The 72089-nt window shown below is 39.2% G+C and overlaps 1 protein-coding gene across 1 annotated transcript; it reads right to left on the bottom strand.

Moving 5' to 3' along the window:
• Window positions 1–16679: 16679 nt before the first annotated feature.
• Window positions 16680–38731, bottom strand: NXPH2 (neurexophilin 2). The gene is made up of 3 exons (XM_073806960.1): window positions 38659–38731; window positions 25388–25437; window positions 16680–17488 (listed from the first exon to the last, which is right to left on the bottom strand). The coding sequence occupies exons 1-3, from the start codon at window positions 38729–38731 to the stop codon at window positions 16745–16747; spliced, it is 867 nt and encodes a 288-aa protein (XP_073663061.1). The 3' UTR covers window positions 16680–16744.
• Between the last annotated feature and the right edge of the window lie 33358 nt (window positions 38732–72089).

The raw sequence follows: 72089 nt of genomic DNA, 5'->3' as shown, positions 1-72089 counted from the left end.
GCGGTGTCTGTTGTAACTTCTCCTTTTTCATTTCTAATTTTATTGATTTGAGTCCCCTCCCTCTTTTTCTTGATGAGTCTGGCTAATGGTTTATCAATTTTGTTTATCTTCTCAAAGAACCAGCTTTTAGTTTTATTGATCTTTGCTATTGTTTTCTTTGTTTCTATTTCATTTATTTCTGCTCTGATTTTTATGATTTATTTCCTTCTGCTAACTTTGGGTTTTGCTTGTTCTTCTTTCTCTAGTCCCTTTAGGTATAAGGTTAGATTGTTTATTTGAGATTTTTCTTGTTTCTTGAGGTAGGCTTGTATAGCTATAAACTTCCCTCTTAGAACTGCTTTTGTTGCATCCCACAGGTTTTGGATCATTGTGTTTTCATTGTCTTTTGTCTCTAGGTATTTTTTGATTTCCTCTTTGATTTCTTCAGTGATCTGTTGGTTATTTAGTAGTGTATTTTTTAGTCTCCATGTGTTTGTGTTTTTTATGTTTTTTCCCCTTTAACTCATTTCTAATCTCATAGCGTTGTGGTCAGAAAAGATGTTTGATATGATTTCAATTTTCTTAAATTTACTGAGGCTTGTTGTTTGACCCAAGATGTGATCTATCCTGGAGAATGTTCCCTGCGCACTTTAGAAGAAAGTGTAATCTGCTGTTTTTGGATGGAATGTCCTATAAATATTAATTAAATCTATCTGGTCTATTGTGTCATTTAAAGCTTCTGTTTCCTTATTAATTTTCTGTTTGGATGATCTGTCCATTGGTTTAAGTGAGGTGTTAACTTCCACCACTATTACTGTGTTACTGTCGATTTCCTCTTTTAGAGCTGTTAGCAGTTGCCTTATGTACTGAGGTGTTCCTATGTTGGGTGCATATATATTTATAATTGTTATATCTTTTTCTTGGATCGATCCCTTGATCATTATATACTGTCCTTCCTTGTGTCTTATATCATTCTTTATTTTAAAGTTTATTTTATCTGATATGAGTATTGCTACTCCAGCTTCCTTTTGATTTCCATTTGCATGGAATATCTTTTTCCTTCGCCTCACTTTCAGTCTGTGTGTGTCCCTGGGTCTGAACTGGATCTCTTGTTGACAGCATATATATGGGTCTTGTTTTTGTATCCATTCCACAAGCCTGTGTCTTTTGGTAGGAGCATTTAATTCATTCACGTTTAAGGTAATTATCGATATGTGTGTTCCTGTTACCATTTTCTTAATTGTTTGGGGTTTGTTTTTGTAGGTCCTTTCTTCTCTTGTATTTCCCACTTAGAGAAGTTCCTTTAGCATTTGTTGTAGAGCTGGTTTGGTGGTGCTGAATTCTCTTAGCTTTTGCTTGTCTGTAAAGCTTTTGATTTCTCCATCGAATCTGAATGAGATTCTTGCCGGGTAGAGTAATCTTGGTTTTAGGTTCTTCCCTTTCATCACTTTTTGTGTATCATGCCATTCCCTTCTGGCTTGTAGAGTTTCTGCTGAGAAATCAGCTGTTAATCTTATGGGAGTTCCCTTGTATGTCATTTGTCGTTTTTCCCTTGCTGCTTTCAATAATGTTTCTTTGTGTCTAATATTTGCCAGTTTGATTACCATGTGTCTCAGCGTGTTTTCCTTGGGTTTATTCTGTATGGGACTTTCTGGCTTCCTGGACTTGGGTGGCTATTTCCTTTCCCATGTTAGGGAAGTTTTTGACTATAATCTCTTCCAATATTTTTCTCAGGTCCTTTCTCTCTCTCTTCTCCTTCTGGGACCCCTATAATGCAAATGTTGTTGTGTTTAATGTTGTTCCAGCAGTCTCTTAGGCTCTCTTCATTTCTTTTCATTCTTTTTTCTTTATTCTGTTCCGCAGCAGTGAATTCCACCATTCTGTCTTCCAGGTCACTTATCCGTTCTTCTGCAACAGTTATTCTGCTATTGATTCCTTCTAGTGTAGCTTTCATGTCAGTTATTGTATTGTTCATCTCTGTTTGTTTGTTCTTTAATTCTTCTAGGTCTTTGTTAAACATTTCTTGCATGTTCTTGATCTTTGCTTCCATTCTTTTTCCAAGGTCCTGGATCATCTTCACTATTGTTATTCTGAATTCTTTTTCTGGAAGGTTGCCTATCTCCACTTCATTTAGTTTTTTTTTCTGGGGTTTTATCTTTTTCCTTCATCTGTTACATAGCCATCTGCCTTTTCATCTTGTCTCTCTTTTTGTGAATGTGGTTTTTGTTCCACAGGCTGCAGGATTGTAGTTCTTCTTGCTTCTGCTGTCTGCCCTCTGGTGGATAAGGCTATCTAAGAGGCTTGTGCAAGTTTCCTATGAAAATATCTTAAGTAGATATCTCTCTGAAGACACCTGAGGGTACAACTACCTGTTTATCTGCACATATCACTTTAAGCCTGGTAATAAGGACTTTTCCACTGATATACCAGGTAGTTTCGAGGGAGAGATTTTGAATAAAAACAATGAAATCTAATTATTTACATTGGCTTTGGTGTGTCTTCATTGTCTAAAATTATTGGTAATTGCTAAGTAGAAAATAATAAAAAGAGTATTTTGCTTTAAGGTTCTTATCTTTCCTTACAGCTCATAATCTCAACACTGCTATGAGTTGGGTATTCTAACTCCATTTTGAAGATGGGAAAACTCAGAGAAGTTGAGCATGTCGCTCAAGGTCACACAGCTATTAAATGGAAGACTTAAGACACAAATCTAGGTTGGATTAACTACAAAGTCTGTACTTATTTGAAAAGTATCTAGGATGGTGTCAGACCCATAGTAAGCATCAACAAACATTAGCTCCCTTTTCCTATAAAGACTCTTTCATTTCTGTTATACTATGATTTGAATGGTTCTTTCAGAAAGTGAGTGGAATGGGATTATGATAAAGATAGGCTGCATTTACCACATTAGTGCCAGAGGGGCTCTGAGAGTGAGTTGGTTTCCCAGATCCTATTGGGAGTGGGATGTGAGCTTAATCCTCTTAACTAAGATTTGTAATTTCTCTTTGGCCTAAAAGTTCTGCAAAATTGTTTTATGTTTCAGGGACTAGAGTAATTCCATGGGACCTCTGTTTGTCATAGTGTGGATGACAAGAAAGAGAGAAGGTAGAGAGCATCCATTACTCATACAATCCTGGGGCTATTCCACTTTTTGAGAATGTATTGAGCCATACACTGAGGAAATGTTCTTAGTGTTTTATATCCCAGTCAAAAATTTTGCACATAGGATATAATGGTATATTTACTGCATTACCATACTCTACCTATTGCAACTACATAAACACCGTATATATATGCATGTGTACACAAGTATCCATATATATGGGTACAGATGAGAAGAAAATACATTTAACTTATTGGTGATGAGATTATGGGTAATATTTTTAAATTAAAAAAATTGAAATTTGAAAGTGATTTGTTGAACTTAAAAATAAAAAAAATAACAAATGAACAGATCACAGCACTTCAACTAAACAGACACACACAAAAGGGAGAATCTGGGGAAACTGAAAACACTTTGAATCATTTAAAACACTTCAGGACATATTCATTTATCTCTGCCAGGATACACAAGACATTTATACTATGGTTTTCCTCTGGAGAGAGAAGCAGAGTGGCAATAGAAAAGGGGTGGGAGAGAGGGCTTCCATTGTATATCATGTTGATACCTTTGGAATTATGAATCCATGTAAGTGTGTCACTAACGAAAAATAAAGACAGAAAAAAAAAACCCATATACTCTTCTGCCCTATTTTATTAGGTGAAGTAGAATTAGCATGATTTTGAAATTCTATTTTATTATCTTTTAAGAATTCTCCAACTCTGTTTTTTATGGGTCATTTGTAAAACAAATATTTTAAAATACATAACTTCTAATGTTACAGTTTAATACAATATAACATCAGATACATATCACTTAAAAGGCAATAGCAGGGGGACCTTCAAGATGGTGATGGTCCTTCTTCCCCACAAATACATCAAAAATACATTTAAATGTGGAACAACTCCTACAGAACACCTACTGAACACTGGCAGAGAACCTCAGACTTCCCAAAAGGCAAGAAACTCTTCACGTACCTGGGTAGGGCAAAAGAAAAAAGAAAAAACAGAGACAAAAGAATAAGGATGGGACCTGCACCTCTGGGAGGGAGCTGTGAAGGAGGAAAAGTTGCCACACACTAGGAAGTCCCTTCGCAGGTGGAGACTGCGGGTGGCAGAGGCGGGGAGCTTCGAAGCCGCGGAGGAGAGCGCAGCCACAGAGGTGCGGAGGGCAAAGCGGAGAGGTTCCGCACAGAGGATCGGTGCCGACCAGCACTCACCAGCCCGAGAGGCTTGTCTGCTCACCCGCCAGGGCAGGCGGGGGCTGGGAGCTGAGGCTCGGGCTTTGGTCAGAGCGCCGGGAGAGGACTGGGGTTGGCGGCGTGAACACAGCCTGAAGGGGGCTAGTGCGCCATAGCTAGCCGGGAGAGAGTCCAGGAAAATGTCTGGAGCTGCCTAAGAGGCAAGAGACCATTGTTTTGGGGTGTGTGAAGAGAGGGGATTCAGAGCGCTGCCTAAACGAGCTTCAGAGATGGGTGTGAACCGCGGATATCAGTGCGGACCCCAGAGATGGGCATGAGATACTAAGGCTGCTGCAGTGACCAAGAAGCCTGTGTGCAAGCACAGGTCACTATCCCCACCGCCCCTCCCAGAAGCCTGTGCAGCCTGCCACTGCCAGGGTCCCGTGATCCAGGGACACCTTCCCTGGGAGAATGCACGGCGCACCCCAGGCTGCTGCAACGTCACGCCGGCTTCTGTCACCGCAGGCTCACTCTGCATCCGTACCCCTCCCTCCCCCTGGCCTGAGTGTGCCAGAGCCCCCTAATCAGCTGCTCCTTTAACCCCGTCCTGTCTGAGTGAAGAACAGATGCCCTCAGGCGACCTACACGCAGATACGAGGCCAAATCCAAAGCTGAACCCCAGGAGCTGTGCGAACAAAGAAAAGAAAAGGAATTTTCTCCATGCAGCCTCAGGAGCAGTGGATTAAATCTCCGCAATCAACTTGATATACCTGCACCTGTGGAATACCTGAATAGACAACAAATCATCCCAAAATTTAGGCGGTGGATTTTGGGAGCAACTGTGGACTTGGGGTTTGCTTTCTGCATCTAATTTATTAGTGGTTTTATGTTTATCTTAGTTTAGTATTTAGAGCTTATTTTCATGGGTATGTTTGTTTTTTGATTTGGTTGCTCTCTTCCTTTATATATATATTCTCCTTTTTCTCTTTTTTGTGAGTGTGTATGTGTATGCTTCTTTGTATGAGTTTGTCTGTATAGCTTTGCTTTTAACATTTGTCCTAGGCTTCTGTCTGACCGCTTATTTTTTTTTTTTAGTATTGTTTTTAGCACTTATTTTCATTGGTGGATTTGTTTTTTGGTTTGGTTGCTCTCTTCTTTTCTTTACTTTATTTTTAATAAATTTTTTTATTTCTTTTTTTTTTTTTTTTTTTTTTTTTTTTTTTTTGCGGTACTCGGGCTTCTCACTGTTGTGGCCTCTTCCGTTGCGGAGCACAGGCTCCGGACACGCAGGCTCAGCGGCCATGGCTCACGGGCCCAGCCGCTCCACGGCATGCGGGATCTTCCCGGACCGGGGCACGAACCCGTGTCCCCTGCATCGGCAGGCGGACTCCCAACCACTGCGCCACCAGGGAAGCCCTTATTTCTTATTTTAATAACTTTATATTATTTTATCTTACTTTTTTTCCCTGTCTTTCTCTCTTTGTTTTCCCTCCCTTTTCTTCTGAGCCGTGTGGCTGACAGGGTCTTGGTGTCCTGGCTGGGTGTAAGGCATGAGCCTCTGAGGTGGGAGAGCCGAGTTCAGGACATTGGACCACCAGAGACCTTGTGGTCTCACATAACATCAAAAGGCGAAAGCTCTCCCAGAGATCTCCATCTCAATGCTAAGACCCAGCTCCACTCAATGACCAGCAAGCTACAGTGCTGTACACTCTATGCCAAACAACTAGCAAGACAAGAACACAACCCTACCCATCAGCAGACAGGCTCATAATAAGGTCAGAGTCCCCTCAAAACACACCACCGGATGCAGTCCTGCCCGCCAGAAGGACAAGATCCAGCCTCATCCACCAGAACACAGGCACCAGTCCCCTTCACCAGAAAGCCTACACAACCCACTGAACCAACCTTACCCACTGGGGGCAGACACCAAAAACAACAGGAACTGTGAACCTGCAGCCTGCGAAAAGGAGACCCCAAACACAGCAAGTTAAGTAAAATGAGAAGACAGAGAAATATGCAGCAGATGAAGGAGCAAGGTGAAAGCCCACCAGACCTAACAAGTGAAGAGGAATTAGGCAGTCTACCTGAAAAAGAATTCAGAGTAATGAGAGTAAAGATGGTCCAAAATCGTGGAAATAGAATGGAGAAAATACAATAAATATTTAACAAGGACCTAGAAGAACTAAAGAGAAAACAACCAATTATGAACAACACAATCAATGAAATTAAAAATTCTCTACAAGAACTCAATGGCAGAATAACTGAGGCAGAAGAATGGATAAGTGACCTGGAAGATAAAATAGTGGAAATAACTGCTACAGAGCAGAATAAAGAAAAAAGAATGAAAAGAACTGAGGACAGTCTCAGAGACCTCTGGGACAACAATAAATACACCAAGATTCAAATTATAGGGGTCCCAGAGGAGATAGAGAAAAAGAAAGGGGCTGAGAAAATATTTGAAGAGATTATAGTTGAAAACTTCCCTAATATGGGAAAGGAAATAGTCAAGTATAGGAAGCACAGAGAGTCCCATAGAGGATAAATCCAAGGAGAAACATGCCAAGACACATATTAAACAAACTGTCAAAAATTAAATACAAAGAAAAATTATTAAAAGCAGCAAGGGAAAAGCAACAAATATCATACAAGGGAACTCCCATAAGGTTAACAGCTGATCTTTCAGCAGAAACTCTGCAAGCCAGAAGGGAGTAGTAGGACATATTTAAAGTGATGAAAGGGAAAAGCCTACAGCCAAGATTACTCTACCCAGCAAGGATCTCATTCAGATTTGACATAGAATTTAAAATCTTTACAGACAAGCAAAAGCTAAGAGAATTCAGCACCACCAAACCAGCTTTACAACAAATAAAGGAACTTCTCTAGGCAGGAAATACAAGACAAGGAAAAGACCTACAATAACAAACCCAAAACAATTAAGAAAATGGTAATAGGAACATGTATATCGATAATTACCTTATTATCGATAACCCAGACATAGACTGGCTAAATGGATACAAAAACAAGACCCATATATATGCTGTCTACAAGAGACCCACTTCAGACCTAGGGACACATATAGACTGAAAGTGAGGGGATGGAAATAGATATTCCATGGAAATGGAAATCAAAAGAAAGCTGGAGTAGCAATTCTCATATCAGACAGAATAGACTTTAAAATAAAGACTACTACAAGAGACAAAGAAAGACACTACATAATGATCAAGGGATCAATCCAAGAAGAAGATATAACAATGGTAAATATTTATGCACCAACATAGGAGCATCTGAATACATAAGGCAAATGCTAACAGCCATAAAAGGGGAAATTGACAATAACACAATAATAATACCGAAATTTAACACCCCACTTTCACCAATGGACAGATCATCCAAAATGAAAATAAATAAGGAAACACAAGCTTTAAATGACACATTAAACAAGATGGACTTAATTGATATTTATAGGACATACCATCCAAAAATAACAGAATATACTTTCTTCTCAAGTGCTCATGGAACATTCTCCAGGAGAGATCTTATCTTGGTTCACAAAGCAAGCCTTGGTACATTTAAGAAAATTGAAATTGTATCAAGTACTTTTTCTGACCACAACGCTATGAGACTAGATATCAATTACAGGAAAAAAAATCTGTAAAAAATACAAACACATGGAGTCTAAACAATACACTACTAAATAACCAAGAGATCACTGAAGAAATCAAAGAGGAAATAAAAAAATACCTAGAGACAAATGACAATGAAAACACGTTGACCCAAAACCTATGGGATGCAGCGAAATCAGTTCTAAGAGGGAAGATTATAGCAATGGAATCCTACCTCAAGAAACAAGAAACATCTCAAATAAACAACCTAACCTTACACCTAAAGCAATTATGGAAAGAGGAACAAAAAAACCCCCAAAATTAGCAGAAGGAAAGAAATCATAAAGGCCAGATCAGAAATAAATTAGAAAGAAATGAAGGAAACAATTGCAAAATCAATAAACTAAGAGCCAGTTCTTAGAGAAGGTAAACAAAATTGATAAACCATTAGCTAGACACATCAAGAAAAAAAGGGAGAAGACTCACATCAATAGAATTAGCAATGAAAAAGGAGAAGTAAAAACTGACCCTGCAGAAATACAAAGGATTATGAGAGATCACAGCAAGCAACTATATGCCAATAAAATGGACAACCTGGAAGAAATGGACAAATTCTTTGAAAAGCACAATCTTCCAAGACTGAACCAGGAAGTAATAGAAAATATAAACACACCAATCACAAGCACTGAAATTGAAACAGTGATTAAAAATCTTCCAACAAACAAAAGCCCAGGACCAGAGAGCTTCACAGGCGAATTCTTTGAGAAGAGCTAACATCTATCCTTCTCAAACTCTTCCAAAATATAGCAGAGGGAGGAACACTCCCACACTCATTCTACGTGGCCACCATCATCCTGATACCAAAACAAGACAAAGATGTCACAAAAAAAGAAATCTACAGGCCAGTATCACTGATGAACATAGATGCAAAAATCCTCAACAAAACACTAGCAAACAGAATCCAGCAGCACATTAAAAGGATCATACACCATGATCAAGTGGGGTTTATCCCAGGAATGCAAGGATTCTTCAGTATGTGCCAATCATTCAGTGTGATACACCATATTAACAAACTGAAGGATGAAAACCATATGATCATCTCAGTAGATGCAGAAAAAGTTTTCAACAAAATTCAACACCCATTTATTTTAAAAACTCTGTAGAAGCTAGGCATAGAGGGAATTTACTTCAACATCATAAAAGCCATATATGACAAACCCACAGGAACATCGTTCTCAATAGTGAAAAACTGAAACCATTTCCACTAGGATCAGGAACAAGACAACGTCGCCCACTCTCACTACTTTTATTCAACATAGTTTTGGAAGTTTTAGCCAGAGCAATCAGAGATGAAAAACCAATAAAAGGAATCCAAATTGGGAAAGAAGAAGTAAAACTGTCACTGTTTGCAGATGACATGATACTATACATAGAGAATCCTAATGATGCCACCAGAAAACTACTGGAGGTCATGAATGAATTTGGTAAGGTACCAGGACACAAAATTAATGCACAGAAGTCTCTTGCATTCCTACACACTAACGATGAAAAATCTGAAAGAGAAATTAAAGAAACACTCCCATTTACCATTGCAACAAAAAGAATAAAATACCTAGGAATAAACCTACCTAAGGAGACAAAGGACCGGTATGCAGAAAAGTATAAGACACTGATGAAAGAAATTACAGATGATACAAACAGATGGAGAGGTATAACAATTTCTTGTACTGGAAGAATCAACAATGTGAAAATGACTATAGTCATTCAAAGCAATTTACAGATTCAGTGCAATCCCTATCAAACTACCAATGCCATTGTTCACAGAACTAGAACAAAAAATTTCACAATTTGTATGGAAACACAAAAGACCCTGAATAGCCAAAGCAATCTTGAGAAAGAAAAACGGAGCTGGAGGAATCAGGCTTCCTGACTTCAGATTATACTACAAAGTTACAGTAATCAAGACACTATGGTACTGGTCCATACACAGAAATATATATCAATGGAATAAGATAGAAAGCCCAGAGATAAACCCACACACGTATGGTCACCTTGTCTTTGATAAAGGAGGCAAGAATATACAATGGAGAAAAGACAGCCTCTTCAATAAGTGGTGCTGGGAAAACTGGACAGTTACATGTAAAAAAATGAAATTAGAACACTCCCTAACACCACGCACAAAAAATAAACTCAAAATGGATTAAAGACCTAAAGGTAAGCCAGACACTATAAAACTCTTAGAGGAAAACATAGGTGGAACACTCTATGACATAAATCACAGCAATATCCTTTTTGACCCACCTCCTCGAGAAATGGAAATAAAAACAAAAATAAACAAATAGGACCTAATGAAACTTAAAAGCTTTTGCACAGCAAAGGAAACCATAAACAAGGTGAAAATACAACCCTTGAATGGGAGAAAATATTTGGAAATGAAGCAACTGACAAAGGACTAATCTCCAAAATATACAAGCAGCTCATGTAGCTCAATATCAAAAAAAAAAAAAAAAAAAAGAAACAACCCAATCTAAAAATGGGCAGAAGACTGAAATAGACATTTCTCCAAAGACGATTTACAGATAGTCCACAAACACATGAAAGGATGCTCAGCATCACTAATCATTAGAGAAATGCAAATCAAAAGTATAATGATGTATCACCTCACACCAGTCAGAATGGCCATCATCAAAAAATCTAGAAACAATAAATGCTGAAGAGGGTGTGGAGAAAATGGTACCCTCTTGCACTGTTGGTGGGAATGTAAACTGATACAGCCACTATGGAGAACAATATGGAGATTCCTTAAAAAACTAAAAATAGAACTATCATACGACCCAGCAATCCCACTACTGGGCATATACTCTGAGAAAATCATAATTCAAAAAGAGTCATGTACCACAATGTTCATGGCAGGTCTATTTACAATAGCCAGGACATGAAAGCAACCTAAGTGTCCATCGACGGAAGAATGGATAAAGAAGATGTGGCACATATATACAATGGAATATTACTCAACCATAAAAAGAAATGAAATTGAGTTATTTGTAGTGAGGTGGTTGGACCTAGAGCCTGTCATACAGAGTGAAGTAATCAGAAAGAGAAAAACAAATACTGTATGCTAACACATATATATGGAATTAAAGAAAAAAAATGGTTCTGAAGAACCTAGGGACAGGCCAGGAATAAAGATGCAGACGTAGAGAATGGACTTGAGGACATGGTGAGGCGAAGGGTAAGGTCGGACGAAGTGAGAGAGTGGCATGTACATATATACATACCAAACGTAAAATAGATAGCTAGTGGGAAGCTGCCGCATAGCACAGGGAGATCAGCTCCGTGCTTTGTGACCACCTAGAGGGGTGGGATAGGGAGGGTGGGAGGGACACTCAAGAGGGAGGAGATATGGGGATATATGTATAGCTGATTCACTTTGTTATACAGCAGAAACTAACACACCATTGTAAAGCAATTTTACTCCAATAAAGATGTTAAAAAAAAAAAAAAGGGTGCAATAGCTTTATCTGGGCATTGTAGGATATCCCAAAGAAGTGGAAAATGTGATCTCTGACTTTGGTGAATTGGATGACAGAGCACATGAAGTATAAATAATAACACAAGCTAAAAGTTGTGTGTATGAAATTATTACTGCAGTGCCTAACATAGATTGAAATAATTCACATAGAGATTATAGTGGGTTAGAGCACATAGAGAAAATCTTTTGCAATATTTGTATTAGTTAAGCTCATGCTAAGGTGCAGTAACAAATCCATCCCGATAATTCAGTGGCTTAAAGAATAATATACATGTTTATTTCTTCTGTAGCCGTCCAGGGTGGGCTTTTAGTTAGCTGGGTGGCTATCTTCCATGGTTGGAAAGACATTCAGATGGACAGTTGTTTTGCCCCCCTTTCTAGGCAGCATCTCAGGTCCTTTAGGTCATCTATCTGAGACAGCCAAAGGGAAAAGAGCATCAGCAAGCTTGAATGTGCTTTTATGGTAAGTCTACACATGTCTTCCTCTCACATTATACTAGCTGTAGCTCAGCAACCAGGCCATACCTCACTGCAGGAGAGGCAGGGTCATGCGGTCTAGTGGTCCAGCAACACCCTTGACGCTTCCACTGCAGTGCAAGGAGAAGAAGGCCCCATCCTGGTGGACAGCTGACAGTCTCTATCACAAATATGGAAAATCAGTGATTCGGAGCAATAAAGAAGAGAAAGAATGGCTTTATCCAGGCAGGAAGAACAATAAAAATAGCTAAAAAAAAAAAAGACTGTTGAACCTCATCAGGTCACCAATTCTTTATCTGATAAACAAAACCTATTCTAGAGTGTTTCCATCTTTTAAGCTTCTGTGGTTCTGGGAGCTAGCATTCAACAGGTACCGCATTCAGCTGGAGCAATGTCTTCATGTTGGAAATAAGGTAACTCAGGTGGGTAGTGGGGGTCTTGAATAATCACTGTTTTTTCACTGGAGATTTTAAGAAAATCGAGTGACAGATATTGACTAAGTACCTACTACATACCAGACACTTTGCCCAGTGCTGTAGCGGACACAGTTAACTCATTCTTTCTGAGAAGAGATTATGGGCTATTTATGGGGAAGCTGAGCAGCTGATGAAAAGGGAAGACGACCAGTGAAGCAGAACGGGATACATTCCCAGGGTTCCAGACCTCGCATTATGGGGTAGGACATGAGGTAAATATGAAATGACCCTTGAATATTTTTTACAAGATTTTTATGAAGAAAAAAGATCTGTAGCAAGAGCTTCTTTGCCTGTGATTTGTCACTGACAGTTGGAGACATGAAATTTCCATTCATTGAATGTTCTGATTAATTAACTTGGGGTTAACGATAGTTTTACTGCAAGTAAAAATGCATGACTCCATCCTCTATTTTATGAAGTAAAATTGGACACTTGGGTAATTAAGGCATTTCACACAATTTACCCATTTCTATGAAAATGTATTCTCAGGTGTAAAATCAGTTGAAAATTCTGTCAAATGTAGTAACTGCTGTTAACTCTTAGCCAGTCATACCTCTAATACATCCCAGGACTCTCATCTTTGGACATAATGGTTTTATTCTGACTTCATTTTTCCAGAGTTTTAGCTTTAAAAAATTTTGTGTTCTTAGAGAAATCACTATCCTGAGGATTTTGGAAAGAGCATTTCCAGCCATTTTCATGTTCAATTTTGGCTTCTGGATCACATCTTGTAATAAACTCGCCGCAATTATTTTTTGTTTTGTTTTGAATATCTGCTTCAATTTACCTTTCTTCTGTAACACAAGACCTGGGAAGAGGAGTTGGGAGACCTGCATTTCAGTTGGCTTTGTCACGTGCCAACTGGACATGTCCTTGACTCTGATGGGGTCTTGGTTTTACTTGTCTGTCAAATGAGAGGGATGAACCAGAAGATAGTATAGGCTGTACTCTCTTTGAAATATTACTCTTCTATATGTTAATGTTGGTTTGATTACTTTCTTTATTTGGTTATCAATCTGTTAGTTTAATTTTCATTTTTAAAAGGGTCTGTTTCCTTCAACATTTTTTTAAAGTATTGTCAGAAGCCTATTGGAACCAGCACAACCTAGAGTTCTTATTTAAGATGTAGATCCTTAATTCCTAATTTACTAATTCCATTTACTAAATCAGAATTTCTAAGGAGTACTTCTCAGTCTTTAATGTCAATACAAGTCACACGGGTATCTTGTTAAAATGAAAACTCCAATTGGGTGTCCAAGGTAGGACCTGAGATTCTGTATTTCTAACAAGCTTACAGGTAGTACTGCTGATGTACCAACTGCACTTAATGGCAGCTCCTACTCAGCAGAACCATGTCTTGAATGGAGAAAGAATTAGCCAATTGTGGAATGTTTAAGGTGTAGCAATTGTGGGTCATTGTAGCATCTGCGTCATATAAAGAACAGTGTTGCAGAATACAGATTAAAAAATATAATGTGATATGAATCAGGTTCTCTTATGAGTATCCACGCCAGAGAACCATACTCACTCTTGCTCTGTTATTCTAGATCATGAAAATGTGTTGAAATTCCAAGTACCAAGCAGTAGGAAGAAAGAAAATTGTGTCCTTTTTACTGATTATGCTGTGCTACATGGTGTCCACAGGTTTTTTCCTCTTATTTCCCTTCCCCAGATTTTACAGACCCTGTAGCTGATATGATCACATTGTCCAGAGTCATGGAAATATGACCTCTTCTCTGATTCTGTGTGGTGATGAGTAACAAGATTGTTTCTGCTGAGGGGTGAAAAGGTCTTCAAACTCGTTTGCTTTCTCGTAAACAGCTGGCCTAGAGAGATCCTGAGAAGATAACTAACACCTCCTTGAAGATTAAATTTCTGCTAGTGCTTTTTTATTTTTTAAATTAATTTTTTTATTGAGGCATAATTGACACACATTTTATTGTTTTCAGGTGTTCATCTATTAGTTTGATTTTCATTTTTAAAAGGGTCTTCTCCTTTACATTTTGAACAATTTGTGATTGGGTATAAAATTAGCTTACATGAATGTCCTTTTCCTCAATTGAAGTACTCAAAGGCAAAAATGGTTTTGTGGAAATGTGTGCATTTGCATGTTTAAATGGGATCTGATTTGTATTGTGCCAAGTACCATTAATGGCGATGATGTAGGCTTTGAAATGAAATTATGACTAAAAAATATATGTGGCATATTTTCTATGCCAATTAAAAAATATGCCTGGGGAACTTTCTTTCTTTCTTTTTTTTTAATTCCACAGATCCTGCTAAAATCTAAGAATCGTGTAGATTGATTTAGCTTTTTTTTTGGCATGCATATAATGTTTATACCACTCAACTTTTAAACATCAGATAGTTTTAAATCACATTTCATTTGTAATAATAATTATAATAATCATAATGGCAGCTCACACTTACAGAATTCTTACTAGATGCCAAGCTATGTGTCAAGTGGTTTATATGAGTTATTCTTTTACTCTACTTTAAAATCTCCATAGCCCAGCTGTTCTGTTTAATATGAACATATGGAAAATCTTAATGCTCAGTTGATAAAACACACACACACACACACACACACACACACACACGCACGAGCACACACATTAAACCACTGTGAGGAAAAGATACAAGAACAGTCTTAAAAAACAACAACAACCCTGAAGCCATGTGACAGATTTAGCAAATTCTTTTTATTTACATAGAAATGTGTACACATACTTTCTCTGTACACAGAAAATTCTAAGTTTATATACATAGATGGTTCCCACATATTTTACAATAAATAGTATTTTAATCTTGTTTCTACGTGAAAATAAGAAGATGTCTCAAAATATTTCACACCAACCACAAAATTACAAAAGCGCCCGATGAACTCAGAGCAAAAATTTCAAGCCTGTACTACCACACACTAAGTCTAGTACAATTTTTACAAAAGACAAAAACCAAACACTGTGCAGATATCACCAAGTAAAGGAAAGGAATGGAGATGCAAAATAGAGATGAGTGCTGCTGGCTTTTTGAACAATGTAGTAAGAGCATTTTTGTTGGTTAGGACTGGTCTTCCTTTAGTCCTCAATTTAATGTTTTACTTTAACTGATATTTTTCAGGTAAGAAGGGGGAAAAAAGTTAACGTCTATCGTAAAAAAGAGTAACCATTCCATGAGTCTTACAGGTTCTAGAAACCTTTGTACTGGTCAGCCAGACTGTCTTTCTGTGCTAATTCAAAGACCATCCAGTTCTATGACACAGGATGACCGTCGGCCCCCTCAGAGAAGATGAGGAGGACAGGGTTGTGAAGCAACATTATTAGGAAGTCATCTCAAAAGACTGGTGAATCATGCATCTTGGTTATTAACACTTAATAATAATTAGCAATGTTTAAATATACTCTTTATTTCCACAATTTGATCCCTCATGTAAATAATTAAATGCAAGGAGAACTTAATCTAAGAGGCTAGAAATAATGAATAGATCATCCCAGAATTTCCTCCTTCCAATTCCAATTTCTTTCCCATTCTAGCCTAGGAAACAATCACTTGCTCTCAATTCAAGAGTTGTTCTACACCTGTATATAAAAATCATACTACCAAATGAATAGAATGAGGTTAAAGGGTGAATACAGATTTATGATATTTTTGACCACCTCACAGCACTGAATTTGACAAAACAATCTAAAAACATCCTGATCATCATTATTGTTGAAATGACTTACAATATATCCAGATTTGCTTTCTTAATACACTAATGTTACTACTCGCATGAGAATCCTGAGGCTGGTGACCAAACCAGGGCTAAGTGTTTAAATCCCACTCCACTCAATCACTGTGGCACTGTACCTGCACACATGAGTTTGGAAACAAATTTTACCCCTTCATCTCTCATATCAGTGACAGCACAGATGTGGGAGAAAAGACAGCAATAAAAAAAGAATTCAGTGTCAGAAATGCGATTCATCTGCCCAATACAATCTTTTCAGTTGCTTTACTGCATCTGCTATTTTTAAGGTAATCTTCCAAAACATACTTCAAAGGCAGGCTCACTTCAAGAGCAATGTTTATCACATGCATAATTCGGTTCTTTCCTGTTACATGTTGCTACCATCGACTCTTAGAGAAACAACAATACCTGGAGGACTTAGCCATCCTATGTGAGAGCGATGGCTTCATACACAGTTTTACTCTTTAGATTCAGGTACTTATGATCGAAACAAGCACAATTCACATTTAAAGATGTTTCTTTTTCTTTTAAGTTTGAAAACCTTATAGGGAATGAAGATTCACTGCCAGAAACAAAAGGGATCCTTTACCACGAAGAGCTGGGCTTGGTTCTTGGTCATTCTAATTGAATATATATTTGTCCTTCCTTTCTATTGGCTGTTGAAAGATTCAGCCAGAAGATAAGTATGGAGTCTCACTATGGTAATTGTAGTCAGGACAGACCTTCTGCACAAGTTTATAATCAACACTGTAAAAGGCAATGTAGATGCAAATGACCTTGAAGGGCTTGGAACACAACCAGGAAACGTGGCTCTGAGTCTGCTCCTGGTAGCAGATCTTGGACGGGTCGAAGTTGCACAGGGCAGTCTTCTTCGCCCGATCTGTTTTTTCATACTCAATGCGACAATTGAAAGATTTGGACTCCTTGGTCTCCAAGGTAGACTGTGGGGAAACTTCAAATTCCACCACTTTGGAGGGGGGTACCAAACTCACTGAAACATTGCCCAGGCCTGTGGAATTATGTCGGAAATAAACACTGAAGGTTCCATTTCCATGGTCAACGATCTTCCCCGTGATAAGGAGGTTGAGCTTAACAGTTTTAATGTTGGAATGGAAGTCGCCCCATCCAAACATTTTCTTAAATTTTCCCGTTTTCACTATTGGCCTCCGTTTAGTTCTTGCCAAGGGCTCCTGAACCTCCGTGATATTGGCCAGCCAATCCCAAAAGTTCTCCAAGCTGTCCGCATACGCCAAGTGCCCGGGCTTGGGGACTGGAGACTGTTTAACAAACAGACGCAGAGGATTGATGATCCTTGAGTGTACCACGTTTCCCACCAGTGTCCCGGCAGCATCTTTGTCTTCCCAATCCAGCCCTTCTGTGGCATGCACCACCTTTTTACTGTCACAAAATAGCTGTTCGAAAAGAAGAAAGAGAAACACACTTTAGGTTAGGCTTTGAGTGCCTTTTTTTTTTTTTTTTTTTTTTTTTTTTTTTTTGCGGTACGCGGACCTCTCACTGTTGTGGCCTCTCCCGTTGCGGAGCACAGGCTCCGGACGCGCAGGCTCAGCGGCCATGGCTCACGGTCCTAGGTGCTCCGTGGCATGTGGGATCTTCCCACATGTGTGGGAACCCGTGTCCCCTGCATCGGCAGGCGGACTCTCAACCACTGCGCCACCAGGGAAGCCCCACCAGGTTAATTCTTGTAATTTATTTCAGTTCCTGCTAAATAGCATTTCACACACACAGCTGGGCTCCACAGTGTAACAAGATGACCATTTAATTCAAGCAATGTAAAGCCATGAGTACGAAAACGGAAATGATGAGATCAAGAAGAGAGTACAGTTGGCTCTTTGTATCTGCAGGTTCTGAATCCAGTGGATTTGACCAACACTGAATTAAGTTAAAAACAAATGAAAACCCCCTCCAACACGCCCGCCCCCAACCAGAGATTTCCAAAAAGCAAAACTTGAATTTGTCATACTCTGGCAACTATGCAACTATTTACATTGTATTAGGTGTTATAAGTAATCTAGAGATGATTTAAAATACACAAGAGGAGGTGCATAGGTTACATGCAAATACTAAACTATTTTATGTAAGGGACTTAAACATCCCTGGATTTTGGTATCCAAGGGGATCCTGAAACCGATCCCCCATGGATATCAAGGGTTGATTGTATTTCATTTTAATGCGTTGATGTGGTTTTAGTCTCTGTTCCCTAATCTTTACAATTCTATCTTCCCAGACTGGGGGAAATAGTATATTTTGGTCTCTTATTTCATAAAAACATTAAATTTGTAAGATCTTTTTTTTCAGGTAGAAAACAACTCTAGAATGCTGAGGTTTCTACCATGGAGCTAGAAACCACCTGAATATAAGATATTGATAAGACTTAAAATATTATTGCACGTACCAAGGGTATTATTGTAATCAAAGCTTATGTCATATAATTTCATAACTTCTGATATAATTTGACTTCAAATTCTGTAACGAAAAGTAGTGTGAATAGGAAGTTCTACAAAAATTTTAGTTGAAAAAATATAATTTCAAATTTAGCTGCCTTTATAGAAACAGAAATAAATTGGAAATGTACATTTTGAATTAATTAATAGACCTATTGTTGATAAATTAAATTTTGTTACAACTGAATAATACCCTGAAAGATAGGATTGCCAGGAAAGAGTCATGTGCATGTGTTTTATGGATTCCACAGTATTTTGACTCAAATCATACCCACTGAAACACAGCACTTTATTTGCATTTGATTTTTATTATTCTTTTTGTAGTGTAAGAGTCCTCATGATTTCTAAAAATCACTTAGCTAAGTCAGTATGAATTTTGAGGGACAGAATCATAACATATGAAACTGTTGCCTGGAGTGAATATTTACGGATGAGTTATAAAGTCTGGAAAATAGAGGTTTCTAGTGGAAACACAGATAGCCTCTTATCTCGAACGGCACAAAGCACTCTGGTAATGATTCTCTGGAAAAGTGTCAGCAAGATGAAAAGGATGAGGAAGAAGTGGGGCTGTGTTTATGTAGTTTCCCCAACCATTTCAAACTTGGCAAAGCACCTGGTAAAACCAGTCTCAGACTGTTACAAAAATTATTGATTTCAATACAATTTTGAAAAAAAAAAAGCTTGAATTATTAATATTGCACCTGACTACATGGTAGAGTTTAATAATATGAGGTTACACTTTATATATTCATAAAAGTTTTAAGTTCTAATAGAGTTTTGTGAGAAGTGTTTTCATCTATAGCTTGTACCCAAACACTTTAGAGGAGGAGTCCAAGGACTTACATATATGTGTAGATTTTTCCTTTTTTTGCTTTGGTGGGGAGGGAGCACATAATAATGTATTGGTCTCTTTGATTAATTTCCCGAAGGCTTTCCCCCACTCAGGCCTGGTATTTTTAGAAATTCTTTTCTCTTTACTTAAATTACGGAGGTTTGTCAAACTGCATGCTGCATGTTCTTACTGTTTTGGAAACCTAAATCCGTACTACCTCTTCTTAGGGGCTTACACATCCTGAGTTGATGCTTCTTTCTCTCTCCTGGCGTTAAAGGGCTGGCATATTCACCAGGAAAAGAGGTATCATTGCTCAGGATTTCTGGCTCAAAATACTCTGGGTATTTCTGATACTGTAACTAGCTTTCTGTCTTTGAACACTCTTAATTATAATGTGCACAAAACCTCATTCAGATCAACTGGTCATACAGCTCATGAAGGTCAGTACAGGCTCCAGATATGACTTGAGTTTCCTGGGAACTGATGCAACCTGGTCCAAGTGACTTGTCCTGTTCTCTCTCCAGGGAGACATTCAAGGACACATGGGCAGATAAGAAACCCCTTGCTGATCAAGGTCCAATTTCTCTTCTCTCTGTTTATGATTCTTGCTGTCTATTATCTATAGTTTTGCCTGTTTCCAGTATTTCACGAGATGTGCCTTGCTTGGTCATTGCTGACAGTCACAACTACCTTTCCTGAGAATCACTGGTACTCAAGCTTCTCCTTTACTTCCTGATCTCAACTCCCCTATTTGTACAACTTCCTCACTTCTTCCCTCGCTCCTGCCTTTCTTTCTCTCTTTCATAGGGTAAATTTCCCTTTAGCTTGCTTTTTCAAAAAACCCCCCCAAATCTTAATTCTTACTTTTACACACCATGCTCCTGATGAATACTTTATTAGCAGAATTAAGATCCATTTTCCGTTCAAAAATATTTTTTTCACTTACAAGTATGACAACACTCTTCACTACCAAGAGAAAGATGCTCTTTTTTTTCCTTAAAATGTTTGTTTTACATTACACATTTTCCTGAGTTTTTTCTGCCTGGATCATTTTTCTTGATTTAGTCCTTTGCCTTATTTTTCTCCTTCCTTTTCTGTTATTGAAAACCTACCAACATTGAACCCATTGTTCAACAAGAAGTCTTCAATCATGTAGAGTCTTAAGTTAACTGGTATTAGCGTATATTAGAATACATGATGGGCCCCCTTATGAGATAGACATTATGAGATCCTTCTCTTATCCCTTGGACTTCTGATGTGATGGTTCTGAGATTAGTCAATAATACTTACTCAAAAAGTCATTTATTGACTTTTAAAAAAACTGAAGATTTTCTTTGTAGTAACATGGTGTAGCAACTTGACCCAAACATATGTGACTCAGCCTAAAGAAATATGAGTGTAAAAAAAAAAAAAAACCTAAGCTTATCAAACAGATACATTAGATATGATTATTTGCTTTTAGAAAGGCTCTTCAATTCTTCAGAAAAGATTCTCCAGATGAGAATTTAAAATGAAATTTGATTCCTAAAAAATATATTCTAACACAATACTCTTCAGGTTCAAACCTGCTCAAGGAGCCCTTGATTTTAAGGTTGGCCTATATAAAAATAATCAAATTTAACTATTAAGCACAGATCTATAATTGTTCTCTGTTCCAATGAAAAACAGTCACTGACAGTTCCTTAGACAAAAAAAGTAGATGGATGTATCTTTTAGTTTTTTTGCTTTGCCCTAGACCATCACATTAGTCATTTGCTTTGATAACATTAAACAAGGTGAGAAAAGCTGTGTATAACTTCATCTGTTTTTTACTCTAAAATGCATGGACGGTTCTTACAAGTACTGATTTCCAAATCTAAACCCAAATTTAAAAAAAACTATTGGATGATGATGTATTGGTAGAAGAGTATAATTAAAAGGGTAAGTATATTTCTAGTTGTCTTAAAAAGCCAACAATTGTACCTCCTCTCCCAACTTCCTCTCCCTTTGGTGTAACTTGTTCAGCCTTCTCCCTGGAACATATTCTTAAAGGCATGCATCACTGCTGAGAGGGCACCCTCTCCTAAACAGGTCTACAAAGACAGTTGTGAGACCAAAGTCCCCAGGGCTCATGCTTCACCTCAAAAGACCTAACCAGGGATGACTGGGGTTTGGATCAACCACAACCCTGCCTGCACTCATCCATAAACTCCCAATATGAAAGCAGCATGGTGGAAAAAGCATAGGGTTTGGTGCCTGATGACCTCATCACCCCCTTAGCTTGAAGTATTTGATGTGAGCCCCAATTTTCTCACCTTCATGTCCTTTGCCAGTTGATTGTAAGGACTAAATAAAAGAACGGATGGAGACTTCCCTGGTGGTCCAGTGGTAAAGAATCTGCCTTCTGCTGCAGGGGATGCAGATTCTATCCCTGGTTGGGGAACTAGGATCCCACGTGATGTGGGGCAACTAACTAAGCCCTCGTGCCACAACTACTGAGCTTGCATGCCTCAATGAGAGAGCCCGCGTGCCGCAAACTACAGAGCCCGTGCTGCAAGGAAAGATTCTGCAGGCCTCAACAAAGATCCCACGTGCTGCAACTAAGACCTGACGCAGCCAAAAAAAAAGAAAAAGAATGGATAGAAATTACTGAGCCCAATCTCTTGCAAAAGGCGTTCAGTGACTGCTGGCTCTTGCGTGGTCCAAAGTGTAGTCCCATGCCTCCTATCCAAGAATTGTTTTCAAAGGATTATATGGATTCTCCGGTCTCCAGGAAACTGATTAGTGGTTCATCAAGCAACTTGTTCAGTGCCATATGATACATTAACGAGTAGAAATTGACCTTCTCAACCCCAGAGCATCAATCGAATGCTGCCTCGTGTTTCCAGTCTCGCTGACATCTGAGTCATACCCATATCACAGGGACAGGTGAGCTCTTTTTGCCAACAAAATGTGTTTGTGGATCTTTTATTCCAACCTACGAAATGAGTCAGCAAAGGATCTGAAAGTACAATTTGTCTGGCAGGTGCCCTCATTCCTATATAGACAATTTCGGTGATACAGCCTGCTGGGAGAGGACCGTAGGTGGTTCTGAGCCTGTGGGCAAACCACTCTGTCCAAGGCAAGGTTGTTAGATGTTATCTGCAAAACACAAGGCTGTATCCCCCATTACTTTTGTACTTGCTGGGGCTTCCTATGCTAATATCAGTATCACTGCTATCTTTTGTCCCACCATATTACAATAATAATGCAAAAACGTTTAACGGCATGCACAAAATGGAGTTTAAAAAAGGCAGAAAAAGAGGAATTGCTGTGTTTTATCTGTTTGAACATTCCCTGATTTCAACACATTTATCAAAGCTTAAGTAATTTATGTCTTGGCAGGGTGTATCAATTTCACAAAGCACACACATTAGCTAGATACAATGATATCATATTAGCTTTTTCTGCATCTTAGAGAGGAGCTCAAAAAGATTAATAAAACCTCAAACCCTCATCAATTAAATGAAGCAGGTGGAAGGAAGGAAATAGAGGAAGAAGACTGTATTTCATTTCAGTTCTTTTGTTTTTAGGGGGGAAAAGGAGCTGACAGGTTCAAATCATTCATCATAACAGGCTGGAGTTGAATTTCACTGATAATTAAATGCATTTTTTTCCAAGAGGCAGAGAGGATGCAATGAATTTTATAGTAGCAGATGTGAGAACTGTCACGAATTATGGAAATAATTTATAAACTAAAAAGCATCTCCCTTTGCAAATACTATACCAGAAGATCTTTTTTTTCAACTGTATTTGTTATGTATTTTTCAATAAACATTTTATTTTAGAATAGTTTTAGTTTACAGAAAAGTTGTGTGGTACAAAGAGTTACCAAATACCCTGTACCCAGTTTCCTATATTGTTAACATCTTACATATTACACTTGTCACAACTAATGATCCAATGCTTATACGTTATTACTAACTAAAGTCCATACTTTATTCAGATTTCCTTAGTTTTTCCTTAATGTCCTTTAGCTGCTCCAGGATGCCATCTAGGGTCCCACATGACATTTGGTCATCATGAATTTTGAGGCTTGTCTTGGCTGTGACCATTTCTTGGTCATTCCTTGTTTTTGATGACCTTGAATGTTTCAGAGAGCACTGGTTAGGCATTCTGTAGAATGCCTTTCAATTAGAGTTTGTCTGATGTTTTTCTCATGATTAGACTGGGCCTTGGGGAGGAAGAATACAGAAGTAAGGTGCCGTTTTCATTACTTCATCTCAAGGGTACATGCTAGCAGCGTGACTTAATCACTGTTGATGTTAATCTCTGGCTTAAGTAGGGAAGATTTTTTTTTTTAAGTTTTGCTTTCAGAATTTTCACAAGGCTTGTACATTTTTGTTATTATAAGCTTAGTTTAATTTACATTTAATTCAGCGGCACTTGGTTTAGGATTGATTTTTTTTAAATGTCAGGAACTCTCAAGCATTTCAATTTATAACCCTTTACCACAATGTAAGACAACAGTTATATTTTTCCTAGTGAAACACTCATTTTTTATTTTCTTTTCCAACTTTATTGAGGTATAATTGACAAATGAAATAGTAATATATTTAAACTGTACAACACGATGATTTCATATATGCTTACATTGTGAGAGGATTCCTACCATCAAGTAATTTAAGTATCACATCCATCCCTTCACATAGCTACCTTTTTTCTTTTCTTTTTTTGGGTGAGAATCCTTAAGATAGGGTTCTTAGTAAATTTCAATTATACAATACAGTATTATCAATTACAGTCACCATGCTATACGTTAGATGCTCAGACCTTATTTATCTTATAATTTAAAGTACATGTCCATTTCTTTTAACAATAAACAGGCTCCAAGTTTCAGTCAGTGCTAAATTCCTTACTTGGAGGTCTTGTGCTTGGGGATGGCAACCTTAGCGGACTTTGTGTTTCAGCCTTAAACCTCCTAAGAGCCGTTGAAGGTAACAATAGTTATTTTTTGGGTTCTAGGACAGTCAGACCTTTGCCATAACTGTGGTGTAACACTTTTCTATTACTCTATATAATTATTACAATATATATTAATGCTTCTTGATAATGAACCAAGTATGTTCTGGGTAAATAACAATATTTTGAAATAATGTATGTTTGTCTTCATGTTTATAGGTGTGTGAAGATATGCTAACAGGCAACAAATCTGACTAATGTCTATGATTTTCACAAGAACTGATGAATGCTCTAAATGAAAGGTAGAGAGGACTTTCAAGATGATGGAGGAGTAAGACATGGAGATCACCCTTCTCATCACAATTACATCAGAAATACATCTACACGTGGAACAACTCCTACAGAAAACCTACTGAACATTAGCAGAAGACCTCAGACCTCCCAAAAGGCAAGAAAGTCCCCACGTACCTGGGTAGGGCAAAAGAAAAAACAGAGACAAAAGAATAGGGACGGGACCTGCACCAGTGGGAGGGAGCTGTGAAGGAGGAAAGGTTTCCACACCCTAGGAAGCCCCTTCTTGGGCGGAGACAGCAGGTGGCGGGGCGGGGAAGCTTCGGCGCAGAGGAGGAGAGCACAGCAACAGGAGTGCGGAGGGCAAAGCGGAGAGACTCCCGCACAGAAGACCGGTGCCGACCGGCACTCACCAGCCCGAGAGGCCTCTCTGCTCACCCGCCGGGGTGGGTGGGGGTTGGGAGCTGAGGCTCGGGCTTCTGAGCTTAGATCCCAGGGAGAGGACTGGGGTTGGCAGCGTCAACACAGTCTGAAGGGGCTAGTGCACCACGGCTAGCTGGGAGGGAGTCCGGGAAAAAGTCTGGAACTGCCTAAGAGGCAAGAGACCATTGTTTCAGGGTGCACGAGGAGAGAGGATTCAGACCACCACCTAAATGAGCTTCAGAGACGGGCGTGAGCTGCGGATATCAGTGCAGACCAAAGAGACAGGCATGAGACGCTAAGGCTGCTGCTGCCGCCACCAAGAAGCCTGTGTGCGAGCACAGGTCACTCCCCACACCTCCCCTCCCGGGAGCCTGTGCAGCCGCCACTGCCAGGGATCCAGGGACAACGTCTAGGGGGAGAACACGTGGCGTGCCTCAGGCTGTTGTAATGTTATGCTGGCCTCTGCTGCCGCAGGCTCGCCCCGCATCCATACCCCTCCCTCCCCCCCCACCCCCGGCCTGAGTGAGCCAGAACCCCCTAAACAGGCGCTTCTTTAACCCCCTCCTGTCTGGGCAAAGAACAGATGCCAGAGGGCGACCTACACGCAGAGGTGGGGCCAAATCCAAAGCTGAGCCCCTGGGAGCTGTGGGAACAATGAAGAGAAAGGGAAATCGCTCCCAGCAGCCTCAGGAGCAGAGGATTAAATCTCCACAATCAATGTGATGTACGCTGCATCTCTGGAATACCTGAATAGACAATGACTCATCCCAGAATTGAGGCGGTGGACTTTGGGACCAACTATAGACTTGGGGTTTGCTGTATGTGACTGACTAGTTTCTGATTTATATGTTTGTCTTCGTTTAGATTTTAGTACTTCTTGTCATTGGTGGATTTGCTTATTGGTTTGGTTGCTCTCTTTTTTTTTATTACTTTCATTTTTTATTTTAATAATATATTTTTAAATTTTTATTTTAATAACTTTATTTTATTTAATTAAAAACAATTTTTTTCCCCTCTCTTTCTTTTTTTTCCCTCCCTTTTCTTCTAAGCCATGTGGCTGACAGGGTCTTGGTGCTCCGGCCAGGTGTCAGGCCTGAGCCTCTGAGGTGGGAGAGCAGAGTTCAGGACACTGGAACACCAGAGACCTCGTGGCCCCACGTAATATCAAACAGCCAGAGCTCTCCCAGAGATCTCCGTCTCAACGTTAAGACCCAGCTCCACCCAATGACCAGCAAGCTCCAGTGTTGGGCAAGCTATGCCAAACAACTAGAAAGACAGGAACACAAACCCACCGATTATCAGACAGGCTGCGTAAAATCATAATAAGTTCACAGACACATCAAAACACACCACTGGACTTGGTCCTGCCCACCAGAGGGACAAGATCCAGCCTCATCCACCAGAACACAGGCACCAGTCCCCTCCACTACAAAGCCTACACAACCCACTAAACCAACCTTACCCACTGGGGGCAGACACCAAAAACAACGGGAACTGTGAACCTGCAGCCTGTGAAAAGGAGACCCCAAACACAGTAAGTTAAGCAAAATGGGAAGACAGAGAAACACACAGCAGATGAAGGAGCAAGGTACAAACCCACCAGACTTAACAAATGAAGAGGAAATAGGCAGTCTACCTGAAAAAGAATTCAGAGTAATGACAGTAGAGATGATCCAAAATCTTGGAAATACAATGGAGAAAATACAAGAAACTTTTAACAAGGACATAGAAGAACTATAGAGCAAACAACCAATGATGAACAACACAATCAATGAAATTAAAAATTCTCTAGAAGGAATTAATAGCAGAATAACTGAGGCAGAAGAATGGATAAGTGACCTGGAAGATAAAATAGTGGAAATAACTACCGCAGAGCAGAATAAAGAAAAAAGAATGAAAAGAATTGAGGACAGAGGGCAGACAGCAGAAGCAAGAAGAACTACAATTCTGCAGCCTGTGGAACAAAAACCACATTCACAGAAACATAGACAAGATGAAAAGGCAGAGGGCTATATCAGATGAAGAAACAAGATAAAATCCCAGAAAAACAACTAAATGAAGTGGAGATAGGCAACATTCCAGAAAAAGAATTCAGAATACTGATAGTGAAGATGATCCAGGACCTCAGAAAAAGAATGGAGGCAAAGATTGAGAACATGCAAGAAATGTTTAACAAAGACCTAGAAGAATTAAAGAACAAACAAACAGAGATGAACAATACAATAACCGAAATGAAAAATACACTAGAAGGAATCAATAGCAGAATAACTGAGGCAGAAGAATGGATAAGTGACCTGGAAGACAGAACAGTGGAATTCACTGCTGCGGAACAGAATAAAGAAAAATGAATGAAAAGAAATGAAGACAGCCTAAGAGACCTCTGGGACAACATTAAATGCAACAACATTTGCATTATAGGGGTCCCAGAAGGAGAAGAGAGAGAGAAAGGACCTGAGAAAAATATTGGAAGAGATTATAGTCAAAAACTTCCTTAACATGGGAAAGGAAATAGCCACCCAAGTGCAGGAAGCGCAGAGAGTCCCATACAGTATAAACCCAAGGAGAAACACGCTGAGACACATAATAATAAACTTGGGACAAATTAAAGACAAAGAAAAATTACTGAAAGCAGCAAGGGAAAAACGACAAATAACATACAAGGGAACTCCCATAAGGTTAACAGCTGATTTCTCAGCAGAAATTCTACAAGCCAGAAGGGAGTGGCATGATAAAGTGATGAAAAGGAAGAACCTACAACCAAGATTACTCTACCCGGCAAGAATCTCATTCAGATTCGATGAAGAAATCAAAAGCTTTACAGACAAGCAAAAGCTAAGAGAATTCAGCACCGCCAAACCAGCTCTACAACAAATGCTAAAGGAACTTCTCTAAGTGGAAAGCACAAGAGAAGAAAAGGACCTACAAAAAGAAACCCCAAACAATTAAGAAAATGGTAACAGGAACATACATATCGATAATTACCTTAAACATGAATGGATTAAATGCTCCAACCAAAAGAACCAGGCTTGCTGAATGGACATAGAAACAAGACCCATATATATGCTGTCAACAAGAGACCCAGTTCAGACCTAGGGATACATACAGACTGAAAGTGAGGGGATGGAAAAAGATATTCCATGCAAATGGAAATCACAAGAAAGCTGGGGTAGCAATACTCATATCGGAAATAAGTACACTTTAAAATAAAGAATGTTACAAGAGACAAGGAAGGACACTACATAATGATCAAGGGATTGATCCAAGAAGAAGATATAACAATTATAAATATATATGCAACCAACATAGGAGCACCTCAATACACAAGGCAACTGCTAACAGCTCTAAAAGAGGAAACTGACAGTAACACAATAATAGTGGGGTACTTTAACACCTCACTTACACCAATGGAGATCATCCAGACAGAAAATTAATAAGGAAACAGAAGCTTTAAATGACACAATAGACCAGATAGATTTAACTGATATTCATAAGACATTCCATACAAAAACAGCAGATTACACTTTCTTCTCAAGTGCTCATGGAACATTCTCCAGGGTAGATCACATCTTAGGTCACAAATCAAGCCTAAGTAAATTTGAGAAAACTGAAATCATATCAAGCATCTTTTCTGAACACAACACTATGAGATTAGAATTGAATTACAGGGAAAAAATGTAAACAACACAAACAAATGGAGGCTAAACAATACGTTACTAAATAACCAAGAGATCACTGAAGAAATCAAAGAGGAAATCAAAAATACCTAGAGAAAAAAGAAAATGAAAACACGACAATCCAAAACCTATGGGATGCAGGAAAAGCTCTTCTAAGAGGGAAGTTTATAGCTATACAAGCCTACGTCAAGAAACAAGAAAAGTCTAAAATAAACAATTCAACCTAACACCTAAGGGAACTAGAGAATGAACAACAAACAAAACCTAGTTAGCAGAAGGAAAGAAATCATAAAGATCAGAGTGGAAATAAATGAAATAGAAACAAAGAAAACAATAGCAAAGATCAATTAAACTAAAAGCTGGTTCTTTGAGAAGCTAAACAAAATAGATAAACCATTAGCCAGACTCATCACGAAAAAGAAGGGGGCTCAAATCAATAAAATTAGAAATGAAAAAGGAGAAGTTACAACAGACACCGCAGAAATACAAAGCATCCTAGGAGACTGCTATAAGCAACTCTATGCCAATAAAATGGACAACCTGGAAGAAATGGACAAATTCTTAGAAAGGTATAACCTTCCAAGGCTGAACCAGGAAGAAAAAGAAAACATGAACAGACCAATCACAAGTAATGAAACTGAAACTGTGATTAAAAATCTTCCAAGAAACAAAAGTCCAGGACCAGAGGGCTTCACAGGTGAATTCTATCAAACATTTAGAGAAGAGCTAACACCCATCCTTCTCAAACTCTTCCAAAAAATTGCAGAGGAAGAACACTCCCAAACTCATTCTATGAGGCCACCAGCACCCTGATACCAACACCAGACAAAGATACTACAAAAAAAGAAAATTACAGACCAATATCACTGAAGAATATAGATGAAAAAATCCTCAACAAAATACTAGCAAACAGAATCCAACAACACATTAAAAGGATCAGACACCATGATCAAGTGGGATTTATCCCAGGGATGCAAGGATTCTTCAATATACACAAATCAATCAATGCGATACACCATATTAACAAATTGAAGAATAAAAACCATATGATCATCTCAGTAGATGCAGAAAAAGCTTTCGACAAAATTCAACACCGATTTATGATAAAAACTCTCCAGAAAGTGGGTATAGAGGGAACCTACCTGAACATAATAAAGGCTATGTACGACAAACCCACAGCAAACATCATTCTCAATGGTGAAAAACTGAAAGCATTCCTCTAAGATCAGGAACAAGACAAGGATGTCCACTCTTGCCACTATTATTCAACATAGTTTTGGAAGTCCTAGCCATGGCAATCAGAGAAGAAAAAGAAATTAAAGGGATACAAATTGGAAAAGAAGAAGTCAAGCTGTCACTGTTTGCAGATGACATGATACTATACATAGAGAATCCTAATGATGCCACCAGAAAACTACTAGAGCTAATCAATGAATTTGGTAAAGTTGCAGGATACAAAATTAATGCACAGAAATGTCTGGCATTCCTATACACTAATGATGAAAAATCTGAAAGAGAAAGTACGGAAACAGTTCCATTTACCATTGCAACCAAAAGAATAAAATACCAATTAATAAACCTACCTAGGGAGACAAAAGAACTGTTTGCAGAAAACAATAAGACACTGATGAAAGAAATTAAAGATGATACCAACAGATGGAGATATATACCATGTTCTTGGATTGGAAGAATCAATAATGTGAAAATAAGTATACTACCCAAAGCAATCTACAGATTCAATGCAATCCCTATCAAATTACCAATGGCATTTTTTACAGAACTAGAAAAAAAATATTAAAATGTGTATGGAGATACAAAACACCCCGAATAGCCAAAGCAGTCTTGAGGGAACAAAGCGGAGCTGGAGAAATTAGACTCCCTTACTTCAGACTATACTACAAAGCTACAGTAAGCAAGACAATATGGTACTGGCGCAAAAACAGAAATATAGATCAATGGAACAAGATAGAAAGCCCAGAGATAATCCCACACACATATGGTCACCTTATCTTTGATAAAGGAGGCAAGAATATACAATGGAGAAAAGACCGCCTCTTTAATATGTGGTGCTGGGAACACTGGACATTTACATGTAAAAGAATGAAATTAGAACACTCCCTAACACCATACACAAAAATAAACTGAAAATGGATTAACGTCCTAAATGTAAGGCTAGACACTATAAAACTCTTAGAGGAAAACATAGGCAGAATACTCTATGATGTAAATCACAGCAATATCCTTTTTGACCCACCTCATAGAGAAATGGAAATAAAAACAAAAATAAAGAAATCAGACCTAATGAAACTTCAAAGCTTTTGCACAGCAAAGGAAACCATAAACAAGATGAAAAGACAACCCTCAGAATGGGAGAAAATATTTGCAAACGAAGCAACTGACAAAGGATTAATGTTCCAAATACACAAGCAGCTCATGCAGCTCAATATCAAAAAAACAAACAACCCAATCCAAAAATGGGCAGAAGACCTAAATAGACATTTCTCCAAAGAAGATATATAGATTACCCACAAAGACATGAAAAGATGTTCAACATCACTAATCATTAGAGAAATGCAAATCAAAAGTACAGTGATGTATCACCTTACACAGGTCAGAATGGCCATCACTAAAAAATGTACAAACAATCAGTGCTGGAGAGGGTGTGGAGAAAAGGGAACCCTCTTGTACAGTTGGTGGGAATGTAAATTGATACAGCCACTATGGAGAACACTATGGAGGTTCCTTAAAAAAGGAAAGCTAGAACTACCATACGACCCAGCAATCCCACTACTGGGCATATACCCTGAGAAAACCATAATTCAAAAAGAGTCATGTACCACAATGTTCATTGCAACTACAATAGCCAGGACATGGAAGCAACCTAAGTGTCCATCGACAGATGAATGGATAAAGATGTGGCACATGTATACAATGGAATATTACTCAGCCATATAATGAAATGAAAGTGAGTTATTTGTAGTGAGGTGGATGGACGTAGAGTTTGTCATACAGAGTGAAGTAAGTCAGAAAGAGAAAAAGAAATACCATATGCTAACACATATATTTGCAATCTAAAAAAAAAAAATGGTTTTGAAGAACCTAAGGGCAGGACAGGAATAAAGATGCTGATGTAGAGAATGGACTTGAGGACACAGGGAGGGGAAAGGGTAAGCTGGGATGAAGTAAGAGAGTGGCATGGACATATACTACCAAACGTAAAATAGATAGTGGGAAGCAGCCACATAGCACAGGGAGATTAGCTGGGTGCTTTGTGACCTCCTAGAGGGGTGGGATAGGGAGGGTGGGAAGGAGACGCAAGAGGGAGGGTAATGGGGGTGTATTTATACGTATAGCTGATTCGCTTTGTTATACAGCAGAAACTAACACAATGTAACACAATTATACTCCAATAAAGATGTCGAAGAAAATAAATAAATGAATAAAAGATAAAACAAAACAACTGAATTTTTTCCCGTAATCATAGCATCTATACCTCAAGTGGATGTTTTCAGTTTTTGTTGTTTACACTGAATATAAAATATTTATAGCCCATACTGATTTTCTGTGAAATGCTTGCAATAATAGAAATAATGCACCATGCATAGATTGAATAGATCACCTTCCATTAACAAGGAAGGCCGTACCCTTAACTATTTTATAGTACATCAAAAATATGTAGTCCATCAAGGAAAAATAATTATGACTTTCCAGGATCAGGCAGAGTGAGCTGAGTGCTCCAAACTTGTGAATTTATACCAAGCTGGGAGGATTGGCTTTTCCATGATAACAGGACTGGCATATGCTACTAGAGATAAATTGATAGAGATCTGTACAAATATTTTTAAAGGCAGCTGGCTTGCCCCCACTGGATATCCTGGAAGCATTTATTAACGTTTTTTCACAGTGACAATCATTGCTAAGTGCCAGTTTGGAAGAATAACTGGTTTGTTTAATAGATTTGTTTATATTACTGTTGCTGATAGAATACATTAATTATTTCACTGGGGTAGTATTACTTCAAGCCAAGGATCCCCAAAGTGACCACTGCTATACAACACAGAGGTGGCCTGCAGATCCCACTATAGCTGAACAATTATAGAACCAATAATGAAACGTGGTCTAAGGCATCATTTATGTTGCATATATTTATAGCTTATATAACTGGATTGCTCTAACAATTCTGTCCCGTATCCTTCAGTTAAAATGAAACAACGACCTGCTCAGCAGGAAAAAAAAGGAAAAACCCTGTTATGATCGAAATTAGCATCCCATTATTTTTTTTGCTTGTAAACGAATTTTGGAAAGCATTTTCTCTGGGTCGAAATTTTGCAGAGTATCATCCCTGCTGGCAAGAGAACACGTATCTGCTGGACAACCGACAACGCTATATTGATGATTAGTAGTATGGCTTGCCCTGAAGTCATATTTCTGGTGCTCCATTACAGAACTGTCACAGCAGATTAAAAGAAGAATGACATGAAAGGAATGAAGAATGACAGAATCAAACATATAACAATGTATTAATTGTACCTATTAATATTTTGTGGCATAATGTGGCATTGTTTCAAAATTCATCTTGCAAGTTGAGAAACAAATGATTGCTTAGGAGAAGAAAGCTAAACAATGAACGTCCTTTCTGCTGAGAGTAGCAAATTCATTTTACTTTCCAGATATCTTTTAATAGCTACCCTTTACATTTTTCTAAATTGATATAGGAACTAACAGGAAACATAAATGTGAAGACAGAAATCTTAGTAGTAAGAGCCAGAAAGCTAGATTGCAAGTCTTGGCATAGTTTTATTGCTAAGGTTAAATATGGCAATTCTTATTTTATCTTGATGACAGTAATCTGGAAAATCGATGACACAACGTCTGCAAAAAATCTTACACACACACACACACAAGCCCACATTCTGACACACAGAAATATCACGTGTATAAACGCATGTGTGCATGCACATACCATAATTTCTGTAAACATTTAAAAGAAATGGTGTGATACTAAGTGAAGTAAGCTAGACAGAGAAAGACAAATATCATATGATATCACTTTTATGTGGAATCTAAAAAAAATTATACAAATGAACTTATATACAGAACAGAAATAGAACCACAGACAGAAAACAAACTTATGGTTACTAAAGGTTGGGGGGGAGGGATAAGTTAGGAGTCTGGGATTAACAGACACACACTACTATATATAAAATAGATAACCAACAAGGACCTACTGTATAGCACAGGGAACTGTACTCAACATTTTGTAATAACTTATAAGGGAAAAGAATCTGAAAAAGAATATAGATAGATAGATAGATAGATAGCTATAAAACGGAATCAGTTTGCTGTATACGTGAAACTAACACAACATTGTAAATCAACTATATTTCAATAAAAAAGAAAAGAGATGGTGTGAAAGAAAACAGATGTCATTTTGTATTCGCAAGCTGCAGAAAAGGGGCTCTTTAACAAATTATGAACAGACTAGAAGTAAATTTTAAGATGCCTTGTGGTAGAGGGCTGCTAAATGTTAGGCTATGGCTATGCTTCCCAAGTAAAACAGGGTCAGAGGGCAATCTCATTTAACCCAAGGTTTGCAAAGTCACAGAAGGTATTCTTTTGATCATCTAATAGAAACAGTCCTTTCACTGTTAAGGAATAAGCGACTCAGCATGGTAAGTGGCACTGTCTCTTTTCACCCCCCATCCTTAGAAGCCCCATCCAAGTTTTCAATGAGAGAGAAGAGCTTTACATGACAGGAACACAAAAATACTTAGAAATATAATGGCCTGGGAAAGACAACAGGCATCTGTGCCTTGACTCCTAAAAGCTGGCATTTAAAAAGGAAAGTTTGCAACAGAGGGAAGAGCAGTGAAAGGAGAAGTGGAAATGGCAGATATTGTATTTTTTACGCCACTTTAGGCAGTTTCAATGCAGGATGAGGAAACATGGCAGGCTGGTGGGTGGACAGGGCAGGAGACAGGGGTTAGGAGAGGCGTACTGTGTATGGCTTTGTACTCTACCATCAAATCCACTTGATATTTCAATCTTCACGTACCAGTAATCCAGCAATTAGCACATACTGCCTGTGAGGGTTAGTTTTAATTGCCAACTAGGCTAGGCTCTAGTACTCAGTATGCAAACACAAGGTGCAAATACCAGGTGCTGCTGTGAAGGTATTTTGTAGATGTGGTTAACTTTGCCAATAAGTTGATTTTTCCTTTTTCAGTTAAAAATGTCAGCATTTATTGATTACATCTTTCACCAAACATTACATTCAGTAATTTAAAATATTTTTTCAAATGGTTTTAGATACACAGATGATATTTCACTTAAATGTGAATATTCATAGTCTATTGGGGATTTTTACAGATCCTCCATAAAAGTGCTGCTTTATGATGGTCCAATATAAGTATGTTTTGTAATATCAGTGTCAGTTTCCACAATAAAAAACATCTATTTAATAAAAAAAAACTCAATGCATATTGCTTGTGTATGTGAAACTGATAACTGTGTCAAAATTATTTTTGCATTAATCATTCCTGACATTTATACCGAGAATTACAGATTCTCTGTAGCCTGAGAGAACTTCAGAGACTTGCCCAAGGTCTAAGTATTGAGAAGTAGCAATAAGTCTAGAAATCAAGTCTTTTGTATCACGTCACTGCTCTTTCCACACTAATACTGTAATGGACCTGACACACAAAAAAGCTTGAATAATGTAATATAAATAATAATATAACATTTGCCTTATAAATAAAAATTTTTTCTAAGTACAAAATGAAGTTTACTCTAGAAAATGAAACTAAGAAAACTGAAGAAAATTAGTCTTTACAATTACTAATATTTTAATATTTATTTATATTTTCTCCAAATGTAATATAAATAATATATATCATATATTACTTTAATTATTTTTAAGGAAAATACATTGTATTCAGTCACATAATAATTCAAATGGTCTAGAAGAAAAAAATCTTGCTATTACTAAGAGTAAAATCTAAATTCTAATCTGGGTCAGCTTCCCCTAGACCTCCTCCCTAGATCTTGAAGGACATTTTACTGTTCCATCATTTGGGATCATGGATCTTTCTGGAAAGAAGCAAGCTCACTGTCCTCTGGGTGAGCTGGGGTAGCAGCCCCTCCCTCGTAGCCCAAGGAGGTATTGTCAGCCCTGGTCTTTGCATCCATGGCTCTGCTGTCAGAGTCATTCTTTCTTTATTTTGTCCCATCTCTGTGCCTCTCAGTCCAGGCTGGAAAAGTTTCTTTCTTTTTTTTTTGACTGCCCCGCATGGCACGTGGGATCTTAGTTCCCTGACCGGGGATCCAACCCATGCCCCCTTCAGTGGAAGCACAGAGTCCTAATCACTGGACCGCCAGGGAAGTCCCTGGCAACGTTTCTGATGGCATAAAATTCTTAAAACCTTGTCAGTTTCCTGTGGTGTCCAAGCCATCAATAAGAGCGCCCTCCAAGCATCTTTTCTGGATAAGTGTGTCTCTGCTTCTTGTTTATGCTGAGATGGTTGATTGGATCCATGTGTCATACACCCAATATCTTCAGCAAAAGTTGTTCAGTCACGCCCTTTGGCGTTTTCTCCAGAGCAAACAGTTTGACTCTAAGTAGATTATTCTTGATGTTGTGAGTGGGCCTTATCCAATCAGTTGAAATGTCTTAAAAGCAAAACTTCTTCCCTGAGGAAGAAGACATTCTGCCTCAAGGTTGCAGCATCGACTTTTGCCCAAGAGTTTCTGGAGTCTGCCCTACGGTGTCAGAATCGCCAGCCCCCATAATTGCAAGAACCAATATTTTGAAATACAGCTCTTTAGATTATCTATCTATTATCTCTCTCTCTCTCTCTCCCTCTCTCTCTCTATCATCTATGTCTATTTATCTATCTATCTATCATCTATCTATCTATCTATCATCTATCCTACTGGTTCTGTACCTTTGAAGAACTCTGATACACTGCCATTTGATTTTAATAATTATATTCATGTGTGAATGTCTTATTTTCATGATTCAATTATACCTCTTTCTTTCTTGTCTTCTCCATAGAACCTAATACAGTGGACCCTTGAACAACATAGGTCTGAACTGCATGGTCCACCTATATGCAGATTTTTTTCACTAATTACGCATTACACTACTACACGATCTGTGGTTGGTTGAATCTGTGGGTGCAGAACTGTGGCTATGGAGGGCTGAATGTACCCAGATTTTTGACTGTGCAGGGGGTGGGCAACTCTTAACCTCTGTGCTGTTCTAGGGTCAACTGTATATGGATACTTGATGGTGACTTAATTGCTGGTTCAGATTTAGGATCAAGGGACTCCATGTGGCTCCCAGAGGAAACTGTGAAAGTTTAGATCACTGCACTTGTCATATTGTTTATTATTATTAGTAGTTATGTTTTACTTGACTCTTCCTCTTGTAAACTCCTTGGTGGCAGCTACCGTATCTTGCTCACCTTTATGTTGCCAGCGCTCTTCACAGTGCTTGATTCACAGTAAGTGCCCAGTAAAAACTGAATACATAAATCTGACAGAACATCCTGGACTTTTCACAACTTTGTATTTCTTTAGGCCTTACTCTTAGGACACACTGGAAAATGCTTTAAATCTTAAATAAAACGTAGTTGGTAAAGGAGTTAAGTAAGAAAAACAGTGGAGATGGAGAGTAAGGAGTTACAAGTTGGGAGAATGGAACTGAATAATAAGTAATGATAACTGGATAGAAGAATAATGAAACCTCTACTGTATAGGACAGGGAACTCTACTCAGTATTCTGTGATAACCTATATGATAAAAGCTTCTGAAAAAAAATGAATATATATGTATATATAACTGAATCACTGTGCTGTACACCTGAAGCTAACATAACATTGTAAATCAACTATACTCCAATAAAATTAAAAAAAAAGATTATAGTGATTCGACATAAAAAAGAATGAAACCTAAATAAAAATATTAAAAATAATATTTGAAAAAGTTAGTAGGAATTATTAAAAGGATTAATTTATAGGGTGTTACTTTCAAGGGGTCCTCATACCTGTGTCTTCATCTAATACCTATAAGCTAATATTAATTCACAGGCCTCCACCTTCAGCCCAGACTCTCTCTGAAGTTCATGATCCGTATATCTCCCTTTTTAAAAGACAGCCTCACTTTAAATGAACCATGAAAAGTATACACCACTAGTTTTGCACTTTGTAAAACATAATATGCTGCCTTCAAGGTTGTGGAAGTAGCAGTTAACAATGAGGATAGAAGGGGATTGGGAAGGCTATGAGCTCTCTGTTAGAGCTCAACGGACTGCCACGCTTCCTCATCCGACCTGCTGGGCTGACGTTCATGCCTGCACAACTCCCTGAACTTCTAGAAGTACCTTGCTGACAACTGGCACAGCCAGGTATATATCCTGGGAGCTCTCTTTCAGTCATCTGACACTTGGCTAAGATCAACTGTGGCTTCTTTCTTGCCATCTGCAATCATTTGTAAACCAGACCAAAATCAAAGCCTCCTCTGTCTCTCCGGCTGTCTCTGCACACCTGGTTCAGAAGTCCTGGGAAAGGTCAAACAGTATGGTCCTGGGATTAGGAGCTGGTTCAGGACCACAGGCAGTGGGCCAGGCTCTGTCTTGCAACCATTTCCTGTCAAACCATATCCATCAGGCAACTGGTCCAGTGAATTTTCTAAGATCTGATTGTGAGCCTTTAAATATCTCCTTATTACCCAGAGCGGTATTTTCACACTTTCAGAGCTCTGGAACCTTTTCCTCCTAAAGTAAGCTTTTGTAGAGTCTCAATAAATACAAGAGACACAAATGGCATTTACATGCACAATTATACATGAGTTCAAGTGTGTAACAACTATTATTGTAAACTTCATGAATGTGTGCCATAAGGATCTTAAAACAAACATGAAACTTGAAATCAGAGGTAACAGATGATTGTTGCAGTCATATCTGCCTCAGAATAGCTCACGGAAGTACTTCCTCCATAAAGTATCTGTGACAATCTGATGGACTTGGCTGTTCTCCTTTTGGGCTTTCACCATTATACTCTTATAATAGCACCTGAACTGGTTGGTCTCCCTTCATTAGGCTGAATTCTTTAATAACAGGGACATTTTCTTGTTCTTTGTTGTATTCCCAAGGCCCAGCACATTGTCTAAAATAAAGTACGCATACTTAGTAAACATATGTTGCTGAAAAAGTGTAACCCTTCCCATAAAGTGCCAGTATCATTTCAATATTGACTGAATGACTTGGTTAAACTTCCCCTGAGATTTTATGTATTGCAAAGTCATTCCTGACTTGTACCCAAATGACCATATAATATTTTTAATTTATTGGGGATCAAATACGTGAAGTTTAACTGACTGTGGTTTCCATAGAGAGCCTGGAGAGAAAAGCCACGCTTGAGGAAGGAAAAAGGCGGGATGCTACAAACTGTTCCTGATGGCGTCCAGGCCACCCTGGCCCTTGAAGACTCAAGCATAATCCCACCCTCTGGGATCCAGAAGAGAAGGTTCCTGGACTTGGTTGGGGGGCGTGGTCAGATTCAGGAAGGGACCTGGAACGGGGTGCTGTGGCTTACTCTAGTTAAACAGGAAAAGGGGGAGACAGATTCCTGTGAAGGGTGTCCTTCCGGGCCTGGGGGAGAATTAGCAGAGCATCCACCGAAGTACCAAGGAGACAGGATGCTTTTCCAGGAATGTCCATGTCAAAGTGAAGAATGAAGGAAGAAGTTATTCAAGTAAGTTACAGTGTTGTGGGGAGATCTGATGATTTCAGACCGAAAGTGTTCTGAACCTCAATCACATACATTCCATTCCTCACTGTACCACACTTGGCTTTTGTAGACATATTTAACAATCCACCAAATAAGCCAGAATACTTAATAACGAGTGGAAACCTTTTCAGTGTGTTACTGGGGAAGGGGGAGCAGTCAGTGATGCACTAGGTCTTCATGTACAAATAAGTGTTGATGAAAGTCGGTTCACTTTGGTGCTTACTGAGCATCTAGGGCGTACAGACCACGTGGGTGACATCCCCTCGCTACAAACTTGCAGTGGAATCGATGGGGCTGCACGTGCGGGAAGTAGCTCGAAGTGGTGGCAGAGGGTGGAAGCGGTCAGAAAGCAAAGTTATCCAGAGACTGGGAAACTTGAAATGTAAACTTATCCTCCGCCATGCCCATAACAGGGTCACTTACACTGATTTCCTTTCTGATTTCCCTCCTGTAAACGTGTTCTCCTCCCTTTGCCACGGAATCTCTCATCTAGTGCTTCTCCATCCAACAGTCACTCATCCTAGCTCAGTTATTCTGAGTCCTCCCTTGTTCCTGCCCTCCACAGCTAATTCATCACTAATTCCTATAGTCTATTCCCACATCTATTTTAAGTCTGTCTACCTGTCTTCTCCATCAACAATGAGATCTCTCTCCTGGACAACTTAGGAACCTCATGTCCAATCTTGCCCCTTCCACGGCTCTCTGCACAGCATCCAGAATAAACTTTAGGCAACCAGGCCGTGTCCCTCCACTGCTCAAACTTGTCAGCAGATTCCAGTGCACTGAGAATAAAACTCAGACTCCTCAGACGGTGACCAAGGTCCTCTGGCTCTGCTCCTCCTGGCTTTCCAACAGCACTCCACTCACTCCCATGCAGTAACCTTATGTCATCTTCTTTCAATTCCCTTTGAAAACCATCAGACAACTTTGCTCGGGGCTCTTTAACAGCACGTGAACATTCTGCCTTGTTTTACCTTCTCTCACTGGATTGCAGGTCACTTTGAGAGTCTCCCATCACATCCATTCTGCACATATTTGAGGGGCACTCCTGCGTTCCAGGCACTGGGCTGCAACGGTGGATGAGACGGTGACAACTCCCACTTCATGGAGTGTAGCGTGGAGTAGAGAAGATGGACAGAACATGTGTAAACAAATGCATTTACAAAATAAATGCAAACTGTGGGGGGTGCAGAGAGGAGAAGCAAGAGGAGATTCATGCGAGAATAGGGTGAATCACTTGAAAGTGGGTAGCATGAGGGGGTGGCATTTAAGCTCACACAGAGAGAGTGAACTGAGCTCACTGTAGGAACAGTGCAGAAGGGGTGTTGCGGGCAGAGGGCCAGTGTGTGAAAGACCAGTTAAAGCTCAGGGAACCCCAAGAATCAAATGAAGGTGGTTAGTGGGAATGGGGGTGGGGGGATGGGTACAGGTGATGGTGCAGAAGTAGGCAGGGGTCAGATCACTGGTAGGAAGGGTTGCATAAATACTTGTTGAGTTTTCATGAGGTGAATATACTCCAGCTGCAAAATTATACAGGCTAAAAAACTGAGGTCCTTAAAATTAAGGAAAAAAACCTAGAAGTGAGGTCTCCACATTTCCAGTTGAGTTCTCTTTCTAGTATCGCTATAGACCGTTAAGTCCACAGGGAGACACGGAAGCAGAGTGGAGATGTGATCACTCACATCTGAAGGTTAAGTGCCAGCTTCTATCGTGCACAGATTGAACGTGATTGACATGTACTAACTGACAGCCTTTTATCAGGATGCGTGACAGCTACTGAGTCTCCCTGAGTCCAGCTTCATTCTGAAAGCAGATACTGCTCTCTGCCTGAACGTTCCCTTTTCCCCAAACTCCTTTTGTCTAATCACGCTCTGTGTTTTCTCCATCTGGGGAGCTTGTTCTCATTCTCGGGACCAAGTTGTAACTCTCACAGATGAACTCTGGGAACCTGAGCAGCCTTGTGAGAAGCTGAAGAACTCTGCTGGAGAGATCTTGTGTGGAGGCTCTGAAATTACACGGAACACAGCTGAGTCTAAACTTCCGGCCACCCTTCCAAGGCCCTGGGCGTGAGTGGAGTCCTCTTGCACCCTTCAGATCAATTCAACTGCCAGCTGAGAACCTCCAAGTGATGCCAGTGAATGCCCCTTGGAGCAGGAGAATTAATCAACTAAGCCCTGTCTAAATCTTGGTCCACAACATCATGAGACATGATAAGATGGCTGTTGCTTTAAGGTGTCAGATTTTGGGGGTAGTTTCTTACGCAGCCAGTAACTGACACACGGAGAGCATGTGTAACTCTGTGAGGTGAAGAGTAGTAGCCACTAAAGAGATAATCAGAACTTTTCATAAACAGAGCCTGTACATGAGGCTGTCTGTATGTGGAGTGACCCGCAGCATAAGCCTAGATGGTTCAGCCCTGAGCTGCTCTGATTTATGGATCCCACCCAAAGCCCTGGGGTCTGCCTAAACTCTGCCTTTCACGGTCCTCGTTGAGGAAGGCTCTTGAAAACTCCAGACCTAATCCCTGGGCTCCCCCGAACACGATCACCTGCGTCCAGACTGCTGGGATGACTTCCACAAAGATTCTAAGATCGTGTTTATACCATCAAGGAACCAGTGCTAGTTCCTCAGCAGCTACTGCAGAGCTTTGGTCAATTTGTAGATTTCAATGAGATTGAAGATATGTGTAAGAGAAACTTTAGTAACTATCCTCCAATGCTAAGTAACCATCTCTCTGCTTTGCTTTGCCTAAGATTTCCTATGTCTTGGGTCTTACTTGGGCACCTTTTTTTGCCCAGAGGAAAATTATTAAAGGTTGATTCTGAAAGGACAGCAAAAGAGAAAGAAAATGACCAAGCAGGCACTGTTAAGCTAGGCTAAGAGAACGCAGGTGACACTCATGATTGTGGGGTTTTATTTATGTAATAATATACTCACAACAGACATCATTTTTATACACAGCTTATGTGATCTTTAGATATATCTCACTCCTCATCTTGATACGACATAATGCTAAAGAGTGGGTGCCTCAAAACACTTGGAGGTTTGTAATGTTTATAAAGGAATCATGTCAAGGATAGCAGAGGAGAAAACGATCAGAAGAGGCGTAATTTCTTACGTCAGTTGTCAGAACTGTAAGAAAGCCTTTTTGGAATAAATTAAAAAATTTTCCTTGTTATACAGTGCACATAAGTTATATTTCCATTGCATGCATGTTCTTTTTTTTAAGAAATTTCCAACAAGGAATTAACGATTAATAACACTACACCCTGCTTGCCTCTTTTCCATATTATCTCCTTTTTTAATAGCTTTGCTTGATTTCTTTTCATGCTTTGCCTCATAAATGCACTTATGCTTCTCAAGCTTTGTCTCTCAACATGGCTGAAACACTTAGGAGAGGCCATCTGTTCTCACCACCATGGTCAATTAAAAGAAGGATTCTACTGGGCATATACCCTGAGCAAACCATAATTCAAAAACAGTCAGGTACCACAATGTTCATTGCAGCTCTATTTACAATAGCCAGGACATGGAAGCAACCTAAATGTCCATCAACAGATGAATGGATAAAGAAGATGTGGTACATATACACAATGGAATATTACTCAGCCATAAAGGGAAACGAAATTGAATTATTTATAGTGAGGTAGATGGACCTAGAGTCTGTGATACAGAGTGAAGTAAGTCAGAAAGAGAAAAACAAATACCGTATGCTAACACATATATCTGGAATCTAAAAAAAAAAAAAAAGAAAAAATGGTTCTGAAGAACCTAAGGGCAGGACAGGAATAAAGATGCAGATGTACAGAATGGACTTGAGGACACGGGGAGGGGGAAGGGTAAGCTGGGACAAAGTGAGAGAGTGGCATAGACATATATACACTACCAAATGTAAAACAGATAGCTAGTGGGAAGCAGCCACATAGCATAGGGAGATCAGCTCGGAGCTTTGTGACCACCTACAGGGGTGAGATAGGGAGGCTGGGAGGGAGACGCAAGAGGGAGGAGATATGGGGATATATGTATATGTATAGCTGATTCACTTTGTTATACAGCAGCAACTAACACACCATTGTAAAGCAGTTATACTCCAATAAAGATGTTAAAAAAATAAAAATAAAAGGATTAAAAAATAGAAATGTTGATCACCTACTTCTTTACCAACAGCTGTAGGACAAAACTCACCATTACAAAGGTGTGAGAGTGTCTCTATTACGAGCCTTTGGTCAGGTTAAAAATGTAAGGTAAGGTCCATGTCTGCGAGCTGCCATATACTTTACAGATCCTTAATTGTGGCCATTTCTTGATTTTTTTCATCAAAATGTGACTATACTAAACTGTGAGCTATGAGAACTCTTTTGGTATATCTGAACGGCTGTCCAATAGAAGCCAGGTGAGATTTCTAATGGTTTGCTCTGGGTATTAAGTATGGAGACAGAAGGTAAGCAGACTGTAGTTGGTAAAAGAAAATGATTCCTAACCATGAGGACTATCCATCAGTAGAACAGCCTGCTCCTATGATGGGGTAATGGGTTGAGTTGTGTACTCCTGGAAAGATATGTCGAAGTCCTAACCCCTGGTACCTGTGAATGGGACTTTATTTGGAAACAGAGTCTTTGCAGATGTAATCAAGTTAAGATGAGGTCATTAGGGTGGGCCCTAATCCAATATGATGTGGTCTTTTTAAGAAAAGATAAAACACACAGGTAAAACACCATATGAAGAGAGAGACACAAAAACAGTCTCTGAAGAGGGCGACAGAATTGGAGTTTTGCTGCCACCTGCCCAGGAACACCTAGGGTTACCAGAAGCTGGAAGAGGCAAGGAATCCTCCTCCCTTAGAAGCTTCCAAGGGACTATGCTCTTGGCCAACACCTTGATTACGCACTTGTAGCCTGCAGACTGTTACAGAATAAATTTCTGTTTTAAGCCCCCTAGTTTGTAGTACTTTGTTATGGTGGCCCTAGAAAACTAACACAGGTGGTCAGCTTCCCTGTCTTCATCACTTGAGATGTTAAAGCAGAATATCTGAGGTTATAAGGAAATTCATAAATCAACTAAGTATTCACTTAGACAACCTTTATGTTTCTTCCAGTCTCAAAATTGCCTTCATTTTTAATATACTTTTATATGGTCTGTAAATGATATTTGAGGTTTTAATAAGATCATGTATCACCATTATTATTTAATACTGTTGCAGAAGTTCTGGCCAATTCAATAAGGCATAAAGAAAAATAGTCGGAAAAACTCCTGGCAATGAAATGACTAAATTATTATTACCTGCTGAGAAAAATAAGTTGGATAAACAGGAAATCCAAGGAAATGAAATGAAAAAGATTCCAAATTGATACTAGTCCTGCATAGTAACTAGATAAGAGATTAATAAGCAAAGATAAATAGTTTTCTATATTTTAGTACTAACTGTGTTAGAATGTAATTTGAAAAAGATGCTGTTCATGGTAGCAACATAAAATTTAACATAGGGGTGGCCTAGGACTTCTGTGAGTAAATTTACAGAACTCTACGAAGAGAAATAAAGGAAGTCTACATTACATGGAGACATACAATGTGCTTGACTGGGAAGAATGGATAGTGTGAAGGTATTACTTCTACTCAAATAAATGTACAGATTTTGTGTAATTTGATCTAAAAGTTCGAACAGGATTTTTTGGAGAACATAAAAAATGATTTTAAAGTCCATTCAGAAATAAAATAATAAATGTTAAACATCTCTTGGTATTGGAATTCTGACTAATGAAATTAAAATGCAAACACAAATTGATAAACTATTTAGAATAAATATGGTAGAAAAAAGCTTCCTAACCTTGTCATATAGAGAGATTTTATCAATACATATCAGTAAGAAAAAGGAGTAAAAATCACAATGAAAACATACACAAGGATAAAGACATATAATTCACCGGAAAAGACATACAAATAGAAAATGAATATTGTGATAAACACACAAATATCCATTTAAAAATAATGACGTAATATTTTCCAAAAGTTAGGTTGGAATTTTTTAAGTGAAACAACCAATGTTGAAGGTTGGGAAAGTGCCTGGAAAAATAAACAGATGCAATCTTCCTAGAGAGACATTTAGGCACATGAATCTATAGCCTTAAGATCTGTGATACCCTCAAACCCAATATTCCATGTTTTAGGAATTTACCCTAAAACAAAAGGATGCCCCAAAGTACTGATATATGGAGAGACAAATAGAGCAATGGAACAGAAGAAAGTGCCCAGAAATAAACTCACAAATAGATGGTCAATTGATTTTCGATCAAAGTGCCAAACTAATTAAATGGGAAAACAGTGGTCTTTTCAACAAATGGTGCTGAAGTATCTGGATATCCACATGGAACAAACGAACCTCTTATACATAATAATTAGATCCACTAGATTTAATTGCTGGATCTAATGGATCTTAGACCTAAATGTAAAATTTAAAACTATAAGACATTTTTTTACAAAAGGAAATAATTTTCAAGACCTTGGCATAAGCAAAGTTTTCTTAGATAGATAGGATTTAAAGAGCAGGAATCATAAAAGAAAAAAAACTGATAAAATTGTATGTCACCAAAATTAACAATATCTGTCTGCTCTTTGAAAGGCACTGTTGAGAAAATGAAAGACAATCCAGTCTGGGAAAACATATTCACAATACAGTTATCTTACAAGGGTTGTATCCAGATTATAGTAAAGAACTCATTCAACTCAACAATAAGAAGACAAGCAATTTTTTAAAATGGGAAAAATAGTTGAACAAAAGAAGATATATTTCACTAAAGATATACAAATGTCCAATACGCTCATTATAAAATACTCAATAGTCATCAGGAAAATTAAAATGAAATCCACATGAGATAGCACTACATACCCACTAGAATGGCTAAAATTAAAAAGACTGACGGTACCAAATGGTGGCAAAGATGTGGATTAACTAAAACTCTTATACATTGCTGGTGGAAAAGTAAAACATGAAAGAGCAGTGAGAACAGATGAATAGGGTTCAAGGTCTAAGTGGGTTCAGGGAGCTAGGCCACGGTGGGGTAAGAGTGAGGGCAGATCTTGCTATGCCCAGTTTCTGAGAGAGATAGATGCTAGCAAGAGGGGTATTTTCTGCTGGGATTAGACTGAGTCAGAGCTTCGGGTTAGCAAGTCTCATACCTGATCCCAGCCCCTCTCCTGCTGGGGTGCAAAGCACCAGCTGTGGAAAAATGTTCACGTTTATTTTCTTGTTAATAGTAACCTTGAATTCAAAATCCTGCAGGGGGCCAAAATATATTAAGATATAAACTGAGGCATGTGTGCTAACATGTGCACTCTTGTGTAATAATGAAACATTGTCCCATTCATGTGCTGGTTGTGTCCTTGCGCTGCCTGTGCAGTTTGAGGACATCAGTGAATTCCGTTTTCCCTATTTTCCAGTAAGCCATGTAAGGCAAACTGTAATAACCTCATTTTGCAGCTGAGCTATCAGGGCACAGAGAGTTTAAGCAACTAATCCAAGTTCCCCAAGCAAGTGAGCCCTGGAAAATAAACAGAGCCCAGTTCCTTTTATTACCCTCACAGGGATGCATCTAATAGTCCATTTTAATCCAGCATTCAAACCATTTTAACATAACCTAAGACTTTTCTTCTAATTGAATAAGGTGTATAACAACCAAGCCCTTAGTAAAATATATATTTAGCACTACAAACACTTAAAAAATAAACCGTAACAATTCAACAAGCTTTTCACCTACTCATACCTGGTTTCTAGCATTTCTATTGTGCTGAAACAGTTTATGATATTGCTAACAATTACTGCTGGGTATCAGACCACATAAATATTTAATGATGCCATTAATTTCTGAAAGGGAACCTTGACATTAGGTTTAAATGGATAAGGAATTTATTTCCCTATATTTTGCACTGATATTTAATTTGAGGTTCTTGGATTGAAGCCTCAGATCTATGACTGATTAGAATTTGACATTGCTCTTTGGGTGTTTCTCTTCACCTTTAAATATGGGCTTTTCTCTGCCTTGTGCAGCACGTAAAAAGAGGACTATTCAGCTCTCCAACAGACCAGCATCTGCTGACCATTCGTTGGCTGGATTTCTTAGCTAATGTCCTCTCTCTTGCTCATTTCTTGAATGCCTGGGAGATTTCGCTTTACATTTGCTAAGGCTGGTTCATTAAAATACTAATTTTAAACTGTAATTATCTGTTGGTTCATATCTACGGTTGAAGCACAGTGGCACTGATATCTTCGAACTGCAGGAGAATTTCACATCTGTTCTCATCCCCTGGGGCCTCCAGCAAGAGTTACCTTGGCCCTCACTCGAAAGAAGGCAGTTTGAAAGAGATGGAGAGAGCTGTATTTTAAGAAGAGGAACAAAGGCAAGCAGGAAGAATTGTAAATATGGTAAATAGACTCCATTGTAAAAGTATTCATGATAATACCTTCTGGGGAAAAAACAAAAGCTATCAAATCGGAAGCATAGCAGGTAATAGTTCTGTTCAGGTTGGGAGGATTTTAACTGTGCAGCAGCTATTCTAATTCCTGGAGGGTTTGCAATCTGCTGGCCCAATCGGTGGGAGCAGGGTGGAGTACGTTATTTCTTGTTTTAAGAGAAAGGTCAATGATATCTTTAGCCTGGAATGGCATCAGCCAGACAAGGGAATGCCCTTTGGATGGCAGAACTGATTACAATTCTCAGACTTAAGGTAAAAATATGTGAGAAAGAAAAAAAACAAAAAAGGCAAAATAAGTAAAACAGAAAGGGTTTTTTAAAAGGAAATAGGAATAAAAAGAAGGATAGGATAGAGGAAAGAGGAAGAGGAAGAAAAAACATCCTAGGGAGCAGCTGCAGTATTTTTTGAGCACGAACTACACACAAGGAGAGAGATTAAAAGAGCCATTCACTGAATGTTTATGATGTGCTTGGTGATTCGGGTCTTTGGGTCAGGTGGGTATTATCTTCATTGTACAGATGAGGAAAATGAGGCTTGGAGAGATCAGAATCTGGGTTTGAGACCCTGGTTGTCTAACCCTATAGCTTTTACATTATGCGACATTGTCCTTCAATATTTCAGAGAGGTACAGCGATGAATAAGACAGGAATCCTTCCTTCAAAGAGTTCATGGCCTATAGTTTAAATTGTAAAAGCAGTGTCATCCATATGCTACAGAAACTTGCTTCATTTAACCGAGGGTTCTGGCTTGCTTAGAGAATCTGCCTTAAGTCATTTGGGGAAATTCACTTCAGAGCATTTCACTTCTACGTGAATGTTGCCCCTGCGCATGCGCAGAGTTAGCTTTGTTCGTAGGGAGAGGGTCTTCCCGGCTGCCCACGATTGGAGAGGAGTGGTGCAGGGGCGGGGGGGGGGGGTCTCTTACTCTGGCGTAGGGCAAGGCAAGCGTGGAGGAATGTAGGGAGAATTCTCCGTAACACTGAGGCTACTTTACCATTTTCTAGAGGCTGTTTCTTTATCTTTTAATATGTTCCAGACTCAGTCCTGACGAGCAAAACTCTAACGTTGGCCCATAGATCGTACCACCTCCTGGTTCCCACACACAGCGTCCACCACCAGAATTACAAGAGATTCAAAATTTTTCTTGTGTCACCTTCCAACTCTACCCCCTTCATCCCCACATTGCTTGAATAAATTAACCGGAGGAAAAAATAATAGTGATGGAAGCATAGCAACACTGCGGCTGGAGGGGCAGATGACTTTGACAGGGAATAGCCGGTGCTTCAAGTACAGTGTAAAATGCTGCTGCCTTTGTCTACATGTGAGAAGTAAGTCTCCAGGTGCTGAGAACAAAAAAAGGGAAAGATCTTTTAAATCTTTGAGCAGACAAATAAGTGTTTCAACAATGGCCAACCAAAGGGAAGATAGAGAAGTTTAGGAGGACAAAAAAAAACCTCTCTTCTGTTCTGAGTGTAGAAGGAGGTAAAGCAAGTGAGAGCTAAGTCCAGCTTAATGAGAGCTAAATCAAGGGATGCTCTATTGACAAATTAATTTGGAAATCGTTTAAGAAAAATTGTGCTTCAGCTCTTATTTATATCTGCTGGAGAGAATGGGCTACGATCTCTCCCTTGTGTTAAATAACAATCATTTAACCCAGGAAATTACAGTCCATTTTTCTTTTATATCTCTAGGACCCAGGGACTGGATTGTTAATAATTTAGCTAATTGAGTAAAACCTAATGCTTCAAATCTTGAAGCAGGGAAATAAAAATTCAAGATTTCCTGTAGATATGGGATGCATAATATTTAATGCTTCAGAGATCATTAGTAAAAGAAAATATTACAGCCATACACACCCTCTGAGAGTCTAATGAACGCCTCCCAGCTGCTGTTGAAAAATCAGCAGCAGCATCGGTACCAATTTCAAGACAAAGCACAGCTGACAGATGTTTGAAGGGATAAATCAGGCTGTACAAGGATTAAAATAATAAGTCCCCAGTGCCTTTTAAAGGCAGAGGTGCCTCAGCAAACTATTTCCAGCCACTTGAGTACAACTGAAAGATCCTGGGGGTCATTAGCTAGTAGCTCAGTAGGTGTCTGAGTGGTTTATTACTAAAACCCAGCACAAGTTCTTAACCACACCAAGTTTTAAGTAAGAACAGCTTTTGCCGTTACTTCTGTTTTAAGGGAGTCTCGAGGATTCTACTTCAGTTACAATGTTTGGGAAATGCTGTGATTAAATGGGAATCATCTGGCCAATAAAATGAAACACAACTGACAGTGATTCTTTTTGTACATTGTTAAGGATGCTTATCATGGTAATACAGCTATCACATAAAAAGGATGGCAAACGCACTCTTTATTGAGAAATGGTACTTATTGGGAATGCATTATGTGTCTATTCCTATTGATCATTTATAAGGTGGGTTAGTGGGATTTTATAACAAATACAAATGGTTAGGGCTTCATTCCAAACTATGGAACCCTTGGGAACTACAGACTTCTCCTACAACAACTCCCAGGATACGGCTTTATTACACCAGTTACTAAAATGCATTGTAATGGTTTGAATGCATGCTAGCTACACCCCCCTTGCCCATATCAGATGTGAGCCTACTGAGGGCAAAACTTGGATCCGAGTCACCTTCTGTCCCTCAGAGCCTTAGACGATGACTGTAATACACATATTTGATAAAGGTCTTAGTATTTTCCTGTGTCATAGTGTGACGGTTAATTTTATGGTCAATTTGACTGGGTCTTGGGGTGCTTAGATATTTGGTGAAACATTATTCTGGGTGTTTCTGTGAGAGTGTTTTTGGACGAAATTAGCATTTAAGTCAGTAGACTGAGTAAAGCAGACTGCTCTCCCTAATGTAGGTGGGCCTCGGCCAATCAGCTGAAGGCCTGAATAGAACGAAAAGACTGACCCTTCCCTGAGTAAGACAGAAGACTTCCTGCCTGCCAGCCTTCAAACTGGAACATTAGCTTTTCTCCTTGCCTTTGAACTTGGACTGAAATATTGGCTCTTCCTGAGTCTTGAGCCTGCTGGTCTTTGGACTGGAACCGCACCACTGGTTCCTCTCCTGGATCTCCACCTTGCCGACTCACCCTGCAGACCTTGGGACTTGCCAGCCTCCATAATCATATGGACCAGGAAGGATACAATAAATGGTTCTGACTAAAGTGTCTTTAGGCTACTAAAGTGTAAAATGTAAGCAGTTACAAGGGAGGCAATGACTGACAGACAGTCCAGCCTCTCTAAGTCTGTGGTTCATTACTCTGGCCTTGTGTTAGAATCAGTGCTCCTTCGAGTATGATCCACAAACTGTCACCAGTCCAAGATAAATCCTTCTGTGTTTAGAAACTTTTATAGCAATTTGCCATTTGCAACAGCATCCAATCATGTGGTTTTTCATTTTATGAAAGTATCAGATTGGAACTTAAAACAAGCAACAACGGCAACAACTGGTCATTTACAAAAAAATGGTTTGAGAAACACTGACCTAGAAAGTTTGTGCCACCTCAGACCAATTAATTCAGGATGCGAGGGATGTGAAGGCTGAGCATCTCCTGGGTATTAAGCTCCTCAGGGGATTCTAATGTGGTAATACTAAATAGATCTAACAACTGGCTCAGCACAGGTACTAGCCAATCAGAATGGTGGCTGGTCAGTGCCCACCAATCAGAACAGACACAGGCTATAACCAATCAGCACTACAGTACCAGCTGAAGAGCAGCCTTTCACGTTAAAGGGTCCAAATGGGATGAATCCCTAGATGAAGACATCTGAGTTAATTTGGATAGATGAGGCCACATGTGAAGGGAAGATATTTTTCTTATCCATATAGATGTGCTTTAAAGGTATTCAAATTGGAAATTTATGAGTACACACTGGCTATGAAGTAGAGTTAAACTTCGTTGTGGAATGGAGCTAAGGTACACTGGGGTTCAAATTATGTCCCTCAAAATGTGACAGCCATCTAGAGTTAAAAGCTACCATAATGCAGTATCCTGTCTCCCAATAAGAAAATAAAGGGATATCTATGCTATTAGACTGCTATACTCTGAGAGCTATAACTATGTCAAGTGGATCTTATTCAACAGGGTAGAACATATCACCATATTTTTCAAATAAGCATTATTGAACATTATCAATCTAATACACTTCTTTTCAGATTTGTAAATCATTTCAAATTGATATAACAAATATTTTTGTAGTGGAGATGCAAAATAATCCTCTTCTGGAAAATATTATTATTATTAATAAGATCTGTGTTTCTTTGTTTCTTTATCCTTGATTTGAGATATGGAATTCTCATACTGTGAATCTCTCTCTTTCTATATATATATATAATATATACACATATATATCACATGGATTCTTAGATACCAGACATCTTAATAATCATTCTTCTACAAAGAAAATGTGGTTTTTAAAGTTAAGATGAAGCAATGACACTTCAAACTGTTCTTATTTTGGCAATCTAAAAGCCCAAGGAATGTTTTCTGCCTAATCCTTCTTAGTAGATTTTCTTCAATTACTGATTCCTGCATTGTCATTACAATTTGAGAAGTTACCATTATCTAATTGAATTCTCCTCTTTATTCTGAATTTGTTCTATACCATCACTGGCAAGTTGGTCATCCTGTCTGTGTTGAAACATGTCCAGTGACAGGTATCTCCCAAGAGATCCTATGTCATCTTTAAATTCTCTATTACAGTTCATCCTGATATGAGCTGAACATTGCCTGCCTATAATACTATTGAGTGGTCTGTGTTCTCTCCCTCTCTCTCTCTCTCAGTCTCTCTCTGGAGTCCCAGAGAAGAAGCTCAGTGAATCTATACAATAAACCTTCTAACACTGGAAGACATTCATATCATTGAACCAGCCCCTCTTTAGACTAAATGCCTCCACTTGCTTCAATCATAAGCTGTCCTTCAGTTCCCATAACCATCCTGGTGACTTTGCTCTTATTGATACTGTTTCACAGTACATTGTTCACCGCTAGTGGGCTCTTCTTCTGAGTTGAATGTGAGATAGCTATTTATCCTCATCCTGTTTATGCCACTTATATTGGTCATTTAAATTATATAACTTAATACAATATTACATAAGCTGATGAAATATGAGTGAGAAAAGAAAGTTATCATTTATATGAAAATCAAGTTGAATGCTTAGAGAAACTTGTTGCAGATGAGTCTCTTAAAATATTTCTGTCGAGCTAAGTGAGAGCAAGAAAACTGTAAAAGGACAAAAGAAAAAAATATCAAAATTCTAAAAAGATTTGAATGGATTGGAAGTTGTCTTTAAGTAATTGCTCCATTAAAAAAAAAAGCAGCTAGAAATCCTAGATAATTAATGATGGGGTTTGTTTAAGTGAGATAATGAAAAACTCCAGTCAGGGGACCCATACGCAGGGGGATGATATTCCAAATATTATTATAACCAACGAGAACATACGCCTAGCAAATGGGAATGGAGGCCAGTCACAAATCACAGAGATGGCCGTATCAGGGTGTATTTGGTGGAAGGTCAGCTCCACCAGCAAAGGAAAAGGCTTGATCCTACACCAAAAAATGTGTAAAAGAATGAACATTCATAGTTGAAGTTAAAAGGTTTAATGCACATTTGATAGTTTTACGAATCACTTAAAGAGTTGCTATGATAAGCTGGAGATGCAATCTGAAAAATGGTTGCCTGACCCCAAAGAGCATTTACTTGACATCTGTGTATATTGCCTGCGAATGCTTTATGTTATCACTTTTCTCTTACTAAATACCACAGTCTATTAATACAGTATAGGGTTGCATAAGCATTCGTAAAACTTATGCACATTTGGAAAGCTTTGGCCATATTGATGACTCAAAACTTTAGTTTATTGCAACTAAAACTTTTCCATACTTGCTCACCATATATCGTTTATCCTCTGGTGGTGCTGTTCTTTTTGTATCCAAGTGCCAGACCTTAAAATGATCCCTTTTAACTTTCTTCTTTGTGGATTTGGTCCATCATTCTAGCCTGCTGAGATCTTTTTGAAACCTGTCAACCAACATATCCTGCCCCTGTCTCTCTGAGCCTCATGTCATCAGCTAATAAGTAAGACTTGTGTCTGCCCTTTTAAAATCTGACCTTGTCAGAAGGCTCCCTCGGCAGTCAAGCTGATGACTATAGATACTTCCTCCATTTCTTCCTCACTGGAATAATTTGTGCTTGCAGTCACAACTCTGACTGTCCCAAGATGCCAGGGCTGTCTTTCGGCAAAGCCTCATGTGCACTGCTTTCCCTGTCTTGTCCACAATTGCATTTAGTCTAATACACAGAGCATTTAATAAACGTATTTAGATCAGAGAATTTCATTCTTTTTTCTGGCATAGGACGATAAGGAAAGCCTATCTGGAAAGAAACAAAAACAAAAACAGCTGCTACTTTCCCCAGCCATCAGACACACAAACTGCTCTGAAACGATCCCCAAAGCCATGAACCTAAACTTGGGAGAAGAATGAGCACAGACAAATTAAGATGTTTTAGAAACTATCTGAACATACAATTGAGCCAGCACTATTTCTTACATCAGGATTTGAATATTGCAAAAGACTATATTGATTGCCTAAACCTAAAAATAATTTCATTAATAGAGGCAGATGTAATGTGATTTAATATGCAAATTAATGCTGCATTCACTGAAAAATATTAAATAACCCCATTTAGCAATTTGACTGAAAATCTCTAATAAAATTCAAGATGGCTTTGTTTTCTTTCTTCACAATTTTACTGAAAACTCTTGAAAGACAATAACTGTGTTCTGAATATTCCACACAGAGGTCTAGAAATAGGCCCAAACTAATGTGAGCTAGAGTGTTTATTATTCTTTGAATGTTGTTCTAAATTAAGCAGACAAGTTGTAGAAGAGTTAACTACTGTGAACTGGAAAACCTCCAATTAAATGGTTGGATTCCAACCTCTCCTTGACTCAAAGGCTGGAGGACATTATCAACTCGTAGGGAAATCAAGACTGAAAACAAGGGCTGGTTTAGACAACAAAACACTCTGATTCACTCTCTCCATGTTGACAAAATACTCTATGCCCACAGACCTAGGCTATGTCCACATTCACACACACCAATTGGGAACAAAAACAAGTGAGCGTTTAAATTTAGACCAATTATGACAGCAAAAGCTGTGTTCTCTGGCTTTCTACCAAACCCAACGCTGCAGAAACCAGCACTTCACTATTCCCCTGGCCCCCGTGTGTGCTCTAATAGCAGGACTAGCTATTTAGACCCCGCAGGACTGACTCCGAGAGTCACTTGGGGAAGCTGGGATGTGGGCTGGCAGTTTCGCTTGTGGTCCTGCAGCATCTCAGGATGATAGGGGCAGCAGTGGGACCCAGCATCCCCTAGGAGGAGGTGAGGGAGGGCCCCTCAGGCACTGCATTTTTTTCTCATTCTTAAATCCTACAAGCAACCTTTGCAGCTTCTCTTTTTAAAAAATATTTTAAAATAGTGCTAAAATATACATAACATAAAATTTACATTTTAATGATTTTTAAGTGTACAATTCAGCAGCATTAAGCACATTCACATTGTTGTGCAACCAACATCATTATCTAGTTCCAAAACTTCTTCATCACCCCAAACAGAAACTCTGCAACCATTAAGCAATAACTCCCCATTCACCCCAAGGCCCTGGTAACCTACCTTCTGGCTCTGTAAATTTGCTTCTTCTAAATACTGTGTATAAGCAGACTCATACAGTATTTGTCCATCTGTGTCTGGTTTATTTTACTTAGCATAATGCTTTCAAGACTCATCCATGTTGTAGCATATATTAGGACTTCATTCCTTCCTATGGCTGAATAACATTCTGTTGTATGTAAGTACCATGTTTTGCTCATCCGTTCATCCGGTGATGGACACTTGGTTTGTCTTCACCGTTGGCTATCCTGAATAGATTCTTCAACGAACACTGGTGGACAAGTATATGTTTGAGTCCTATTTTCAATTCTTTTCAATTTCCTTGTTTTTCAATACCGAGAAGTGGGATGGCTGCATCATATGGTAATTCCATGTTTAGCTTTCTGAGGAACGGCCAAACTGATTTCCACAGCAAATGCACCATTTTACATTCCAACCAGGAGTGCACAAGAGTTCTAATTTGCAGCTTATCTCCAGACCCAGGCATAGTGGTTAGTTCAGCTGACAGTTACCATGAAGTTACCTGGCATCCTTACTCCACCTCGGACTCCAAAAGATAAATTTTACTATAAGCCATTACAGTTTACCAGCCCCAGACCTATGGTTGCCCTCGGGAGTTTCCTTCACTATCACCTTTTTTTCTATGCTTTAGGCTAATTACTCTCCCATTAACATAGCCTTCATTCATTCACTCTCCGTCTCCCTCTCTGCTGAAAAGTCTAATCCACCTCCGAATCGAACTCATCTAAACCACCTAGGGCCAACGTTTATCCAAGTTGGCATCCTCACCACCACTTCCTCAGCCTCTGCCTGACCTCACTTGAGCCCTCAGCGTTTCTTCCTGATATCCTCGCTGCTCTTTAGTGAACGTTCCTCTTGCTGCCATCTTCCTAGGGCCGGCTCCCCTCTTACCAAGATGAGGCGAGATGCTGCTTTTAATTCAATGCAGTCTTATGGCCGCAGTAACCGAATTCTATGTAAAACTCTTAGCCAGAGAAAGGAGGCTGATAATTAATGGCCACTCCTATAGGAATCTGCTTCACCTTTTTCTAGCATTTACACTTTCCTTTTAGTCCTTCATCTGCCTCCATCCTGCTTGGTGGCTGTACTTATCTCACGGCAACAGCTTCCACACTTGTCCAAACTTGTCTCACTGCCTCTGAAGTGCACCTAAGTCGAATCCATCTTGTCAACTGCAATCACAGTACAGCTCATACAGCACAAATTCTTTCACTCAAACCCCCTTCAACTCTCCCTTAGTTCCTACTCAGGATGATTCCAACACATAACTCCCGCAGTTGGCCCAACTTCCCACGATGGCCCAACTTCCCACGATGGCCCAACTCACATTCCCCTCGTGATCGCCTACTGTTTCCTAGCTGTGTTTCTTGTCTGCCCAGGCTGTGCACGTCCTCTGCATCTGGCTCATGACTTAGCTTTTGGGTTCTCGTTCACCAAGACCCTTTGCCTAATGAGCCTCTACACTTGTTCAAGGATAGAGTTTATGTGATGACTCCAGCTAGATGTGCAATGCATATCCTCTGCTGGTCTCGTGTAGTTTACAGCACTTGGTTTATGTTTTAGTTTGATCTGAAAAGTATTCGGTGAGCTTGGAGTGCTGCTAGAAGAGCGCAGACGGCCGGCTGCCAAATGGTCTCAATCAGCTCGCCTTGGGACATTCACTAACATCAGGCGCTATCCTCAGACTGGTAGGTGGGGAACCTGACTCTGAAAGCTTATGTTGGGCAGTATTATTTCTTAGGAATGGGTACACGTTACCTGAGCCTATAGAACTGGTGTGTGTGTGTGTGTGTGTGTGTGTGTGTGTGTGTGTGTATGCATTGTAGGAGGCCATGACATTAATTTATAATGACAACTATAACCTACAGGGATCGAAGCCTGTGAGTCACATGAGTAGAAGAGTCTCTCCCTGATGGATAGACTTAAACTAGAAGCCAATTTCTAACCAGAATATTAAGTGACTGCAGAATCAGAACAAGTGGCTGGTCGATGACCCAAAATGGGGACTCCTTTGTCACAGGTCTGAACGGCTCATCTCCTCAGGCCAATGCGCACTGGACTTCGGAGTTCCCTCCTCTCTGGGCTGACGACCTTCTGTCGATTCTGTTTTCTCCAAACAGCCTACATACAATTCACCTCAGGATCACCTCTCCCAGCCCTAACACATGCCTTGAGACATTCAGGCACCTTTGAGTGTAGCTTTGTTTTCCTGAAATGTGCAGCAGCACACCGTCTGTGGCTTACCCTCAGAGCAAGGGCAACTCCTGTGAACGTGTCTACGTGTACCTTCCTAGTTTACCTCCCAGAGGCAAAGCTATTTTCTCCCTTCTCTGAGCTCTTAGGACGGACTTTATTGTTCTGTCATGCACTCATTATTCTGTGGCACTGTGCACTAACTCTATTGCACTACAAGTACTTGGGCTCAGCCTTTATTTCCACGTCTGGATGGAAAACTCTTTGAGGACTAGTCCAGTGTCTTGTAGGTCTATCTACACCCTATACAGCCTACCTGCCACACAGCAGGTATTCAGCTAATACTATTGAGAAAAGAAACAACTTAGTAAATATTCCGTGATAAATTCCCTCCAATTGTTCCTTCTCTCAGTTGTGTCTACCATTTGTGATTGTCTTGATAATTTTTAATGTTGGCTGTCCACGAAAATGCTCTGAATGAAATTAAGTAAATTAAAAATTTTAAAATTAAAAAAAATTAATTATCCAATGCATCCAGGCCTTCAGTGGTTAACTGTGGAGAAACAGTCTCTGCTAAGTTGAAAAGGGCTTCCTTTGGGGAGAAAACTGGATTTGGAGGTTATTCGGGTTCTGCTTCCACCCTGCCAAGTGGCTTCTACTTGGGGCTGGGAATGGGCCCTTGGCTGCTGCTTGTCTGAGAATCTGGCCTCCCTTGACTGGAGCAGCAAGTCTCAGAGTTACAGGAGAACACGCCGGATTTCCTCAGCCGTGTTGCTGGCCCCAGCAGTCTGAAGAGGAACCCTTATTCATTAGGAGTAACAGATATTTTTTTTCCCCTGACATCTTTAGATACTCCAGAGGGAGACAAGATGCAAACCGAGTGAACATGGCTCCTAGCTTTGCTGCACGGTACTGGGTGATCCGGGGTGCTCAGTACTCATCTTCTGATTTCAATGAGGGAAAGGGAAAGAATAGGAAAGGAGAACACGAGAACGGAAAACCCTTTCTCCCCGCAAAATTGGTGCAAGCAAAATCTCCACTTGCTGAGGGTCCCAAGAGAAGTGCTATCTCGAAGCATTCTGTGATGGGGCCGTGGGCCCAGACAATAGGACTGGGACAGGACAGAGGGCACAGGGGATGCTTCCCTGCCTTTTGTTTCACACAGACTCAACAATGGACCCGTCAGGGGAATCCAATAAGTTTCTTATGGAACCTTTCTGTTTTCAGTGTGAATTACTGAACAATCCTCCATACTGATTTTTATCTCCTCACAAGATAAATTTCAGTTTCTGTTGGCACATTCCTATTCAGGGCACCGCTCTCAAATGATGTTAAAAAAAAGAAAAAATCCCTACAGGTAGTGGAACAAAATAGGCTAGAAAAGTCAGTGAGAAGAGCTTCTTCCCTTTTTCTTGTTGTCAGAAAAGTGTAGGTGCTTAAATATATGTCCTAACGCAATATATCACTCATTTGGATTATAATTATTGGTTATGTCTGGCCTCAAATTCATACTGGAATAAATTAAATTTATTTTCTATTCCTGCTTCTCTCTCTTCTGTGTGTATATGTGATGGGGGGGGTGTGTGTTAAATAAAAGAGCAAATAAAATCTCACCATTAGCTCACTCCTAGTATGATAGTTTTATGTTATTGGTTCCTTATTTTAAAAAGTACATCCATTCATTTTTTTCATTTATTCAACAAATATTTATTAAGTGCCTGTCATGCATGTACCTCACTTGATGCTGTATATACCCTCATTTAGCCGATCTTTGTATCTTGAATTTCTTTGAATTCCTAGAAATGGAGTAACCCTTCTCACATAAACATAAGACTTCCCTATTCCCAGCACCTTAGAAAGAATATTGGAGTCTTTTTTTTTTTTTTTTTTTTTTTTTTTGCGGTACGCGGGGCTCTCACTGTTTTGGCCTCTCCCGTTGCGGAGCACAGGCTCCGGACGCGCAGGCTCAAGCGGCCATGGCTCACGGGCCCAGCCACTCCGCGGCATGTGGGATCCTCCCGGACCGGGGCACGAACCCATGTCCCCTGCGTCGGCAGGCGGACTCTCAACCACTGAGCCACCAGGGAAGCCCAGGAAGAATATTGCAGTCTTTTTGAAGATGATGTGCAAGGCGAGTGCTGGATTCTTCTAAACACAGAATCACTGCCCCACAAACTGGAAAAAACACACTTTGCTGCCGATGGCCTGATAAAAAATATAAGGTGAGGTACTGAAGAACTAGGTTCACCTCTGAGATAATGGTGTTAAGCCATGAGAATTACTTTATTTCCACCATGTCCTCCCACCACATTATCTAGTTTGTTTCAATAGATTTATTCAAAATAGCACAAGAACAGAATCTAGAACCTAAAACTAGACCATGTACTCAAACAACCTAACTTCATGCCAAATATTGTAACCTCTAAAGGCATATACATATACAAGGTAGATAAATAGAAGCTGATACTTTTTTTTCAATTTGTTGCTGTCCATTAACATTAGCTCTGTGATTCCTTTATCCAGAGAAACAAAGGAGATCACAGAAAGCATTACATATGTGCAACAGAGCCAGCAAAGTAACTTGCAAAGTTAGTTAAAAGGCGTATTAACACATTTTTCTCACACTTTTAAATGAAAATCCATAAAACGTTGTGGCCAAGCAAATTAATTTAGGATTTAATTAGAGATGTTAGAAAATAGATTCTGGGTTAATACAAAAGAGATCAGAAAGAAAGTTGTTTCCACTGTATTAATATTTTTTATTACAGTTTGTCTTAACTAACCAAATTGTTTCATCCTATGCTCAATTACTTTTGATATAATCACTCATGGCTTCCCAGAACATTGCTAAAACTATCTTATAATGATAACTGGACCAGTGTTGCTGTGAAGGACCCTTCTGCTGTAGAAAAGATCCTAGTGAGGGCATGCTTTCTGATTATGATAAAAAAACAAACCATGAGGTGCTCAGAACTAGAAGTAGAGGGAGGGGGCAGGGTTGCTCTGAGGTCTTACGCCTATAGAGGTGCAGTAACTTTGATACTGAGCAGTGGGTCTACAACAACATTGACAGGTTGAGTCTGAGAATCCTGTCTTGAATTGTGACTCTTAAAGAGACCAAATGGTCCCAGATTGGTGTAAACCCTTACTTCACAGCAGAAGCAGATAAAAACACTCTCCTGAGGAAAGCATCCCCTTAGGATCCCCACCAATGAAGAAGAAACAAAAAGCCTGAAATCAAAGATCCACAAGCAGAGACTTCCCTGGCAGTCCAATGGTTAAGATTCCATGCTTCCAATGCAGGGGGTGTGGGTTCGATCTCTGGTTGGGGAACTAAGATCCCACATGCCGTGTGGCGCAGCCAAAAAAAAAACAACAACAAAAAACTTTATTTAAAAAAAAAAGAACGACAAGCACAAGGTAAGGCAAGCTCCATGAGTGACAGTCAAAGGAAATGACAAGGAATAGATCTGGGCCTTCAAGGATGCAGACACTGAAATTGTCTGATATAGAATTAGAATAGTTATCTGTAAACGATTCAAAGAAATAATATAGAAATTAAAAATACAAGCAAGAAGCAAGGGATTATCAGGAATGACCACGTTGCTATGTAAAATATAAACTTTCTATGTAAAATCAGATATAAACTCTAAAAATGGAAAATTTTGGAGGGACACAAAAGGCAAAAGTGCCATTTGGATAAAGCTAAAGAGAGAATTAGTGGACAGAAAGAGAGCTCTGAAGAAAATATCATCAGAGAGAGACAAGAAGATGGAAATATGAAAGAAAAGTTTCAAAATATGAAGTGAATGAAAAGTTCTAGCATGTCTAATTAGAATCTCAGAAGGAGAGTAGAGAGAGAATGGAGAAGAAATATTTGAACAAGTAATGCCTGAGAATTTTCCAGAAATTATAAATGACATTAATCTACAAATAGTAATCCAAAGAGGATGAGTAAAAACAATTCCATGAGTAGATACATCATAGTGAAATTCCTGAACACCAGTGACAAAGAGGAGATGTGAAACTTGAAGGAAAATACAGATTATTCACTGATTATATTAGTGATGGAGACACTGGTGTTCCGTCGCCTCTAGGTACACTCGTCCAAAGATGCTGAAAAGGATTCTATTGCATTGTAGGTCCACTACAGCCACTTTGCTTTTCACTTGAGTCCCTGTACATTTATTATAATTGACTATAAGCTAATAGCTCTCTTGGCACAAAAGTTGTTATCTATTAAGTCGATGTAGAATTTGATTTTTCACTCTAAACTCAATTTTAAAAAAACAGAGGTCATTTTATACTAGAAACATAGAAACATATTCAGTTCAGTTGTTTAGAGCAGGGTTTCTCAATCCTGGCTGCAACTTAGAGTTACTTGGTGGGTTTTTTGATGTATATAATTTTGCACAAATTTTACGTGCGTAGCTGGATGAATTATAACAAAGTGACACACCCCTGGTGCAGGTTGGCTTACCAAACGCTTTCTCTCCTGACTTGGAGGGCAGAATTCATCAGTGATAGTGCGCTGGCATGCTGACAGGTACATGCTGGCTTGGAGCAGACAGGAGGCTAGGAATCCCACAAGAGTCAAGGAAAAAAAGACCTTACTCTGGTGGTAGAGGGCTTTCCTGTTTTTATTCCTGGACAGAGCCGCTTCTTTTATATTTTCCTTCACTCTCTGAAGTAGAGGTCTAGAATTACCTAAATCTTCATTTCTTTTCTCTCTCAGGTCCTGTACATTTTCTAGGATTCTTCCCCAATCTCATTAGCCACCTATTCTTTAGAGAACAGGTCTTCAATACTAAGGGCAAAATACTCCCTTGCTAGGCTCTGTATATTGGGGTGGGGTGAGGGTTAGGGAAAGAGCTGGACTGGCTGCTGTAAATGTAGTTCTTAACTTAAAAGATCTTGGTGTTTGGCTGATGATCTACTCTTGCCTTTGCCCTGACTGTACTTATAGTTTCTTTGGAAGCTATCTCAAGAAGAACTATTCTTATCTCTGGTGTTTCTGGCTGTCTCTCTCCAAAATTTCCTTAAACTTTTTTGCCCATTGTCAACTTCATTTTTATTTTGTCTTGCTTTATCTTCAATCATTGTTGCATTGTTTCCATATGTATATATATATTTTTATTATTTTATGTGGCCATGGAAAATGGGAGGTAGCTATTTAGTCTTTTCCAGACACCAATTCATGATATCATGAATAACCTCTGATGATCAGTTTCACCAAATTACCTGACATAGCTGTAGTCCTTGTTCATAGGACACAGTGAAGGAAGTGTCATATAGTAGAAGAAATGCAGGACTGAGTGACACAAAGCACAAGGTTCCATTCCCCATATGGGCATAAACTTATGTCACTATGATCAAGCCACCTCACCTTTCTAGGGCTGTTTCCTCCTGTTTAAAATGGAAGAACAATTTGTCAATATTTTTCAAAATTAAAGATACATTTAACTTTTCAGCCAGCATTCCATCTTTAGAGAATTTATCTTGTAGGTACACATGTACAAAATGATAGATGGATAAGATTATTCATTGAGCATTAAAGGAAAGAATTCCTCTCTCTAATATCTGAAAGAATTCAAGTGTTTCAAATCAATAGAGAAGTAATTAAATAACTATGGTATACCTACACAATGGAATACTATGAAGCCCTAACAAGGGAGAAAGCTTTTTATACACTGATAAGGAAAAATCTACAGGACATATTATTGACTAAAGAAGACAAGGTAAAGAAGCATGTGCATAATCATACAGCTTCTCTATTACCCAGCAGAAATACCCCAGTTCTTTTCTCCACATGAGAATCACCTGCAGAAATTTTAACAATACTCATGGCGTGGCACCTCAGATCAACCCATATGATTCACAAATATGAACAAATAGCAGAATATCAACAGAAAGGTGAGGAAACACAAAGGATCCCAAATGACCTAAAAATTCTAAATATTATCTGTAGAAAAATTAGAGAGGTTATTACACCTACCAAATAAAAAGAATTTTAAAATATGATTGCTGAAATAAAAAATTCAATCGATCACCACATATTATAATAGAGTTAAAAAACAATTATTGATTTGGAAGCTCAAGCAAAGAAATTTCCAACAGTCCAAAACAAAAAACAAAAATGACACAAAAATAAGAAAAAAAAAAATTAAAAATATGGAGAAAGAGTCCAAGAAGCTCAACTGTTGATGAAAATCAGTTCCAAGAGAAAAGACTAGATAGGAAAGAGGGGGATAATAAAAGAAATAGTGGAATAAAAATACCCCAGACTGAAAAAACAAGAGCCCTCATGTTGAATAAGTCTCATCAAGGCTAGGTGAGGTAGATGGAAAAAAAGATCCATACTTAAACACTCTCTGTTGAAATTTCTGGAAAGACAATTTTAAAAATGTCCAAAAAGACAAAAAAACGAGGTCATCTATAAAGGAAGGAGAATCAGATTAACAGCAGATATTCCATTAGCAGCACCGAACACTAAACTCAAAGGAACAAAAACCATCCAAAAACTCGCTGGGGTAATGACTCTAGATTTAGAATTCCATATTTAAACTATTATTTCATGTAACATTTTCAGTCATATAAATTCTCAGAAAGTTTATCACCCTCACAAGCTGTCCATAAGCATTATTCAATAAGGCTGTTATTGAATAATAAGCAGATCAAACAAGAAAGAAATAAATTTTAAAAGACCTAATTAAACTTAAAAGCTTTTGCACAGTAAAGGAAACCATAAACAAAATGAAAAGACAAACCACAGAATGGGAGAAAATATTTGCAAATGAAGAGACCAACAAGGGATTACTTTCCAAAATATACAAACAGCTCATGCAGCTCTACATATTAAAAAAAAAAATCAAAAAATGGACAGAAGATCTAAATAGACATTTCTCCAAAGAAGACAGACAGATGGCCAAAAGCACATGAAAAGATGCTCAACATCACTAATTATCAGAGAAATGCAAATCAAAACTACAATTAGGTATCACCTCAAACAGGTCAGAATGGCCGTCATCAAAAAGTCTTCAAACAATAAATGCTGGGGATGGTGTGGAGAAAAGGGAACCCTCCTACAAGATATACATGCACCTCAATGTTCACTGCAGCACTGTTTACAATACTCAAGACATGGAAGCAACCTAAATGTCCACTGACAGAGGAATGGATAAAGATGTGGTACATATATACAATGGAATATTACTCAGCCATAAAATGAATGAAATAATGCTGCTTGCAGCAACACGGATAGACATAGAGATTACCAGACTAAAGGAAATAAGTCAGAAAGAGAAAGACAAATATATGATATCACTCATTGTGGAATCTAATTTAAAAAATGATATAAATGAACTTATTTACAAAACAGAAACAGACTCAGATTTTGAAAACAAACTTACAGTTACCAAAGGGGAAGCGTAGGGGGGAGGGATAAATTAGGAGCTTGGGATTAACATACACACACTATTATATATATTAAAATAGATAACCAACAAGGACCCACTGTATAGCACAGGGAACTCTACTCAATATTCTGTGATAACCTATATGGGAAAAGAATCTGAAAAAGAATGCATATATGTATATGTATAAATGAATCACTTTGCTGTACACCTAAAATTAACACAACACTGTAAATCAACGATACTCCAATAAAATTAAAAAAAAATAAAGAGTACACCATGAGCCACAAGAGTAGCAGCTGAAATATCTTACGAGGAAAGAGAAGAACTCAAAAGAAATTAGAGGAGAAACCACTACTGTCATGCTTGGATCATCATCCTTTGAGTGGCTGGAGATTAGTGTCTTAACATTATATTGCTTTTCTCTAAATCCAATAGCATAACTTGGTTGTAAATATTTATAAGAGCATAATCTTATTAAAGCCTCTTAAGTTGGGGTTAAAAATTTTGCATTAGCCTATAGACTAAACATGGGATAAATAATCATAGTCATGGAACAGCAGATGTAGGGAAGTAGAGGAGATGGGAGACATAGTATCACTCATTAGATGGTATAATTTTCATACCAGGAAGTCAAATAGGAAAGAGAGAGAGAAAAATATAATTTAAGCAGTAATGATAACCCCAGAAGAACTACAACACAGAAACTTCCATGTGTTTATTCCTGGGGGAGAATATTCAAAATATAGTAGAAGATAGCTGAACATTTCATTTTTGACCCTTCTGTATGATTAGACTTTAAAAAATACATTAAATACCTCCTTTATCAGTAAAGGATTACTTAAATAAATTGAAGTGGAATCAGATAATGAAATACTGTATAGCCTTTGGAAAGAATGAGATTTGTCAACGTATATTTTTATGCAAGGTTGTCCACAATTACATGTTTAATGTAAAAAAAGAAAGGAATTTGCAACATAATATTGTGTCATCCTCACTAAGGTAAAATAAATATGTCTGTGTGCATATATATATGTACATATCTGGGAGGAGAAACTATAAACTGACAGTACTGGGGAAAGGAAGGAGTCTTTCAGTATTTACTGCTAAAACTTCTGAATTGTTTTAATGTTAGAAATATGTAATATGTAAATATTACTTTTAAATTACAAAGGTAATATGTGTTGTAACGAGTCAAAAATGTAAATTTATAAATGTATAGTGTTCTTACTTTCTTCCTTACTTTTTTTCTTCCTTACTTTCTTCATTTAAAAGTGAATTGTTTAAATATATTATTAACATTCAAACTATTTTTTTTGCTTCGATAGCCAATAATGCCAATATTATTTATTAAATAAACTCATTCCCGTGGCATGGAAATGCTCTCATTATCATATAGTAATGTTCCACATTTACTTATATATGTTTCTCAGTTTGATTCTATTCCCTGCTATATTTGCTTTTTCTTGTGCAAAGAGCATTTTTTTTTATTACATTAGCTTTAAAGTAAATTCCAATATCTCGTACTACCTGTTCCACCTCATTATTCTTTCTCCCTCTTACATTCTTGAGCATCCTTGCATTTATTTTTACATATGAACTTTTAAAGCATCCAGTTCAGTAGCAAAAATAAATCTGTTGAATTCTGGGGGGATTACATGAAACATGCATTGTAAGTGTAATAAATTTTTTTTTTAAAATAAAAAAGCAGTATGGTTAAATCAACAGAGGGCATTTTCACCAAAGGGAGGACAATGCAAAGCAGGTCTCCTGCTGATTGTATGAAGAGCACAAGCAGTGAGTGGTAGAGGACTCCATCTTCATGCATCACACAAAATCCTGGCTAACAGAAAAGATAAGTATGGCAGTAAACGTCCTTGTCGGCAGACAGTAACAAAACATGAGTGTGTGTGCACGGCTGGGGTTATCATAAACTGAAAGAGTAAACCTCAGCAAAGTATGGGGCTTTTCTTAGCCAGCTTTGAATGGGTGGTGAGGGACAAGCTCACGTGGTTAAAGGGCTGACTGGTCTACAACTGGTGGTGTGCGATGTAATTCCTAGTCATGGTTTTTCACACGGACAATTAATCTTATTTATGTAACTGTCAAATTGATGACCCAGGTCATGGAGGCAACGTAGCTGCAAAAAGAAAAAAAAAAAAAAAAGCTCTGCCACCGAGAGCCTTGCATCACTTAGGAGGAGATACTGTCACAAAGGTAGATGCGTGGCACCCAGCACAGTGCGAAAATTATGGGCACTGGTGCCATGACAAGAGAGTACGGCTCAGATGCCTGTTCTTCCACCGTCTAGTCATGGGATCTTGGGCTCTCTTAGCTTCAGTTCCTTTATCTGAAAAGATGGACAGAACTGCTTGTGAGCAGGGCTACCGTAAGCATTCAACAATACATAAAGCCCCTTGAACAACACCTGACATATAGCAGGCTCTCAACAGATGCTCGATATGAAGGACAATCAGAAACGTACAGCAGGCAAAAACTGGGCAGAGAAGGCAGTATTTCAGAGTGTCTGGAGTAGAAAAAAGTGTTTAAATGTGAAACTGAACGATGTAGGTGGGGCTTTATTAAATACTCTTGCATTGTGAAATTAAAAGTGGCCAGAAGGGGGGACGTCTGAGCAGAAGGCTGAGAGGAACACAGGAATTCAGTTAGAAAGGGCCTTGTAGGCTAGCATGCCAGGTCAAGGAATCATGATTACATGGTACAGCAGTTTTTCTTTTTCAAAATGGAGTAAAATAATGAGGTTCATGTTTTATAAAGACCTTCCTGGGAACAGTACAGAGGATGTCCTGGAGGTATTTGGAGGTAGGGCTTGGTGGTAACACTGCAGGCAGGGGGATCACATTATTTCAATAGAAGCATTAGACTTTTTTTTTTTTTTTTTTTTTTTTTTTTTTTTTTTTTTTTTTGCGGTACGCGGGCCTCTCACTGTTGCGGCCTCTCCCGTTGCGGAGCACAGGCTCCGGACGCGCAGGCTCAGCGGCCATGGCTCACGGGTCCAGCCGCTCCACGGCATGTGGGATCTTCCCGGACCCGGGCACGGACCCTCGTCCCCTGCATCGGCAGGCGGACTCTCAACCACTGCGCCACCAGGGAAGCTCCCCCCCGCTTTTTTTTAAGTTGCAGTGGGTGCGATATGACGTGTGCAGAAAAATGCTAATAAAAATGAGTATGTTGAATAGCTAGACAAGTGATACAAACTCCGGGAGTTAAGGAATCCATCGTTAGGTTCCGTCTTGTTCTCTTACCTTTCTCCCCCCTCTGCAAACCTAAGAGTGACAGAGGCTTAAAGTTCCCCAGGCTGAGCAACCGTGTCAGCAGGTGGATAATGCCTGTAAGTTTGCAGGATTTAGATGCAGCAGGTAGATATGAGAGTGCAACTGTGCTTTGACCATTCTGTCTTTGTTGAATGTGCAGACCCACACGAGCAATGGATGGAGCTTGGCTATTTTTGCTTGTCCCTGCTTGATTTAGAAGAGAAAGCATGGGCAGCAGAGGCAGTCAGACTGGAGGTTGTGGTCTAGCGGCTCCATTTTCACTATGGGTAAGTGAGTTAACGTCTCCCAGAGACTCAATCTCATCTGTAAGTGCCTCTCTCATGAAATATGGAAGCTGAGGTGACATCAATAAACAAATATATTGCAAAGACGGTATGCGTAGTAAAGAAGAACACAGCAGTGTGAGGGGATAAGAGAGTAACTGAGAACCACTTTTTACATAAGGTGATCAATGAAGGCATCTGAGATAAGGTTTTGAGCACCCACCTGCAGGAAGTGAGGGAGTAAATTTTGAAGATGTTTGGGGAAGAGAGAATTCTAGGCTTCGAACACAGCACGTGCAAAGGTTCTGATGCGGAAGTAAGCTGGGCGTGGGGGAAGGAACATCAAGGAGCCACGCGTGGTAGGAGAAGAAAAGTGGTGGAGATGAGGTCAGGGAGGGGGTGCAGGTCAGAACACAGTGGGATCCGCAGGCAGCGTGGAGGCTCGCAAAGGAAGCACTGGTAGGCATGCAGGCCAGCATCGTCTCTGAGTCATCAGAGAGATGGCAAGGAGTCCTGAGCAGAGCAGGGGCGTCACCTGACATGCCTGAGCCTCACTGGGGCTGCAGTGTTGAGTACAGACTGTAGGGGGTGTCGGGGGGACCATCATTCCCACAGTGAGGAGATACTATGAAGGGTCAGTAGAGCCATGAAGAGGATCTAGATTCGACTAGGAAGTGGAGGTGTTGTGGGGTGCTTATACTCTGGATGTTTTAAGAGGGTGGTGCCGACAGGATTTGCTGATGGATGGCTAAGGTGGGAACTTTGGCTCAAGAAAGTTTTGGCTGGTCTTGTAAGAACAAAGCAAAGTAAATAAAATGCCTAGAATGTGATAGTTGCTCAAAAACATGAGTTCCCTTCCACCTTCCTTGGAGGTTTTTTTAGCCTCTCCAGCTGCTTGGCCCAAGAAGAGCTTAGCCATGAGTGGCACAGAGGGGAAAGAAGGATGAAAGAAGAGTAGGACACTCTGTACCAGCTAGATCTGAGTTTAGATTTTTCGCCAGAAGTTCTCTCCTCATCAGTAAAGGCCCAAATCATAAATGACATGGGAGAGGAGAATAGAATAAAATAAAGGGGAAAAAAGTGGCACAAGGTGCTTTTTCAGTTATTATCTACTGCTTCCTGTGTCCTGGACTACTTGTTTTCTGGGTGAACAAAAATAAAGAGGTTAAGTGTCGCATTATTTTTATATCTATCGCCAGGGCAAGCAGAGACAAGAACTCCTTGAGACGAGATATTTTCTTTCTCAGAACAGCACTGAGGAGATTCATTGTAGGTTTTCGCATTGAAGCACAGCCAAGCAACAGAAATAAACACACAAACTGTGTTTCTCAAGACTCAAAGCTTTATTCCAAGTAGCTGTAATGAAGCCCTGAAAAGCAACAATCAACCGTGGCAGAGAATTTAGTTCCAGAGAGAGCGATGAAAAAAAGAAATTCACTGAACATTATAAATACTGAAAAAATGAAAAATGGATGGAAAAAAAAAAAAACATGGTTAAGTGTACCTACCAGAATACCTGACATTTGAGGAGAAACCAACCCCTTTGACCCACACCTGTTCCAGGAATCTAGTTTTCAATGACTAAGCTGTAAGCCTTCTTTTCAAGTGAGGTTTTCATGTTAGGCCAATTGTGAGGGCAGCAGCCTTGGTTTTCTTTTTTCTTTTTAAATTAATCTTATTGGAGTATAGTTGCTTTACCATGCTGTGTTAGTTTCTGCTGTACAGCAAAGTGAATCAGTTATGTGTATACATATATCTTCTCTTTTTTTGGACTTCCTTCCCATTTAGGTCATCACAGAGTATTGAATAGAGTTCCCTGTGCTATACAGTAGGTTCTCATTAGTTGTCTATTTTATATATAGTAGTGTATATACGTCAATCCCAATCTCCCAATTCACCCCACCCCTCCTTTCCCCCTTGGTATCCATACATTTGTTCTCTATGTCTGTGTCTCTATTTCTGCTTTGCAAATAAGTTCATCTGTCTCATTTTTCTAGATTCCACATATTTTAGATGCCTAACCCTAGGAACTGAACGGGCAAGGTGCAGCGTTTTATGTGCAGGTACAGCCAGAAACATCAGGATACTAAGAAAACCAAGGCAAGCAGTTCAGTTCCTAGGGTTAGGCATCTAAAAGGCCCTTAGGTTTTATTTTATTTATTTATTAATTTTTTAAAAGATTTTTTTGATGTGGACCATTTTTGAAGTCTTTATTGAACTTGTTACAATATTGCTTCTGTTTTATGTTTTGGTTTTTTGGCCGCACGGCATGTGGCATCTTAGCTCCCCGACCAGGGATCAAACCCGCACCCCTGACACTGGAAGGTGAAATCTTAACCACTGGACCGCCAGGGAAGTTCCGGCCCTTAGCTTTTAGATCATAAAGGGATACCAACTTTTACTGGCCCTCTGCCTCCTGTCAGGTCCTCGGAACTCAGTTTAATTCTCTCAGTAGCACTCTGGATTGACTATCGTTATTTCCAATTTTCAGAGGTGGAACTTGAGACTAACAGAGGCCAGGTCACTCACCCCCAGCCCACAGATGTTACATCTGACTGAGCGGAGACAGATGGCCAGGCCTCTCCTCTGTGGCCTCAGATGTCCTTCTCTCTCACTGGCTAGTATGTATGGCCCCTGAATTATTTCGCCATTATGCCTAAACCATTCATTTCATGGTTTATTAATACTTGTATCAGGAGCAACATTAGGCAGAGAGATTTTATCAACTTTAGGGAGTACTGCATCACACTTAGCATGACGGCTTTACTCCATGTCTTCAGAGTTTGCAATAAGTGATGAAGCTTCAGCAAGGAATGAACTCATGTCAGACAATTTAAGCAAACCACTGCTGTGCAATGGGATTATGGGGTGTGTGTGTGTGTGTGTGTGTGTGTGTGTGCGCGCGCACTTACAAACACTGTATGAAGCATTCTGTATGGGTTGGTGGGGAGAGTTCAGCAGATCACTGTTCACTGTTGGATACCTGTCCCTTTCAATGGTACCTTTCCCGGTACCATTCTCCCCCTCATATTATTTATTGCTATTATTGCCTTTAAGAAAAGCATAGCCTCACTGGGAAGGAACACTGAGTAGCCATAGTATATGACTGCTTCGGTGCTCAGATAATTTGATGAAATGGCAAAACTCTACTACTGATAATTTTGTGCGTATGTGTTTTTTGTCCAAATTAGTCTGTTAATGGCTCAAGAAGAGGAATGTTTAACTAAATAAACATCAACGGAGTGCTTATTACACAGCAGGCATTCATGCATGTA

The sequence above is a fragment of the Tursiops truncatus genome, chromosome 7 (assembly GCF_011762595.2).
Source record: "Tursiops truncatus isolate mTurTru1 chromosome 7, mTurTru1.mat.Y, whole genome shotgun sequence".
NCBI lineage: Eukaryota > Metazoa > Chordata > Mammalia > Artiodactyla > Delphinidae > Tursiops > Tursiops truncatus.
Note: the sequence above shows the minus strand (reverse complement) of the source record. Positions and strands in the feature narration are given on the sequence as shown.

Coding starts and splice junctions, on each gene's coding strand:
- NXPH2 (XM_073806960.1), bottom strand. CDS start 38,731: ATGGTGAAAGCCCAAAAGGAGAACAGCCAAGTCCATCAGATTGTCACA. Junction 25,438..38,658: donor TTTATGGAGGAAGTACTTCC/GTGAGCTATTCT, acceptor CAACAGCCTGAG/GCACGCCACGTGTTCTCCCC. Junction 17,489..25,387: donor TCCCTGGATCCCTGGCAGTG/GCGGCTGCACAG, acceptor CTTTTCGAACAG/CTATTTTGTGACAGTAAAAA.